Raw genomic sequence first — 72,089 nt, 5'->3', positions numbered from 1 at the left:
TTGGTATGGATAATTATTACACGTTTTTCCCTCTTTGTATTTTTGAAAATTTTTTACATTACATTTTAGTCAGTTAGCAGACACTTTTATCCAGAATACTTACAATTGTACTTATCATCTTAATATATTTAAGTTGAACAACAACACATCACATCAAGTATCAAGTACATATCAAGTCAGTGCTGCGTAGGAAAGAAATGCATTCTTTTTAAAACTCCATGTGAGTTATTTTGATGCTCATCAAGTAGAGTTTTAAATGTTTTGCAGAAAGATGAGCGGAGACTCTCCCTGTCATACATTAGAGGTATGCTTATTCTACCATTGGGTGGCAGGACAGAGAGAGGAGATTTGACTGGGCTGGTGGGAGCTGCCCACCCAGCTAGGAGTGAGAGGGCCAAGAGATTAGAGGTGGCGGAATGGAGTGCTCGATTCCCCATACTGCTCCATATCAAGCACCATTGGATAACTTCAGAAGGTTGAACACCAGGTGAGCTGCGGCATTCTGGATAAGTTTCAGTGGTTTGATATGGCACAATCAGGGTATATTAACAGCGAGTTGCGGTGGTCTAGAAGGAGATAACAAGTGCCTTGATTAGACCTCAACACTTTGCTGTATGAGGAAAGGTAGTAACTATTTTACAGCATAACCTGCCCGACCGAGCAAGTGTCTGCTTTGATGTTTGCAGAGAATGACAGGGTGTTGGCCAGGTTGCCAACGCAGGGATTACAGCACTTTGGGAGGGGACCGTGGGTTGTCAACAGTGATGATCTTGGTGACACTTTTCGGAGGAAGAGCAGGTCCATTTTATCAGTTGAGCTTGAGGTGATGGGTCTGCATCCAAGCTAATATCTTTCGTTACCTATGTACGGGGGGGATTGTGTCATCCACATATGCAATAGGAGGCCTTGTGAGGGATATCAGACAATACTTGGTGTAAAAAGAAAAGAGGAGAGGGCCTAGAACCAAGACTTGGGTGTCACCAGTGGTAGAGAGCACATGGTGCAACACATATCCATGCCATCTGTAGTAGTGACCTGCCGGAGTGGGATGCGATCTGTATTTGCCAGGCCCTGCGGGCAGTAGCCTGAGAGGTGAAAAGATTGTGGGTTCACGTGTATCGAGGCAGGCGGATAGATCTAGGAGGATGAGAACAGAGAAAGAAGTAAGCTTTGGCAGAGCGGAGGAGTCTGTTATTTTGATTATTTAAGCTGCCTTGAATCCTACTGGTTAGGTCAGAAATAATTTTGAGAGAATTAGGGGGTTGGTCAGGTTAAGCAGCTCAAGTGTTTTGGAAAAAGAAATTAAGAAGGGATGCTGGTTGTAGTTTTTGGCTGTCCAGACCAGTGTTGGTTTCTTGAGAGATTTGAAGAAGGCTTTGGCCTCATGAAGTCGAGGTTGGCCAGGATCGATAGTTATATAATGGGGAATGTGAGAAGGTCTCCTGAGATGGTCTAAGGAGTAGGGAGGGAGGATAGGGTCAAATGGGCAGGTTATCGGGTGGCCAGACATCGATATTCATAGGATTTCATCTCTGGAGAGAGAGTGGAGAAAGAGGTAAAGGCGTAGGGTAGATCTGTTTTACCTTGCCATAAAAATATAAACATGTATATTTCTTCTCTTTATTTTATTTTAATACACAGTGCCTTCGGAAAGTATTGACCTTACTTTTCCTCATTTTGGTAACAGTCGTGATACTACACAACCCTCATCAATCACTATACCCTAAAATACAAACCAAAAATAATTGCCCAACATATCCCATTTACATAAATATTCAACCTTTATATATACTTTATTTGAAGCACCTCTGGCGAGTGATTACAGTCTTGGTCGTCTTGGGCACTGCCTTTACAAGCATGGCACCCTGTATTTGGGAGTTTCTCCCATTCTCTGTGAATCCTCTCAAGCTCTACTCGGGTTGGATGGGAGTGTTGCTGCACACAGCTGTTGCACAGGTCTCTCCAGAGATCTGTTTAGGAACAGGGACTCTGATGGGCCACTCAACATTCGACTTGTCCAACCTCTGTGTTGTCTTGGCTGTGCTTTGGGTTGTCACCTGTTGGAAGGTAAACTTCATCCCATAGGACCAGATTTTCATTAAGTCTCTCTGTTCTTTGCGCTGTTCATGCATTAATCCTGACTAGTCCCCATCTGCCGCTGAAAAACATCCCCACAGCATGATGCTGCCCCCCCATGTTCTTCCACCGTGGGTTGGTGCCGAGTTTCCTCGGAGTGCTTGGCATTGGGCCAAAGTGTTCAATCTCGGTTTCATCAGACCAGATATTCTTGTTTCTCATGATCTGAGAGTCTTTTGTGCCTTTTGGCAAACTCAGCCAGGCTGTCATGTGCCTTTTACTGAGGAGTTGCTTCTGTAGGGGTGAGGGAGTGCTGTTGAGAGTGCTGTTGAGATGGTTATCCTTCTGGAATGTTCTCCCATCTCCACAGAGGAACTCTGGAGCTCTGTCAGGTGACCCTCGGGTTGTTGGTCACATCCTGACCAAGGCCCTTCTCTGCAATTTCAGTTTGTGAATTCTAGGAAAGTCATGGTGTGGTTCCAAACTTCTTCCATTTAAGAATGATGGAGAGCCACTATGTTCTTGGGGACCTTCAATGCTGCAGAAATGTTTTGGTACACTTCCCAGAACTGTGCCTTGACACAATCCTGTCTCGGAGCTCTTTATTTTTCCTTTGTTGTAATGGCAAGTCAGTTAAAAACAAATTCTTATTTTAATATTGGCGACTGGAACGTGGGTCACTTATTCAGACGGAAGGCTTGACGAGTTTGTACCTTGTCACTCGGGATTTGATCTTACAACCTTTGGGACAAGTTCTGACATTCTTGAACTGTGGCTTGGTTTTTGCTCGGCCATATGCTGTCAACCTGTAGGATCTTATATATATGGGTGAGTGTGTGCCTTTCCAAATCAGGACCAGCCAATTGAATTTACCATAGGTGGGGCTCCAATCAAGTTGCAGATACATCTCAAGGATGATCGGCAGGCAGGGATTGCACTGGGCTGATTTAGTCTCACAGCATAGGGTCTGAATGCTTGTTTGATAAATTTGTATTTTTTTATTTTTAATATATTTGCGAAAATTCTGAAGCCTGCTTTCGGTTTTCATTTATGAATTATTGTGTGTATATTGCAGAGATTTGTATTTATTTCATCCATTTTAGAATAAGGCTGTGTAAATTTTTTTGGGGAGAAAGAAGTCAAGGGGTCAAAACTTTTGAAGTATAGTTTGTGTTAGATTACATTGCAGGAAGAAAATATATTAAGTATATCAAGGCTTATCACACAAGCATGACTGTGAACTTCTTTCAAGAAAATAAATAAAATCTGTACAAAATAGTTAGTAAAAAACCGGAAAACTTCCGGGCGTTTTGAAGCTCTATTCAATCATGGCGGAGAACAAGCGATGCCTGAATGATTGAAAATGAACGACAATGTTCCCGTTAGAGGAACTGGTCACCATAAACCCACCATATGTCGGCTCAATTGGAAATTACCTTTACACATTTCTATTGCGCAATCGTAACACTCAGCGATACGATTCATGGTTTTGGGTTGCATAATAATTTCAAATGTTCCTTTGCATGCCTCTGATCTCATTTAAATGTTTGAGGATATCTGGATTTTTTGCCAAATTTTATTTTATTTATTTATTTCTACCTTTATTTAACCAGGTATAAACAGTTGGTGATGTTCTCATTTACAATTCTGCGACCTGGCCAAGATAAAATAAAAGCAGTTCGACAACATACAAAAACACGGAAGTTACACATGGGAAAAACAACATACATCAATGATGCATAAATAAAATAAATAAATAATAATAGCTAAAAAATAAGACTATATATACAATGTGAGCAAATGATGTGAGATAAGGGAGTAAAGGCAAAAAACCCCCCATAGTGGCAAAGTAAATAAGAGTATAGCAAGAAAACACAGTTAGATTTGTGGTTTTGAAGGACAAAGATAGGAAATATAAATAATATGTTGGAGAGGAGCAAAATAAATGAAATAAACCAAATACAGTAGGGGAAGAGGAGGTATTGATTTGAAACAAATTATAGATGGAGCTATAATATAAAATTTTATGATGATCTGTGTGTTTCTGCTCTGACAACCTGGTGCTAAGCTGGTAAGGAAGATAAGTGTTTCCAGTTTCAGAGATTTTTGTAGTTCGTTCCAGTCATTCCTGGGGGAGGGACAGTCAAAAGGAGGTGTTGGCTTTTGGAGTACCAGAGTATAAATCGCAGGGTGTCTAAATATTAAGTGAAGCCTGGGCTATGTACTTAGAATATTGCAAAATGTGCTTTCGCAAAAAAACTATTTTAAAATCGGACATATCGAGTGCATAGAGGAGGTCTGTATCTATAATTCTTAAAATAATTGTTATACTTTTTGTGAGCGTTTATCGTGAGTAATTTACCAAAACATTTGTGAATTCCCCGAGGGGGTTTGCGAGGGTATATACTAGTTCTGAGCGTCACATGCTAATGTAAGCTGTTTTTTATATAATATGACTTTGATTGAACAAAACATGCATGTGTTGTATAACATAATGTCCTGGTTTCTATGAAAATCAACATATAATGACGCACGTTTTGGCAGCAAGCGTCCTAACCCCCAGAGGTTAACTTTGTTAAAACCTAAAAACAAAACAAGTAAACGAACAACAACGCACAGTAATACACAGGCTACACACAGCTATACCAAAAACAACTTCCCACAAACCACGGGTGAAAAAGTGCCAAGTGCGGCTCCCAATCGGCATCAACGATGTACAGCTGTTCCTATAAATACAAATAACAAACAAATACACTAAATGCCCAACCTATATATAAAACCCCTGAACTACATAACAACACCCCTCTTACTATACATATCAGCGACCCCCCCACCATGCCCCTACTGTTCTACCAAACTACAACAACAAATAACCCCTTATACTGGTGAGACTTGACCAGCTACCCTCCCCCCGATTGCAGACCCGGATGCACCTCACTCACTGAAAACTAACCCCAAAACAAATGGTAATAACTACATGGGAGGAAGGGAGGGTAGCCACCGTCACCGACAGTACTTCCTGCAACACCCTTCTTCCCAATACTCCCCTACGGAGGTGGCTCAGGAGCAGGCAACCCCAGCATCCACCTGGCTCACCCCTCCTCATATGTCTCTAGATCGGGGGTCCCTCGTCGACCGACCTGGGGACCCTCGCAACCAGCGACTCTGTGTCTGGACACCCAACTCTCTGGCTGCGTCCTTCTTTTCTTCAGGAAACCCTAGCTGCGCCTTGGATCCGGACTGTAGAGGCGACTCTGGCACAATATGTTGGTTCGGACTGTAGGAACACTGTTCTGGTTTCGGCGACTCTGCGTGCGCCATGGACTGTAGGCGTTTCTGCAGGCTCAACTGTGGGCCGTCTCTGCAAGCTCGGACTGTCGGCCCGTCTCACGGTCGGACTGTGGGGTCTCACTGGCGCTCGGACCCAGTAGGCCGTCTCTGCTGGCTCCGGACTGTGGGCGTCTCTGCCCCCAGCTCCGGACTGTGCGGCCGTCCTCTTTGCTCCGGACTGTGGGCCGTCTCTGCTGGCGCTCGGACTGTGGGCCCGTCTACAGGCTCCGGGCCTTAAGGCCGTCTCTACGAGCTCAGACTGTGGGCCCGTCTCTACGGAGGCTCCGGACTGTGGGCCGTCTCTGCAGGCTCCAAACTGCGGAGGCCATCTCTAGGCGGGGGTACTGTGGCGGACGCTCTGGGCCAAACACTGTTGCGGTTTCTCTGGATGAGCACTATTTGGGGCTCTCAACGGGAGACGCTGCGCACTGAAAGCCTGATGCGTGGGGCTGGCTTAGGAGGCACCAACCTAAGGACACCCACTACAGGGCTGATGTGTGAGGGACAGGAGCAAGGATCAGACTGAGACTGAAGCTACCACTGAGAAGGCCTGGTGTGTGAGGCTGGTAGTGGAGGTACCGGACTGGAAACCCGCCCCCCAAGGGGCTAGTGCGGAACAGAACAGGGCCAGTTGGACTGGGCCTGACGCACTGGAGGCCTGGTGTGTGGGGCTGGTAGTGGAAGGTGCCAGACTGACCAAGGCTAGTGCGAGGCCCGGGAACCGGACCATCCTGGACTGGGCTGACTACTGAGGCCTGGTGCGTGGTGCTGTGGACGCCAGATTGTCCCTCAGGGCTGAGTGGCAGAGAGCGGGGAACCCAGGATACACTGGGCTGTGCGCACTAAGGCGGTCTCGAGCACCAGACTGCACCACCCTTACTGGCTGGGTGCCCACTTCTAGCAAGTGCAGGACCCTTTGGCACCAGGCATCACCCGGCCTGTGGATGCTTGGCCTCGATGCAGTTACCCCAGAGCACGGGGCCCCACAGCCAGTACCACGCTGCCTCTGGTAACACGGGGAGTTGGCTTAGGGCTCCTGGCCCAGCAAACTACCCAATTTGCCCCCTCCCAAAACATTTATTAGAACTGTGTCTCAGGCTTACATTCCAGTGATGTTCCAATATAACAGTCCCAGTCCTCTCAGCCTTCCTCCATGGTTCCTCTCCATGCAGTAAATCTCCTCCCAAGTCCCTCATGTCTCCTCTCTAGCCTCCTTACCCAGCTGCTTGGTGGTGGGAAGTTCTGTAACGGCCAAATCAAAGGGAGTAGACCAAGGCGCAGCGGGTTTAGTGCTCATCTTAAACTTTTATTAACACTTATCTTGAAAAAAACAAGAAGAAAGCGAATGACAGCTTGACGAGCAGGGCTAACACACAGCAGTGCAAAAACCCCTTAAACAGGTGAAAAAGGACTACTAATGCTGGCTCCCAATCAGCCAACAACTGATGTATGCTGTTTCTGATTTAGAAACCATACCAAACCAATAAATACAACCTAAAAATTCATAAAATACAAAACAGAACAATACCCCAAAACCCCAACACATAAAACAAACTACCCCTCTGCCACATAAATACATATCCCAACAAGCGCAACCTAAACAAACACCCTCTGCCATGTCTACAAACTACAATAACCAATAACTTGTACCCTGAGTCAAACATACACACACAACATAAACATATCGATGGTCATTATGGCCAAACAGTTGCTATTTTTGTTTCATCAACCACATTTCTCCAAAATCATCTTGTCCCCATGTGTGCGATTGCAAACCTATGAGTCTGGCTTTTTTATAGGCGGTTTTGGAGCGTAAGCCCTCTTCCTTGCTGAGTGGCCTTTCAGGTTATGTTGATATAAACTTCCGTTTTACTGTGGATCCTCAGATGCTGTGCCTGTTGCTCAGCATCTTCTAGTCCTTTGTTGTTGTTCTGGGATTGATTTTCCGCATAAAAATGCGTTCATCTCTAGGAGACAGAAGCGTGTCTCCTTCTAATTGTAAGTGTGTGGTCCCATGGTGTTTATACTTGCGTACTATTGTTCTGTGCAATAACTAATACTTCAGCAGGTTTGAAAATTACTCCCATGGATGAACCAGGCTATTTTCTTTTGATTTTCCTGATGTCAAGCAAAGAGGCACTGTTTATGTGGGCCTGAAACCTATCCACGGTACCACCTCCAATTGACCCAAATGATGTCCAACTATATCAGAAACTACAAACCCATGACATAATTTTCTGGAGATTTTCCAAGCTGTTTAAAGGCTGATCACTTAGTGTGCTTATCAGTGATTGTGATACAGTAATTATAAATAAAATAATCTGTTTTAATTTGAAAAACCCCCATCATGCACAAAGTAGTTGTCCTAACCATTTGCAAAACTATAGTTTGTTAACAAGACATTTGTAGAGTGGTTGAAAAACGAGTTTTTGACTCCAACCTAAGTGTATTTAAACTTCCTTCAACTGTATATATAGGTCCATTATAATTTCTTTGCAATTTTGTCTAATCTATTGGATTTTTGTTTATTTTTTTCGCCAATAATTGTTTCCCCTCTGAAGTGTTTTTTTTTTGCCACAATAATAATTTCAATATCCATGGGCCAGATTGAATGGGCGCCATTACCCATCCCCTGATTTCCACTGATGGTTTGTCATGATAGTCAAGGCTGTAACGTAGGTGTCCCATACCCTGCTTATTTTAGCTCACTAAGAATTCTCCCAAGTTACAGAATAAACCACGTGATTGACTATCGAATTGAACCAGTGGTGGGTTATATAATAATTATGGATTTCATGGTTCAAGACATCTGACTGAATCAGTTCAAAGTATTTTCATCTTCAAATGATAATTCTCACACAAATTGCAGGTCAGATCTATTTAAATTATTAAATTTTTATCCAATAAGTAATTATTCACTTCCCTTTTATTGCCTTTGATTACAGCACTGTGACCTGAGCGAGACAATAAGAGAGAGTAAAAAGAAAGATTATGGATGATGTCTCATTAGTTGTGATGTGGCGCCAGCTGAAGTCACTCTGATGTAATATCTGCTGCTCCCTGTGAAAACATTCTTTAACTTCCAGGAAGCTCAGCTCATATTGCAACTGTTGCCCTATGATGCAGATATAAGAGGGAACCAACCAACTCTACCCCCATATTTGGCACATGTTTTAAAACCCTGTTTAATTTCATAGTTGTACCCTGAATTAGGAATTGGGTTAAAACAATGGCAAGAATAAAACCTAAAACTGCTGATAGTGACAGATCGAGCCCGAAGCAGGAGCTCTCTTCAGGAACACCAGCAGGGGACCCTTCAGACAGTCTTGGGGCTTGCATTTAATTCAGACAGTAAAACAGCCACTTTTATGTCTTACTTTTATGTGTCAGGTGGTGGGGAACCATGACATACATCGGGTCACCCATAACCACCATCTTCATCCTTAAACTTACAGTATTCACATACGTATGTTAGTGGTATATTCTGTTTACGCTTTTCACAGCAACTATTCTGCAATAACCCCACCACCCACCGAGTATCTTTATCTATCTCAGGGAGCTGAGACCAGGAGAAACCACCTCACTCAGAACATGGTCCCAGAACTGCACTGTAGGCTGCCTCCTTACGACTTCTCCTACGAAAAACCATGGGAATAATAAAGTTGCCTGACAGCAACTGAATATGCAGCTAATATATACACACCATCTTGCCCCGTGTGTGATCTTCATTAGGAAAGGTTGAGGATGGAGAAATAAAAAAAGGAATCAGTGAAGAGGGAGAGAAATGGCTGGTCAGCAGTAAGGATGGGTTCAACCATGGTCTGGGAGTCTCCTCATATCTCAGAGGACGGTGGACCAGGGTCTGCAGGACAATGGAAATCTGCACCTCAGCTCCCCAGACCAGCATACAGTGGTGATGTCGCGACCGCGGCGCCTGTTGCATCCCACCCGAACACCACCTGCAATGTCCAATGGATAGATACTGTAGGTGGAGGAAGGGCTGAGAGGGAGGAGTCTTGGAAGATGCTGCAGTGACATTAGGCTGCTGCTTGGTTGAATGGATTGCCCTGATGCAGAGTTAACAGAAACAGCAGGAGATGCATCACATGGCCGGGCTGGAAATTCGACGGCGGCGATATCAAGCGCCACATGCTCTTGTGATTGGCTCTGCCCGATTGTCATTTGTTAACTTCACTCCCCTGAAAGAACACAGTCAGTCTCGAGCAGCGTGGATAATCTTGACAGAAGGAACTGCCTGGGCATCTATGCTCATAGCAGGTGCTGCTGCTTTGTAATTTTATGTGGCTGTTACCGTTAATGCGCTTGGTTGAGCAGCCACCGCCGACACTGGGAAGAGGGAAGTGATGCGTTAACCCTACAGTACGTTAACCATTTATGTTTTGCAGTTTAAAGTTGTGATATTTTTGGTGGAAATAACTTTGTATCAGCACCCAATGAACTCTACATAAGTTTAAGATCGGTTTTACCCCGCGTTCTTTAGGGCAGAACAATATAAAACAACAAATTGGATCATGTTGAGGTGTTTGGAAGCTACATAGAAATCTACAGAAAAAAAGAGTAATCTTTCACTTGAATACTATTAACTTGTGTCTTATTAACTACACTAAAACGCCAACCTGCATACTACTCTGAAAAAATGTGGGTTATAAGTGTAAAATAAAAAATTGAAGGGATGTAAGGAGGAAGAAGGGGGTTAACAGTGGTGTATTGATCAAGCGTCTGATATCTACGCAGACCCTAAGGCGATATTTAAAACACCCTATGAGACCCTTTACCATCCCATGACCACTCAGGGCGTGTCTTGATCTCTCTGAACCCTCCCCCACTGGACTCATTAGGGTGATCTGGCATGGCTGAGATCTGGCATGGTTATCAGATCGATAGACAACTGCTCTTACTTTTAGATGGGGGTTTTTTATCAGCTCGGCTGAAGGGGAGTTATGTGTTAGGGCTTTGAGAAATTTTGGGGATTCAGCGTTTGACTTTAACCTTGATGTGGCTCTCACAAAACCATCCTGGACATTTTAGGTTAACCCCTTGGCTCAATGCTAAGCTTCATTTCTTAGTGACTGTGTAATTCTCAGATTAAGGGTATCCTTTTTTGTGATAAAAGGAAAAGCATCTTCTATTTTTGCCTTGAAGGTTAATACGCGGGTCATTTAATTCTCTATAAACTGATATGTAAACCTTGGAATATCTGTATGCATGCTCCATTATTTCTATCCGATAATACATCTTTTATTTTTCTTATTATTAACTTCCATCACAGTTAACAGTCACCAGTCATACACAGAGATAGAGATTGTTTAGTAAATGGGTCTGCATCTTACTTTTCAATGTTTTTCTCTCTTTCTTTTATTTTCCCTCACACTAGTGCTGTACCATGTGTGAAGTGCATAAGAGCATCTTCTTTTTTTCTCCCCTAAGGGATAAAAAGTCACCTTCTCAAATCTCATTGAACGGAAAGTCACACGAAAATAAAAGCTACACTCTATGTTAGCCAGCACACAGAGTTCAAGCTTAGAGGGGAGCAGGGGATGCTACCCCTTAGTTCTCTCTCTGTCAACAGGAAAATAGAGTGGAGAAGAAAAAGAAGGAGGAGAAAAGAGTCAAAGACAGGTCAGAATTATTATAAATAACATTAGAGACATTTTCTCATTTACAAAAGCGGGATGTGGTAGGGAGAATCTCGCTCTTTCTTCTCAGGCTCCTTCTCTCTCTCTGTCTCTCTCTCTCTCTCTCTCCTAGCTCTCTCGCTCTCTCTCGCTCGCTCTCTCGCTCGCTCTCTCTCGCGTTCTACTCGAAAGATTTAAAACGAGGCGGTCGAGACCCAGGTCGTTACAAATCATCTGAAAAATGAGGTGCATGTAAATTTGGAGCCGTTCAGGCACATGGGAAATACCTTTGATTGACACCTTTATTTCTCAAGGGCTTTGCTGAAATGTTTGCCTTTTGTTGAAGTAAGGCCCCATAATTTTGTGTGGCCGCGCGGTTTTCAGAACCCAAAGGACCAGACACAACGTTGTTTGGGAGATGGAGTAACACACACCTTGAGGGAAGAGGTGGAAGACTACAGAGCTGATGAGCATATTTCACTTGCGTATTTTTACTATTTACACAAAGTATCTCTATGCCAAGAGTGTAAGCAGTAAATTATTTTCACTGTTATTTTCTATCATTGTAGTCGCCAAACAGACTTCAGACTTTCTCATTATAATAAAACATATCGTATGCTACCACAACAAACCATTGTTATATGATTATAATTATTTCCTAGAGCACCCTGGCCATGACACCCTCCACAGACAGGATGTGTGTGAGTGTGAGTGATGTGTGTGAGTCTGTTAAATAGAAAGAGAGAGGAGAGGAGCAGTCTTCGAAAGACCATGGTACAAACCTGAAGCCCATATGCAGTGTTGATTGATGGCTGGGTGTTATTTTACACTCACCTCGTCATTGAGCCAGGCTTGAAACGGTGCACCATGGCATAGCACAGTGGTTGAATGTTAATTAATGTGAGAGTGTCTAATGGCTGGAGACAGTGCATATATAGAGAGATTGCATACATTGGGCGGCCAGGGCTTGTCACGAATACCCAGTTTTATAATATGAATGCAAGAAATCTACAGTACTTTAACCTGTTGGGTCTAGAGAGGCAACATTCCGTCTGGATAAAAAATATTCCGCGATTACAATCTGGTTACTAATCTGCAGTAACTAGAATATGCATATACTTATTATATATGGATAGAAAAAAACACTCTAAAGTTTCCAAAACTTCTTGGAATGGTGTCTGTGAGTATGCTGAACTCCATTTGGCAGGCAAAACCAGAGACATTTTCTGACGGAAACTAGATACTGAATATATTTTATTACTTTAAACCTATCCATTGAAAACACGGGGTTTTAATATTTTGCACTTCTATTTCATAATTCTAACCTTTACTGTGTTTTGAGTCTTCTGGAGGAAGATCTGACCAGACAAAGAGCCATGAACGATGATGTCCCATTAGACACCTGGCGGGTTCATATTGCATTACCTCGTTCCATGCGTTATAAGTATGCGATGCGTCCACCTTGAATATTCCATGTTCTACTGGTTAAGGCCTAATGATTTATGCTAGCCTAGCGTTTGACATGTTTGAAAATGACGATATATTTTTCCCTAAATTCATGAAAGATCAGCTGGCTTACATCATAACTATGAGGCGGAGATTTTGGACATAAATGATATGAAGCTTTTGAACAAAACTACATTCGTTATGGACCTGTGATACTGGGTACATCTCAGAGAATCGAAGAGTAATGATTATTTTTCATTTTCGATTTTGAATCTCCCCAACGCGACATCTGTCACCACTTATCGTGCAGCGTGTGTTTTCAGCGCAGTGCTCAGATTATTGCAAAGTGTGATTTCCAGTATCGTCTCACACTCCATTGGGTTCGTCAACAGCCTGTCCTCCGGGTTCCACCTCCCAGTCCAACGGCCAGTCGGATGGAGTCAAACCAAGACCTAGAGATAACTCTTCATGCCTGGTCTTCGGCTAACTCCCACCACCTGAAGCCAGCAATTCAGTGTAAAACAAACATGCCCAACACTCATTCCTTGCTCTGCCATGGTCTCAACCTTGAGTGTTCCCCAATATCATTCTGCTCTTGCCTGGAGCAAGAGGAAGAGTTTCCATACTTCGCCCAGATGTTTGTCCGCCTCTGTCTATACCCAAAAGAGAGCCCGGCCCGGCACTCCCGCACCACCCTCCAGGTATCAACGCATGCTGGACCGCCACCGAACCCCAGCTCCCCAAGATCGTCCCAGGGGCAGAAGGTATGGCTGTCCACCCAGGATCCTCCCTCCAGGTGGGAGTGCAGTCGCAACTTTACCCCGGTTTATCGGCCCTTTCGCTATCTCCAAGGTCAGCTAGCCCCTCTGCTGCCCATCTCTGCTGCGCCATACCCTCCGTATACATCCCACTTTCATGTGTCTAGAATCAAATCCATGTCTCACAGCCCTTTGTCTCTTGTTTTCAGGCTCACCCCTCTTCCCCCGCCCCATCGACAGCCAACTCGGCATACACGTGTGAGGCATGTTCGACCTCAGGGCAGGGGATTCCAGTACCTGTGGTTGACTGGGAGGGTCATGGCCCTGAGGAGGTGTTTGTCCTGCTAGGGACATCCTGACAGCCTCAGTGCTGATTTCAAACGCCCACACCCGGTCAACCAGGTATCCGCCCCTACTGTCCCATGATCCTGTTTCACCTGTCTTTTGTGCTTGTCTCCACCCCCTTCCAGGTGTCGCCTACCTTCCCCATTATCTACAGTGTATTTATACTGGTGGTCTGTATAGTTCATTTTGTTCGTCAAGCCTACCAGCATTTTCCCTTGCTCCTATCTGTTTCTAGTTCATGTTTTCTAGTTTTCCAGTTTTGACCATTCTGCCTGCCCTGACCCTGAGCCTGCCCACTCCCGGTTTCTGTACCTTGGCACACCACACTGGATTATTGACCCCTACCTGCCTGTCCCCTGAACTGCCTGGGCCGTTCTGTACCTTTTGGACTTTCTGATCTCTGGATTACTGACCTCCCTGCTTACTTGCCCTTGACCTGTCATTTTGCCTGCCCCCTGTTCTGCAAATGTAGTAATACGCTTAATTGTTACCACGACACTGTCTGCATCTGGGTCTTCCTAAAACGTACATACACGAACATCTCACAGTGTATTTCTAATGGCAATGTGTGGCAGCAAACCCCCGTCCTGGTATCTGATGCTCAGCATTATCTCAAGCATATTGTGGTGATTCTCGTGTAGGAGGCACTGAGAAACACCATTAGCCCATGGGTATATAGTATACACACTAGTTCATGTGCGCCACAGTGCTGTATGCGTGCTGGGTGTGTTGTGATTTAACACACCTCACGGTACGAAAACTGCACCAGTGGGTACAAAGACGCAAGTTCATACAATATGCTAGTGGATACAGATGTAACAAACTCAGAACTGCAGAGTTCAGGCTATATGTATACCGCTGCTAGGACACACACACGCACAGACACATACACACACTTGCACAGCGGAGTGACGTACCGAAGTATACTTGTACACAAAACTGATGTACATTCAGATAAGCAATCCCATAACAATGTCAAAAAATATACCCCTAGATAAGTGGCTCTTCATGCAGCGTGTAATATCGATTTACTTACCAGGTTCTCCAGTAAAGCACTTTTACACCATGCAGGAACACATGGCTGACTTCGGGCTATAAACTAAAAGGGAGGATATATGTGAGTGACAATCCATGGTCTGTCTCTGCACACGGAGAACACATGCAGTAGCACAAGCCTCCCACACGCCTCTGTCAGGTGTGAGAGGCTGAGATGGACACAGCACACCACCATAAGCTACACACACACATGGTTGCCCTTCCCAATAAACCTGACATGCACTGAGATCCGGAGGTCGCAGAGGTTAAAGGAACATTTCTATAATACCTCTCAGCGTTCCAGCAATCTCATCTCAACTATTAACTCCGGTGGACTTATGAGAGGGGCTCAACCTGTAACCCTGCCTTTTAAAGATGCTCCTATGTAGTCACATTCTAGGCTTCATTCTCAGAGAAAATATGACAGCCCTTTGTCTAGTTGGAGGAGAAACCTTATCCCAACAGACCTTGGCCATCATGTTGTAATGTGTGTGGTGGTTTAGATCGTTTGTTTTGCTCACGTACGTGAGGGTACGTGAGGGGAATGAGACATCCTTCCTCAAGGGGATAAACCAAAAAGTGAATACACATCTATATACACATACATATGCAGGCCCAACACACACGCATGCACGCACACACACACACTCACATAGCCATGTGCAAATGAATCCATCAAATTAAGCTATTATGCTGTTGGTGTAGGGAAGCTCTGTGTGCCCTCATCCCTTCAGCTGTGCGTTCTTGAAATGCTATAAATAAACAGACAAATACATCAGAGACTCCTTTGAGCTCCCACTGGTGGATTGTTTATGTAAGCTTGGGAAAGTGATTTAGCTAAGTCTATACTTGGTCAGAACTACAACACGCCATTCACAGAAGCTAATAAGCTCAGATATGTTTGTTGTGTGTCTTACTTCTAAAATGGTTTAGGCACACCTTGGTATTCCTGTATAATGACAGATGGACATCCTGGGTAAAAATCATTCCATGAGCATATCAGGAGCAACGGTGTGAAAATAAATTAAAAAAACAAAGTAAACATATCAAGAACGTCAATAACTCCGCACAGAATTTGCTTGCTGGGAATACAGAAAGTCAAAAGACTGTTATTGGAAACCCAATTAATATGAATTGGATATTCTCATTTGGGCAGTCAGTGGAGCCCTGTGATTGGCCTAATGTGATGTGGCGCGGCCTCGTCCTCCCCAGTAGAGAGCACTCAGGGAAGAAGCTTGATAGTGACCAGCAACCTGACAGCCAGGCCCATCCTCCATCATCATTCTCCAACAGGCTCCAACAGTGCTGTTAGCACTTTAGAGATGGCACATCAGAGTTCACTGACATCCTGTGTGTGTGTGTGTGTGTGTGTGTGTGTGTGTGTGTGTGTGTGTGTGTGTGTGTGTGTGTGTGTGTGTGTGTGTGTGTGTGTGTGTGTGTGTGTGTGTGTGTGTGTGTGTGTGTGTGGTGTCTAACTTTGTGTGTTTTATATGAAAGGCACAGGATCCTGGTGTATCTCCCATAGCTCCCTTCTCACCTTTTTCTCTCTCACCCTATTCACCCTACATCCTACCATCCCTCCACCCCTCCTAGCCCTCCCAGCTCCTTGGGGAAATCACACAGCATTGAAATTAAATATGATAAAAGGAAATGGCTTTCCCTTAAGATTTCCTGACGTGATGGACAGAATCCATCCAGATTAAAAGTGGTATGTGCTGCAACAGGCAGCCAACAAGCCTATCTCACTGGCTGAAGGCGGCAGGGTAATGTTCCTCTGGGAGTTAGGAAAAACAAAAACACAGATATTGGTTGTGTGCCACGTATTCCAAACTGCAACCGTCTGTCCGGGCTTCTGGACTATTCAGCAGGAGTGTGGGGTGCTATGTGGTATCTCAAAAACAAACTGTCACGCTGGCATAAAATTATTCGGGAGACAGGCGCAGGAAGCGTAATAGTTTTTTTATTAAGCCTTAATTAATGTGTGCCATGTAAAAAGCACGGGGACGAAGACCAAACAAACACGTAACGAAACACAAGGGTTGAAACCCCAAACAAAGAGTGAGAGTACCCTCAAATGAATCGGTCCCGTGTGGCTCAGTTGGCAGAGCATGGTTTTGCAACGCCAGGGTCGTGGGTTTGATTCCCACCTGGGGGGACCAGTGCTGGAGAAAAAATGTATGAAATGTATGCATTCCTACTCGTAAGTTGCTCTGGATAAGAGCATCTGCTAATAATTCAAATGTAAATAAATAACACATGCGCACTAATGATTAACTACACGGACGAGCCTGTAATCATCTGCACAATCCACAATGGGATGAAAGCCAAAACACTGACGGCACAGGTACTTTCCACACGCACCAACAGACATTAGGTAACAATAATCAACAAGACCATATGGAAACCAAAGGGCACATATATACAAATCTAATCAGTGGGAATAGGGGACAGGTCCGTGCGTGATGAAAGTTCCTAGTCATGCTTGTGTGTTGTAGAACGGACCAAGGCGCAGCATAAGTATTGTTCCACATCTTTTATTTGAATGTGAGAAACTTTGCAAGACAAACATAAACTATAAAACAAAACACAAACCGTGAAGACAGAGGTGCAACATGCACTAACTCAAAAAATAATCTCCCACAAACACAAGTGGGAAAAACAATCTACTTAAATAGTGATCTCCAATTAGAGATTACTTGATGACCAGCTGCCTCTAATTGGGAATCTGGCATAAAAACACCAACATAGAAAAAGAAACTAGGAACACAACATAGAAAAATTTAACTAGATAAAACCCCCCAGTCACGCCCCTGACCTACTCTACCATAGAAAATAAGAGCACCTCTATGGTCAGGACGTGACAGTTCCAGAGGGATTCATGACACAAACAAGTCCATAACAGAGCAGTATGTTATTTTTTTAGGTATCCACAAGTTTGCCCTATACTGGAAAAAAATGGGGACATGGGCTGGGAACCCTTTGAGGATTTGAGATGGAAAGGTGTGTATGGTGAGACATTAGAATAGACTAGGATATACCAATTGCCAGAATAGACTGCAAGTTTTTCAATGGGATTCATTTGTGAGAGATATATTTGCTTACAACCTACCACAAAAGCAAGAGATTGCTATGTGCACAAGTAAGATGAGGTATATTGCCCTGCGTATTGAAACAGTTCGCTATTGTTGTGAAATGGAAGAGGAAAGACTAACTATATTATTGTGACCTCGAAGAAATAGAGAATGAAACAAATGTTATCCTCTATTGCCCTTTTTCTACCACAATATACTCTTTTGTCCTTTTTCCAGAAAGCCCAATGGCCAGATATACCCTGGCATTATGTGAATGAGCCGATAGGAGAAACTGGAAATGTTTTTTGGTCCATTGTGGCATTTCCGTTATGTAATTTTTTGATAAAACCTGGAATAAAAGAAAAAGAAGCGACCTATAATGAAATTATACAAATACCAAGCTCCTATATAGCAAATGGCACTTATGTACAGTGCAATCTGAAAATATTCAGACCCCTTCCCTTTTTCCACATTCTGTTACATTACAGCCTTATTTTTAAAATTGATAAAAATATATTTTTCCTCGTCAATCTATACACAATACCCCTAATGACAAAAGTGAAAACAGGTTTTTAGAAATGTTTGCAAATGTACTCAAAATAAAAAAAAATTAAATACATAAGTATTCAGACCCTTTGATATGAGACTCAAAATTGAGCTCAGGTGCATCCTGTTTCCATTGATCATCCTTGAGATGTTTCAACAACTTGATTAAGGTCCACCTGTGGTGGAATTAAATTGATTGGACATGATTTGGAAAGGCACACACCTGTCTATATAAGGTCCCAAGCCATGAGGTCGAAGGAAATTGTCCATAGAGCACCAAGACAGGATTGTGTTTAGGCATGCAGATCTGGGGAAGGGTACCAAAATAATTTCTGCAACATTGAAGGTCCCCATGAACATGGTGGTCGCCATCATTCTTAAATGGAAAGAAGTTTGGAACCACCATGACACTTCCTAAGAGCTGGCCGCTGGCCCAAATTCGAGCATCGGGGGAGAAGGGCGTCTTGGTCAGGATGTGACCAAGACCCCGATGGTCACTCACAGGCAGAGCCTCCAGAGTTCCTCTGTGTAGATGGGAGAACCTTCCAAGAAGGGACAACCATCACTGCAGCACCAATCAGGATCCTTCTGCGTAGTGGCCAGTGTAGATGGAAGCCACTCCTCAGTAAAAGGCACATGACAGCTCCCCTGGAGTTTGCCAAAATACACCTAGAAGGACTCCTCAGACCACGGCACACCAGATTCTCTGGTCTGATAAACCAATAACAAACTCTTTGACCTGAATGCCAAATGTAACGTCTGGAGGAAACCTGGCACCATCCCTACGGTGAAGCATTACGGTGGTGTGGGCAGCATCATGCTGTGAGGGATGTTTTCGTCAGCCGGGCAGGGACTGGGACACTAGTCAGGGATTGAGAAAGATGAATGGAGCAAAGTACAGAGAGATCCTTTGATGAAAACCTGCTCCAGAGTGCTCAGGACCTCAACCCGACTGGGGTGGAGGTTCACCTTCCAACAAGACAACGACTCTAAGTACACAGCCAAGACAACGCAGGAGTGGCTTCGGGACAAATCTCTGAATGTCCTTGTGTGGCCCAAGCCAGATCTCGGACTTGAACCCGATCCAACATCTCTGGAGAGACCAGTGGCCAGCTGTGCAGTGACGCTCCCCACCCAACCTGACTGAGCTAGAGAAGCTCTCACAGAGAAGAATGGGAGACACTCCTAAATATACAGTGGCAAGAAAAGGTATGTGTGAACCCTTTGGAAATACTCTGGATTTCTGCATAAATTGGTCATAAAATGTGATTTGATCTTCATCTAGGTCACAACAATAAACAAACAGTGTCATGCCCTGACCTTAGAGCCTTTTTTTATTCTCTATTTTGTTAGGTTAGGGTGTGACTTGGGTGGAGCAGGCAATCTATGTTTCGTATTTCTATGTTGGCCTGATATGGTTCCCAATCAGAGGTAGCTGTCTTTCGTTGTCTCTGATTGGGGATCATATTTAGGCAGCCTTTTCCACTGGGTTTTTTGTGGATCTTGTTTTTGTTAGTTACTGGGTAGCCTGCAGAACTTTTACATTCGTTCTTGTATTTTGTTGTTTGGACCGGTGTTCATTTTTAAATAAAGGAAAAATGCTCGCATACCATGCTGCACCTTGGTCTCATCCTTTAGACGAACGTAACACTACAGTCTGCTTAAACTAATACGCACAAACAATTATATGTTTTCATGTCTTTATTGAGCACGCTGTGTAAACATTCACAGTGCAGGGTGGAAAAATGTATGTGAACCCTTCTGATTCAAACTGGTTGATCCTCCTTTGGTAGTAATAACCTGACCCAAAGGTTTTCTGTATTTGTGGATCAGACCTGCTACAACGGTCAGGAGGAATGTTGGACCATTACTCTTTACAAAACTGTTTCAGTTCGGCTTTTTTGGAATATCTGGTGTGAACTGCTCTCTCTCGAGGTCATGCCATAGCATCTCAATCAGGTTGAGGTCAGGACTCTGACTGGGCCACTCCAGGTGCTTATTTTCTTCTAGGTTGGAAGCCATTCTGTTTGATTTTACTTCTGTGTTTTGGGTTGTTGTCCTGTTGCATCACCCAACTTCTCTTGAGTGCTTCACCATCGGACAGATAGCCTAACATTCTCCTTCAAAATGTCTCTGTAGATAAACTTGAACTAATTTTCCATCGGTGTATAGCAAGCTGTCCAGGCCTTGAGACAGCAAAGAAACCCCAAACCATGATGCTCCATCCACCTATACTTTACAGTTGGGGTGAGGTTTTGATGTTGGTGTGCTGTGCCTTTTTCCTCCACACATAGTGTTGTGTGTTCCTTCTAAACAACTCACAACTGTAATTTCCATCTGTCCACGGAATATTTTGTCAGTAGTGGCGTGTGGAACATCCAGGTGCACTTTTGCAAACTTCAGACTTGCAGCAATGTTTTTCTTTGGACAAGGGTGGCTTCTTCCGTGGTGTCCTCCTATGAACCATTTTTTTTAGATTACGTATCGTGACACTCATCAACAGAGATGTTAGCGTGTTCCAGAGATTTCTGTAGGTCTTTAGCTGACTCCCTAGGATTCTTCTTAACCTCATTGGGAATTCTGTGCTGTGCTCTTGCAGTCACGTTTGCAGGGAATGGCCACTCCTAGGGAAAGTAGCAACAGTGTTGGAACTCATCGCGACATTTATTTATCTTACCGTGACCTGGATGAACTCAAGGCTTTTAGAGATACTTTGCAACCCTTTTCCAGCTTTATAAAGAAGTCAACAATTCTTCATCTCTTGGGTTTCTGTGATCTCTTTGCCTCGAGGCATGGTTCACATCAGGCAATGCTTCTGTGAATAGCAACCCAAACTTCATGTTTTTATAGGGCAAGGGTAGCCTCAAACTAACATCCTAACTGTCTCAGCTTGATTGGACTCCAGGTTAAATGACTAGGGGTTCAATACTTTTCCTCCAACCTACACTGTGAATAACATGTTTTTAAAATGATATATTCAATATAGACAAGAAAATTAAATAAATTCTTGTGAAGTTTTTATTTACACAACACTATGTTTCCATTCTTATTGTTGTGACTTAGATGAAGTTTAGAATAAAAATGTGATGAATGTTAATTTATGCAGAAATCCAGGTAAAACCTAAAGGGTTCATATACATTTTCTTGCTAATGTAAGTGTGCCAAGCTTGCAGCATCATACCCAAGAAAACCTTCGGAGGATGTAACGCCATGGTGCTTCCAAGAAAGTACTGATTAAAGTGGTCTGAATACTTAAGTGTGAATGTGGATATTTCAGTTTTTTAACTTTAACAATCTTGAAAACCTGTTTTTAGTTTTTCTATTAACATGTAGTTTTGTGTGTAGATTGATGAGGGAAAACAATAACTGAATCTTATTTTGGAATAAGGCTGTAACATAACAAATGGAAAAAGTCACACGCTACTTAATTCCTCTCTTTTGTGCCAAACTGGGCCCAAAAGTCCTTTCATTTAATTTATCTTCATTTGGCTTTCTTTTATTATATTTTATCGCTCTAGGTTTACAGAATTATTGTGCTTGGATAACTTATTTATCATGTATATTAAAAAATTTTTATTTTGGGTGATGTAAGTACTACACAGAATACTCATGTGAAGAATTATAAAAATCACTGAATTATCACAGAATTATTGTAATGTTTTGTTTGTGTAAGCCAATTAATTCGTAAGCAATGGGTTGCCAACTGACACCTGACACGAAATAAAATGTAATTTTAATTTATTAATTCATACAGTGAATATTGTATACAGTAGATATACCGGTACCTTTTATTTGCACTATTGCACATAAAAAACAACAAGGAATACGATGCGGTAAGCCTACAGCATCCATTCGTGTGCTTGAGAGAAAATGTTACAATAAAAGCCATGATGGCTTCAAACTCAAAAAGATGTTGTAGCTAAAGCTTACCACGAGTAAAAAATGTTTTTTATTATTTTCTTACCCATCAGGGACAGCGTGACATAGACGCTTCGCCTTGCAGCCTATTTCAGACTATAGATACTTGTACAAATCTGTTTCATTCAAAACTGCATTTTTAGGAATACAATCAAGCAAACTGGCGACAGCAGGTGCTTCTGATCAGGGTTGCCACTTATCTGCTGCAATTCACGACTTCTGTAGTCTACCTGTATGCTTACAGTCACGAAAGAAATATAGAATTATAGGGTATGGGAGCGGGCAATGGCGAGTCAATGAGGTCATCGAAGGCGGAACTATATTCATGAATGAATTGCTTCATGTGTCCGTTCACACATGAATACATTATATCAAATCACAATATAGCATATGTGTTACAACCTAGCAACTATATGCAAATTCTGATATTGCCAGTGTTCTTGTATACAGTCTAAATTTTGGCCTACAGGAGGCAAAATATAGTTCTTCATTAACTTTAGATCCCCACTCCTGGGCGTGGTGGATTAACCTCCTTTTAGATCCTGGCCTTCCTGCGCGGTGGATTAACTTTTAGATCCTTACCCTCTGTAGTCGTGGATTAAACTTTAAGATCCCGACTCCTCCGCATGGTGCATCCATTTTATGATCTCCACCCTCTGCATGGTGGATTAACTTTTTTAGATCCCAACTCCTGCGTGGTGGATGACCTTTAGATCCCGACCTCTGCATGGTCAATTAACCTTTAGATCCCACTCCTGCATGGTGGATTAACTTTTAGATCCCTTACTAACACACCCATTAACAGAGTGATTTTTCTCTATAGGCAAATGCAAGTAACGCGCAGGTGATATTTTGACATCTTATAGCGACGAGTCCATTCTCCAAGGTAGATACTTTCAAGGCGCTGGATATTTTTCCAATATACATCTTATTGCAAGAACACTAACATGTACAAAACATACATTGAGTTGCACCTCTTTTGCCTCAGAGCAGCTTCACCCCACGGCATGGACTCCACAAGGTGTTGAAAAGTGTTCCACGGTGATGCTGGCCCATGTTGATTCTAACGTTTCCTCGTGGCAGCTGGTGTTATTGGCTGGATGTCTCTTTCGGTGGTGTACCCCTTTTTGATAGTACACTCACTATGCTCCTGTCTAAAGGCATTTTCCCCATGGTCAGCTCCAGGCGTCATGGAAAGAGTTTTGTGCCACTCAATGTATAAATAACTCCTTTAATAGTGCAAGTTATGTAAGGCTTTGACTTTATCTCATAGGTCCACGGTTATGGAAACATCTAGACTCTTCAGTGGTCACCAAACCATGAAGTCATTGCTCTCTGGGCATTAGACTATACTCCATGTATATGTGTGTGTAGCTGTCTCTGTGACTGTGTGAGTTTATGTTATGGAAGCATCTAAAGTGTCTCTCTCTCCTTCCGAAGTCTCAAGAGCCAAAGTCATGAAGGGGCTAACAATACAGGAGGATTAGGCATAAGCCCAGACTCCGAAGTGATCACACCACCACACCAAGTGCCCATGCCTGAGAGCCACGGCAAGAGTGGGAACTAGATTGATTTCTTGGCTCACCCCCCCCATCTCTTGCCCCCTCTCTCTCCCCTGTTCCCTCTCTCTCTCTCTCCTGGGATCCTCTCTCCTGCGGTGTCCTATCCAATTCGTCCCATCCTTTCCTTTTTATCTATCCCCATCCTCCCCGCTCTCTCACTATCCAATCCTCTCTCCCCTTCCTGGCACCCATCTTTCTCCTCCCACACTTCCTTTCTATTTCTCTCTGTCTTTCTCATCCCCACCTCACTCTTTCTACTCCTCTTTCTCTCTCCTTCCTGTCCCTTCCCCCCTCTTGCTGGACCCGGCAGGCCCGACAGGCCCCATTAGCTCATCAGTGCCACTGAGAGACTGATGTGGGTCACAACTCCGCGTTATGTAAAACAGGCAGCCCTGCCAGAGCTCTGTCACCCCGTGAGTGTGACAAAACTCCCAGCCCTGTGTGGTGGGGAAACTCGAAAGTGCCAGTCCGGCCACTGATGGGCAAATGGAGGACAATGCCCGGCATTGGGAAGCCACCAACACCAATCATCCATTCTCAGAGCAGAGCCATTTTGAGTGGTTGTGAGGGAAAGAACGATCATTCCGAAGTGGATGTTGAAGCCTGTACCGCCATTTCCGTGTCTGAGACAGCTCAGTAGAATCCCACACCTACCAGCTTATTATATGGCTGACATGTCACCTTGCTCACGCAGCCTCTGTGTAAGAAGGAAATGCCATTACTGGAACACACAGCTGTCTCTGAGCAAAGACAATGGGAATGGGCCTTCCAATAGAATTCTGTCATTCTCTTCCACTGCATCACCAGGGAACAAGACTGCAAGCGCCACCACTACTATACCAGGTTTTCAGAGTAGTAATACAATGCACAGTGCACTGTATACCTCACATAGAGAAAATAACATCCCTTAATCAGTTTAATACCGCCTCTCACCAGTAACACTAAACAGCTAGCACTGCCACCATTAAACAGTGCCTTCTATTCCCACTCCAGAGAAACCTTGAAATTATACATATTCATACTCGTAAAGGTTCACCAAATCCTCTATGTCCCTGTACGAATGACTGAGGACCGTGGAATGCAGAACTGGGAAATTATGCTGAAGGTACACGGTATCACACCTGGCAAGGATGAGCTGTTTTACTGTATAAATTATTTCAAGCATGGGGCATCTGTTAAGAGTGAGTCACCCAGAATGTGTTTCTGAGACTCCTGCCTCTCTTGGCTCCTCAGATAGAGTGCTGGTTTGTGTGCCTCCAGCATGACCCCTGCTGGACAGGGGATTGGACTGGACTACTGTACTGCAGGGCTGGCTGAAACTAACGGGAAGAGCTACCTCCCATCTATTAAAAGTCCTTCTGGAAATCACTGGTCTGTATTATAGAATTAAATGTATTGAGGTGTGTGGTACTACTTTGCTTGGAGATAATCCTAGCGATAGTGTGTGTGCGTCAGTGTGTGTGTGTGTGTGTGTGTGTGTGTGTGTGTGTGTGTGTGTGTGTGTGTGTGTGTGTGTGTGTGTGTGTGTGTGCAATTACTGGCTATATTGTAGTAGGATGAAATAAAGAAAATGTGAAATCAAGATTTGTCATTATTATAATTTTTCAAAGCACAGCAAAAATCTCTCCCTAGCACTCAAAAGCAATATTTATTGATTTAATAAACAATTATATTTTAAGACAAGACAAATAACAATAGCATCTTCTCATCCAACAAGCACCCAGTGTTGGAACCACCATTAGACATACAGTGCTATTACACTGTTTTAAAAGCAGAAATTACTCCAACTAGCCTAAAGTTCCACATAATCACACTTATTCACATTAAAGAAGGACTCAAAACATAATATTCCAGCTTCACTCCTCAACCAGCATCTCTAAAAATGATTGACATCTTGTACTTTGTCTTGGTGCTTTAGAGATAATCGTCAATATTACTCCAATGATAGCTGACAAACCTCCAACATCTAAAAGGTAATTTGATCAATGATCTCTTTCAGCCAGACGGGTAATTGTGGCATGAATCATCAAGAGGAAGATGGGGAAAAGAAGACGTTGTTAGTGAATTCTGCCATGAACTGCTAATGGATTTACACCACTGCCTGACAGCTTAAAAAAACGTTACATTATGTTTTTCAAAATGTGTATTTTCTCTCACTAGTTTAGGAAGTGAAAGCCCAGGCTTGCCAGCTTGCTATTAAATTTTTGGTTTATTTCATTAAATTAAATTTAAATATAGTATTTACTGCCTGTTATTTCTCACCTTTTTCATTGCAGGTTTCCTGTAGTTTTAGGGGCAGTTTTAATTGATTGTGCCTTACAGACAGTTTTGTACGGCGTATGTGTATCTGAGTATTAGAACAACTCCCCAAACCTCATCAATTTAGAATGTAGGGCTGTGAAAATCAGGTCCATGTATTAATCTGGCATTATAACCCCGGTTCGAAAGCCTTAATGCTGATTGGCCAACAGCCGCGTGGATATATATCAGGCCATATGCCAACAGTAATGACAAAACATTTATTTTTACTGCTCTTAATTATGCTGGTAATTCAGTTTATAATAGCAAATAAGGCACCTCGGGGTTGTGGAATATTTTGTATTTATTATGATCTCAATTAGCTGCTACCAAGGCAGCAGCTACTCTTCCTGGGGTCCAAACAACAACATTAAGGCAGCTGGCTGGCTTTATTCTACAGCTAAGGGCTGTATCCAGGTATCGTGGAATAAAGAACAGCCTTTAGCCGTGGTATATTGGCCATATACCACATGCCTCTTGGGCCTTATTTCTTAATTATATCACACTCTGTCACAACAATATTACAGTAGGCTACTGATGACAAAGCTTGATCACTTACACGACATGTTTTGATAGGTAGATACTAAAGGTCTACAGTTTGTGTGAGTGAGTCTATCATCAAGTGGCGCAAATTAACATGGTAAAGAGAAACAACTCGTTTATTACTGTAACTTGAATGTGGATCAGACAATGGTCAATTATAGACAAGACAACTGCCCATAATATCACTCGGCATGCTTATCCTCTCTCTGAGTCAGCAGCTTTCAAATGTGAAGGACATGCAAATGAACGCTCAACGTGGAGGAACACCCCAAAATACCACAATCTCACATTCGCCAGTGATGCCGCTTGGATATTGAATACATTATTCTTCGCAGGGTCTCCAAAAGGTTATTTTGTCTATAATATTCCATTCAGGGAAAGAATTAAAAATTCTCTCCCAAATAACTCAGCTTTCACTGCACACCAATTGGGTTGCTTATTTGTGCGAATGCAGATAATATTTTGAAATAACTACTTTTTGATGGAACATCAGGGACGTGACAGAGTGGAATGAGGGGAAGTATACTTATGATGAAGAGAAAGAAAATCAAAATAGTATCTAAACAAGCACCCTTCACTGGTTGGACCCCCTAAAGAGTATCTGCCTAGAGAGTTTTCTAGCCATACTGTGGCTGTCTATTTACCACCACAGATGGATTCTGCACACTAAGAACGCACTCAGTCAGCTGTATAAGGAAAACAACACAAACAGGAAACCGGCCGCCACCCAGAGGCGCCTCCCAGTGGCCGGAGACTTTAATGCAGGGAAAAGTTCTATCAAGTTCATATTTATATAGCCAAAAACAGCGTTTACTATGGCATTGATGTTGAAAGCGTTTCCCTCCAATAACCGGCAGTCAAGTCAGCGTCACAAATTAAATAATTAAATTTAGAAAACATGTAAAATATTATATTGTCATTTTAAGAATTATAGATTTACATCTCTTGAACGCAATCAACTTGCCAGATTTAAAAAAAATAACCTTACTGGGAAATCACACTTTGCAATAATCCCAGCACTGCGCCCAAAAAATTACGCGTTGCGATACAACTGAAGCGTCATGTTGGGAGATCTAAAATCGAAAATACTATGTAAATAATCCATTACCTTTGATTCTCTTCATCAGATGTCACTTCCCAGAGTGTCCACAGGTCCATAGCAGATAGTTTTGTTCAAAATGCTCATCATTTATATCCAAAAATCTCTCCGTCTTGTTAGCACATGATCTATTAGCGGACTTCGTCATAGCGAGGGGAAAAAATATATTTCCGTTCGTTCAACATGTCAAGCGTTGTATAGCATAAATCATTGGGGCCTTTGGTTTAACCAGAGCGTGAATAATATTCAAGGTGGGCGAATGCATACTCTTTATAGCATTGGAGCAGGGTACCCCTTGTGAACTCGTTTGCCAGGTGTCTAATGGACATCATGTCGTTCCATGGCTCTTTGTTCGGTCAGATCTCTCCTCAAGACTCAAAACACTTTGTAAAGGCTGGTGACATCTAGTGGAAGCAATAGGAAGTGCCAAATTATTCCTCAGCCCCTGTGTTTTTCAATGGGATAGGTTTAAAGTCAATACAACACATCAGGTATCCACTTCCTGTCAGAAAATGTCTCAAGTTTTGCCTGCCAAATGTGTTCTTATACTCACAGACACCATTCAAGCAGTTTTAGAAACTTTAGGTATTTTCTATCCATATATAATAAGTATATGCATATTCTAGTTACTGGTAGGATTAGTAACCAGATTAAATGGGTACATTTTTTTTATCCAGGCGTGCAAATGCTGCCCCCTGGCCTAACAGGTTAACTTCTTTGGGCTGGGCAGTATTTTCACATCCGGACAGCGTGCCGATTTAATCTGGTTGCGACTCCTGCCAGTAACTAGAATATGCATATAGTATTGGCTTTGGACCTAAAACTGCAAAACTGTTTGAATGAGTGATAATGATATAACGAACTCCTATGAGCAAAAACTGAGAAGTTTCATGCAGGGAAGTGGCCTGTGACAAGGTGTTGTTGTTCTTGCCTATTGAAGAGTCAGGATCTTAGCTGTAGCATTGACATTTCCTAGGGGGCTCCAATAGGCTCTCAGAGCCGGAAAAACCTGAACGATGTTGAGGCAGCCTCCCAGGCTGAAACGCACATTATCGCCTTTTTCCGTGGCCCATCAGAGGACAATGGAATTGGCGCGTGCCAGTCGACCCATGCAGTATTTTCCTTCGGCTGTTTAGCTAATTGCAGATTCCTGGTCGGAATATTATCGCTTTTTGAGAATAATGCATTAAAAATTGATTTTAAACAGCGGTTGACGTGCTTTGAAATGCAGTAATGGAATATTTAGAATTTTTTTGTCACGAAATGCCCATCTGTGCTGACCGTTATTTACCATTTCGGATAGTGTCTGACGCCTGCAGACAAAGCAGCTATTCGGATATAGCGATGGATTATTTTGGACCAAACCAACATTTGTTACTGAAGTAGCAGTCCTGGGAGTGCATTCTGACGAAAGAACAGGAAAGGTAAGACCATTTTGTTATAGTAAATGGGATTTTGGTGAAGGCTAAGCTTTGCAGTTGTCTAAATAGCTAGCCCTGTGATGCCGGGCTATCTACTCGAAATATTACAAAATGTGCTTCATCAAAAGCTATTTTAAAAATCGACATATCCAGTGCATAGAGGTGTAATGTATCTATAATTCTTAAAATAGTATACTTTTTGTGACGTTTATACATTGAGTAATTTGAAAGTAATTGTTATAATTCCCGGAAGTTTTGCGGGGTATGCTTTTTCTGAGCGTCACATGCTAATGTAAAAAGCTGGTTTTTGATATAAATATAGACTTGATTAACAGAAAATGCATGTTTTGTATAACATAATGTCCTAGGTGTGTCATCTGATGAAGATCATCAAGGTTAGTGCTGCATTTAGCTGTCTTCTGGGTTTTTGTGACATTATATGCTAGCTTGAAAATGGGTGTCTGATTATTTCTGGCTGTACTCTGCTACATAATCTAATGTTTTGCTTCGTTGTAAAGCCTTTTTGAAATCGGACAATTAATGATTAGATACTTGAGTCTTGTCTTTAAATACTGTAAAATAGTCATATGTTTGAGAAATTGAAGTAATAGCATTTCAAAGGTTTTGAAAATCGCGCCACAGATTCAACTGGCTGTTACGTGGGTGGGACCAATTAGTCCCGCGGTCCCCATAGAGGTTAAATCCACTTAAATCAGTGCAGATGAATTGGAGGAGACGGTTAAAGATGGATTTTTGGCAATTGACACATAGACTGTGTATGTGTGTGTCAGTGAGGTAGTGAATGGGCAAGATAAAATATTTAAGTGACAGTTTCCAAATGCGTAGCAGTCAGACATCTTTGTCTTGTCTCGTCCCATGTATATATCTTTTTATATATATTTTTCTTTGCATTCTTTTAATTGCATTCTTTTAATTCCTAAACCTCAACTAAAATACTCTCCTGCAACCCGCCCCACCCAATGTAGTGTGGATCTCTTTTTTTTCTGAAGTATTTCTATTTACCTCTGAACTGAATCCTCAACTGAAGTAGCTAGCTCTCAGCTATTACATTTTTAGTCATTTAGCAGGCGGCTCTTATCCAGAATACTTACACTGAGTGAGGCATAAACATTTCAATTAATTTCATACATTTTTGTATTTTTTACCCCATACTGGCCCCTGTGAAATCAAACCCACAACCTTGGGCGTTGCAAACACCATTGCAAACACCAATACAGAAACACCATGCTCTACCAGTTCTGCATTAGCACAAATAGCCCCCATGATATGCAACTTTTCAGGAAGTTAGGAACCAATATACAGGCAATTAGGAAAGCTAAGGCTAGCTTTTCAAACAGAAATTTGCATCCTGTCATACAAACTCAAAAAGTTCTGGGACACTGTAAAGTCCATGGAGAATAAAACCACCTCCTCCCAGCTGCCCACTGCACTGAGGCTAGGCCAACACTGTCACTACCGATAAATCACAATAATTGAGAATTTCAAAGCATTTTTCTACGGCTGGCCATAAACACACCTGGCTTCCCCTACCGGTCAACAGCCCTCGCTCTCCACAACAACTTCGCCCAAACCTCCCCCACTTCTCTCCTTCACCCAAATCCAGATAGCTGATGTTCTGAATAACTGCAAAACCTGGACCAGTACAAATCAGCTGGGCTAGACAATCTGACCCTGTCTTTCTAAAATTATCTGCCGAAATTATTTACAACCCCTATTACTAGCCTGTTCAACCTTTCTTCGTATCGTCTGAGATTCCCATAGATTGGAAAGCTGCTGCGGTGTCCCCCTCTTCAAAGGGGGAGACACTCCCTAGACCCAAACTGCTACAGACCTATATCTATTCTACCCTGCCTCTCTAAGGTCTTTTGAAAGTCAAGTTAACACAACAGATTACCGACCATTTTTGAATCTCACCGTACCTTCTCCGCTATGCAATCTGGTTTCAGAGCTGGTCATGGATGCACCTCAGCCACGCTCCAAAGGTCCTAAACGATATCATAAATGCCATCGAGATAAGAGACATTACTGTGCAGCCGTATTCATCGACCTCGCTAAGGCTTTTGTCAATCACAACATTCTTATTGGCAGACTCAACAGCCTTCGGTTTCTCAAATGATTGCCTCGCTTGGTTCACCAACTTCACTTCTCCGATAGAGTTCAGTGTGTGAAATCGGAGGGCCTGTTGTGTCGGACCTCTGGCAGTCTGTATTGGGGTTCCCACAGGGTTCAATTCTCCAGGCCGACTCTCTTCTCTCTGTATACATCAATGATGTCAGCTCGTTGCTGTGATTCTTTGATCCACCTCTACGCAGACGACATTCATTCTGTATACCTCTGGCTGCCTCTTTGGCCACTGTGTTAACTAACCTCCAGATGAGCTTCAATGCCAACAACTCTCCCTTCCGTGGCCTCCAACTGCTCTTAAATGCCCAGTAAAACTAAATGCATGCTCTTCAACTCGATCGCTGCCCGCACCTGCCCGCCAGTCCAGCATCACTACTCTGGACCGGGTTCCTGACTTCCCCTTGGACAACAACAAATACCTTGGTGTCTGGTTAGATTGTAAACTCTCCCTTCCAGACTCATATTAAACATCTCCAATTCAAAATTAAATCTAGATTCGGCTTCCTATTTCACAACAAAGCATCCTTCACTCTGCTGCCAAACATACCCTCGTAGAAACTGACCATCCTACCGATCTCGACTTTGGTGATGTCATTTCTAAAATAGCCTCCAACACTCTACTCAAAACATTGGATGCAGTCTATCACATTGCCAATGCCGTTTGTCACCAAAGCCCCATATACTTCACCACCACTGCGACCTGTATGCTCCGTTGGCTGGCTCGCTTCATACTCGTCGCCAAAACCCACTGGCTCCAGGTCATCTACAAGTCTCTGCTAGGTAAAGCCCATCCTTATCTCAGCTCACTGGTCACCATAGCAGCACTCCATCCGTAGCATGCGCTCCAGCAGGCTATATCTCACTGGTCACCCCCAAAAGCCAATTCTTCCTTTGGCCGCCTCTCCTTCCAGTTCTCTGCTGCCCAATGACTGGGAACGAACTGCAAAAAATCTCTGAAGCTGGAGACCCTTACCTCCCTCACTAGCTTTTAAGCACCAGCTGTCTGAGCAGCTCACAGATCCCACTGCACCCTGTACATAGCCCATCTGTAAAATAGCCCATCCAGCTACCTCATCCCTATACTGTATTTATTTATATATCTTTGCTCCTTTAATTCGCCACCATGGCCTATTTATTGCCTTACCTCTCTTATCCTACCTCATTTGCACATACTGTATATAGATTTTTCTACTGTATTATTGATTGTATATTTGTTATTCCATGTGTAACTCTGTGTTGTTGTATGTCGAACTGCTTTGTTCTTTATCTTGGCCAGGTCGCAGTTGCAAATGAGAATTTGTTCTCAACTAGCGCTACCTGGTTAAAATAAAGGTGAAATATAATAAAAAGAAAAAGTTCCTTTGAGCGTAAATGTCGGCGTAAGGGCTGACTGCGGTGACCGGCAGTCATGCGAGTCATGAACAAAGTAAAATTGCATTGACGCTGAGTCAGGTAATCTTCTCTTATCCGGTCTGGACATGCGTTGGCAGTACCCAGCTCACTAACGACCATCAGGTCGCTAATGGCTTGGTACTCAGGGCTCCTTTGTCCCTCTAACCACTCTTGACATCAATGCAAATGCAATCAAAAATCATGAAGCACTTATCATCAACATTCATAGCTTGCGGAAAATGTTTGAGGTTGGGGGTCTAGAGTAGAAAAACAAATATATATATATTTTTTATTATTATTATTTTTTTTTCTTCTGATTAATAAATGGCTATAAAAAGTCAGTATTGTGCTTTTTAAAACTCACCTCACCCTTGATTGATCAAACTGAAGAAAGAAGTTCACGACAGGTTGAAACCGGAAGTGTAAAAATTGACGTTGTGGATGTTGTTTGAAAGCCAAACACAACGAAATGGACAGCACTTTCTAAGGTGATGATTAATTCAAAACACCCATATAGAATATTATTAATAAAGCTTATGCCACGCGATAGACATAGGCTCATATATGAGCCCAAGCCCAAAAAATAACGAAAGGAAAATATGAATTGTGCTGTAATACAGTACATAGCCTGCTCGCATATTATGAATTGGAGAATTATATATATTGTTTAACTGATTTAAGATGTCTTTGGTAAATAACTGGACTAGCCTACAGTGCATTCGGAATGTATTCGAACCCCTTCACTTTTTCCACATTTTGTTGGGTTACAGCCTTATGCTGAAAAATGATTTCAATGTTTTATCAGTCTACACACACTACGTCCATTATGACAAAGTGAAAACAGGTATTTAGAAATGTTTGCCGAAATGTACTACAAATCAAAAAACCAGTGTAACGACACAGTGAAAGGAAATAGGACCAAGGCGCAGCTTGGTGAGTGCTCATCATTAACTTTTAATAGAACACTTTCTAAACAAAACAAGAAAAAACGAACGGACAAGCTAAAAGTTCTGTCAGGAACATGAACTGAAACAGAAAGTAACCCTTACAAACCCAACGGAAAACAGGCTGCCTGCGTATGGCTCCCAATCAGAGAACAATGATATACAGCTGTCCCTGATTGAGAACCATATCCCGGCCAAAAATAAAGAAATACAATACATAGTTATGCCCACCCTAGTCACCACCCTGGCCTAACCAAAATAGAGAATAAACCCTCTCTATGCACAGGGGTGTACAACCAGCTAATACCTTATTTACAAAAAGTATTCAGATCTTTTTTTTTTTATATGGAGACTCAAAATTGAGGTCAGGTGCATCCTTTCCATTCATGTCACCCTTGAGATGTTTCTACAACTTGATTGGAGTCCACCTGTGTTATATTCAATTGATTGGACATGATTTGGAAAGGCCACAAATGTCAGAGCAAAAAACCAAGCCATGAGGTCGAAGGAATCTTCCGTAGATCTCCGAGTCAGGATTGTATCGATGCACAGATCCGGAAGGGTACCAAAAATATCTGCAGCATTGAAGGTCCCGAAGAACACAGTGGCTTTCCCATCATTCTTAAATGTAAGAAGTTTGGAATCACCAAGACCCTTCCTAGAGATGGCCGGCGGGCCAAACTGAGCAATCCCACGGGAGAAAAGGGCTTGGTCAGGGAGGATGACATAGAACCCAATGGTCACTCTGACAAAGCTCCAGTTCCTCTGTGGAGATGGGAGAACCTTACAGAAGGACAACCATCTCTGCAGCACTCCACCAATCCTCGCCGTTTATGGTAGAGTGGGCCAGAATTGGAAGCCACTCCTCAGTAAAAGTCCACATGACAGCCCGCTTGGAGTTTGGCCAAAAAGGAACCTAGAAGACTCTCAGACCATGAAAAAACAGGATTCTCTGGTCTGATGAAACCGGGCATTGAACTCTTTGGCCTGAATGACAAGAGTCACTTCTGGAGGAAACCTGCAGACGTGCATCTCACCAACGTGCATTTCCATCTCCTCCTCTCTCTCCTTCATTCCTTTCTCAATCGAGCAGAAAGGGTCTGTCAACAGTTTAATGAAATATGTTTTGTTTTGAAAACATGTTACTTATGGAAGTTCCTGAACAAATATCCACTTGGTTTCCCAAAATTAAGCACGGGGTAGCTGCAGGAACAGGGTTGGAGGAGCCCATGGCATATAGAGTTCTAGGTAGAATATCACCAGGAAGAGTCTGCATGCTCCCTCAAACAGTGGTTGATGCATGGAGTCAAATAAGTGGAGTAGCCTATTCTGTGTGATTGAAAAAAGCAACGGTTGGGGAAAGCAGCCTCCATCGCCTTATTCGGTTGCATACAGATTACGTCTTTTTCCCCGACCCTGTTCCTGCCCATTTCATAAAGGGCCATTCTAAATCAAAACAATTTTTACATTTTAGTAAAGACAAGACTAAATTCGAGAATAGTCTAATGGATGAAAAATATGACCACTTGATGAGAACAGCATGTGCAGCCTGGAGTCAAAGAACAGAGCACATGAATTTTTTGCGACTTCATGCAGGCCATATATGTTTTGATTTCAAGACATTCTATGGTTTGTATCATTCTTAAATAAAGTTGCTTAACAATCACTCTAAATCAGCTTATAGGACCTGTTTCAAATGATCAATTTATGCTGAACACAGCCACTTCATATGCTTGCACTTGCTCTGGAAAAGAGAAAATAACATTTTTCATTTTTATTTATCTAAGTTCAATTACTATTATTATTGTTACTTCTTACTATAAGCATATCGTCTACTAAATTAATAAGCCTATGGCATAGCCACAGATAACATACAGTAGGACAACTCATATTTTACTCTTCTGAAATACATTTTCTTCATATCATAATGTTTCTTTAGGCCTGCATAAAAATAAATAATGAATTTAATAGACTTTTTTAAATGTAGATGTTCCAAAGGGCATGCATCAGCAGCTTGTATGCGGATTGTATGTGTGTGGAGGGTCTGGAGATGCTAAATGTGTTTATGTTAGTTAACCTGTTATGGCTAGGGGCGAGTATTTTCACGGCTGGATAAAAAACGTACCCGATTTAATCTGGTTACTACTCCTGTCCAGTAACTTTAGAATATGCATATAATTATTGGCTTTGGACTAGAAAACACCCTAAAGTTTCTAAAACTGTTTGAATGGTGTCTGTGAGTATAACAGAACTCATATGGCAGGGCAAAAAACCTGAGAAGATTTCATTCTGGAAGTGGCCCGCATGCACAAGGTGTCGTTCTTCCTTGTCTCTGTTTATTGAAGAGTGAGGATCTTAGCTGTCCCGTGACACTTCCTATGGCTGCCATAGGCTCTCAGAAGGCGTGCAAAATGTCTTACATCAGTGGCTTTCAGGGCTCTGGCTGCGAAAAAAAGTAGCGTTTGGGTAGTGGCTGGTTACAGTACTGTGAGACTCAGGCTCGTGCCCGCCGACGGACAGCTTTGTTTTATTTCATCTGTTTAGCTAAATGGACATTCCCGGTCGAATATTATCGCTTTTCACGAGAAAAATGGCATAAAAATGGATTTTAAACAGCGGTTGACATGCTTCGGAAGTACGGTAATGGAATATTTAGATTTTCTTTGTCACGAATTAGCATGCGTGCGACCCTGATTTACCATTTCGGATGTGTCTGGGGCCATACAACCAACCCGCTATTGATATATGATTATTTTACCAAACCACTTGTTATTGAAGTAGCAGTCCTGGGGTGCATTCTGACGAGAACAACAAAGGTAATCAAACTTTTTATAATAGTAAATCTGATATTGGTGAGTGCTAACTTGCCAGGTGTCTAAATAACTAGCCTGTGATGCTGGGCTATGTACTTAGAATATTGCAAAAATATTAAGCTTTCACCAAAAAGCTATTTTAAAATCGACATATCGAGTGCATAGAGGATTCTGTATCTATAATTCTTAAAATAATTGTTATGCTTTTTGTGAATGTTTATCGTGAAGTAATTTAGTAAATTGTTAAGCAAATTCCCGGAAGTTTGCGGGGTTATCTCCTGATTCTGAAACGTCACATGCTAATGTAAAAAGCTGTTTTTAATATAAATATAACGATTGAACAAAACATGCATGTATTGTATAACATAATGTCCTAGGTATGTCATCTGATGAAGATCATCAAAGGTTAGTGCTGCATTTAGCTGTCTTCTGGGTTTTTGTGACATTATATGCTAGCTTGAAAAATGGGTGTCTGATTATTTCAGCTTGGTACTCTGCTACATAATCTAATGTTTTGCTTTCGCTGTAAAGCCTTTTTGAAATCGACAGTGTGGTTAGATAAAGGAGTGTACTTGTCTTTTAAAATGCTGTGAAATAGTCATATGTTTGAAAAATTGAAGTTTTTGTATTTTTCAGGAATTTGTGAGTCGGCATATTATCATTGGATATTGAACAGTTGTTGCTGGGACATTCTGGATGTATGAGGTTAACATTAAATTAGGTTGAAGCCAGCAGTCTTTGGCATGACAATAACCGTCTGACAAAATTTCATGACCACCCCAGCTTCTACTAAACAGCTCACAACTAGGAGCACCGGTTTATGTCCAAAACTGCATTGCTTCTGGGTTTTTACACTCACCATTTTCCTCTGTATCAAGAATGGTCCACCACCCTAAGGACATCCAGCCAACTTACACAACTGTGGGAAGCATTGAGAAGTAAATATGGTTGTTCAGATTCACTTAGATATGTGGACCACACTGTTTTAATGGCTAGCTCAGAATATGAACTTTCCAAAAGTTGTTTTATATTTTATATGACCCAAATAATTGTTTATAAATCCCATCATTGGATGGTTCGGTAGTTGGGTTTTAATGGGGACTCCATAGGCCAGCATAGCTGACCTCAGTTGTAAATATATAGAAAAAGGAGTTGCCTGGTAATATACAGTACCAGTCAAAGGTTTGGACACAACTACTCATTCAAGGGTTTTTCTTTATTTTTACTATTTTATACATTGTAGAATAATAGTTTAGTAATCAACACTATGAAATAACACTTATGGAATCGTGTAGTAACAAAAAGTGTTAAACAAATAAAAACATACTTTAGATTTGAGATTCTTCAAGTAGCCCCTATTCATTATAATGCCATTATTGCTTTTGTGCTGGTTCAATATTTATCAAGGCCACTTGTAGCTTACAATTATGTTTAGGCTACTCATTCGTCCACTGAATATTATTCATGTTCTGTTAAAAGGCCCCACGATTTATGCTATACAACATTTGACATGTTTGAAACTTAACGGAAATATATTTTTTCCCCGCTCATGACGAGAAGTCCGGCTGGCTTAGATCATGTGCGAACAAGACGGAGATTTTTGGACATAAATGATGAGCTTTTTTGAACAAAACTACATTTGTTATGACCGGTGGATACCTGGAAGTGACATCTGATGAAGAGAATCAAAGGTAATGGATTATTTACATAGTATTTTCGATTTTAGATCTCCCCAACATGACGTCAGTCTGTATTTCGCAATGCGTATTTTTCTGGGCGCAGTGCTCTGGGGATTATTGCAAAGTGTGATTTCCAGAGCAGTTATTTTTAAATCTGGTGTGTTGATTGCGTTCAAGAGATGTAAATCTATAATTCTTTAAATGACAATATAATATTTTACCAATGTTTTCTAATTTTAATTATTTAATTTAGACGCTTGACTTGATCAAGGTTGTTATTGGAGGGAAACGATTTCTCAACATCAATGCCATAGTAAAACGCTGTTTTTGGATATAAATATGAACTTGATAGAACTAAAATGCATGCATTGTCTAAATATAATGTCCAAGAGTAAGCCATCTGATGGAGATTAAAGGTTAGTGCATCATTTTAGCTGGTTTTATGGTTTTGGTTACCCTGTCTTTGAAATTGACAAAACATTACACACAACTTTGTAAATGTACTGTCCTAACATACTCTTAAATTTATGCTTTCGCCGTAAAACCTTTTTGAAATCGTAAAACGGGTTAGATTAAGGGAGATGGTTATCTTTCAAAGGGTGTGTATGTTGTATGTTTGAAAATTGAATTTTGACATTTATTTGGATTCAAATTTATCGCTTTAAAATGCACCTGCTGTTGATGGAGTGCACTACGGGTGGCACGCTAGCGTCCCACCTAGCCCATAGAGGTTAAAATCAATTTTTATGCAATTTTTCTCGTAAAAGCGATAATATTCCGACCGGGAATGTCCATTTAGCTAACCGAGGAAAGTAAAGGAAAAGCGTCGACGCAGAGGCACGCTACCCTGAATCTCACAGTACTGTAACCAGCCACTACCCAAACGCTTTACTTTGTTTCAGTCAGAGCCTGCAAAGCCACAATTCAGCTTTTTTGCCACCTCTGAGACCCTAGTATGGCAGCCGTAGAAAGTGTTTCATGGTACAGCTAAGATCCTCACTCTTCATCAAACAGAGACAAGAAGAATCCACACCTTGTCAGACAGGCCACTTCCTCTGCCTGAAACCTTGTCAGGTTTTTGCCTGCCAAATGAGTTCTGTTATACCTCCACAGACACCATTCAACAGTTTTAGAAACTTTAGGGTGTTTTCTATCCATATGTAATAAGTATATGCATATTCTAGTTACTGGGTAGGAGTGGTAACCAGATTTCAAATCGGGTACGTTTTTTATCCATACGTATTAATACCGCCCCTATCCTAAATAGTTTATCTGTTATTAGTCAAAAGTTTGGACATACCCCACTATTCAAAGGGTTTTTTGGTTACGCCATGATTCCATATGTATATTTCATAGTGTTGATGTTCCCTCACTATTATTCTGCAATGTACAAAATAGTAAAAATAAAGTTAAAGTTCCTGAATGAGTAGCTGTGTCCAAACTTTTGACTGGTACTGTATATCATCCGTATTTTGCCTCTTTCACAGTACTCCTCAACCTCCACTAGAGTGGGTTCCAAATGATTCTCCCTCAGCTGTCCCCATAGGATAACCCTTTTTTTTGTTCCAGGTAAACCCTTGCCGGGGATGTAGAATCCTCTATAGAACGGGTTCCCCTATGGAACAGTGGAATGTCCATTACAATTCTAGGGATTGCACCTTAAGAATGTACTTTCCCCCTCCCTTTAATAAGCAAGAAATCATAGACCGAAGCTCCAAAAATCAGATTGTTAGCTTGGTCTTCGGCATTGTAAAAGGTTTTTTTAAATGTAGCTAGATGAGGCGGTGCTCTTGGTCCTGTAACCGACCTGTGCCACTCCTCCCACCATCTCTTCCCCTTATCTTCCCTTCCCCTTTCCCCCTCCTTTCCTGTGAGAGATTTGGAAAGGTGGGCCGTGGTGGTAATGCCCAGATATCTGGCAGTTGATCACACAGATGGGTCGGACTGAGCCAGCTGAACTCACACACAGCTGGGAGTGATGAGGCACGGATGCTTCCTATCTGCACAGGATGTACTGTAGTGCACAGGCCACACTGACGCACCACAGTGGGCTACAGCAGGATGGATTCCAATAGGAGGGATGAGAGAAGAGAGGGAAAGAGGAGGGGTAGATGGGAGCGGAGCTGAGCTGAGGGTGGAGAGAGGAAGAAGAGGGGAATCTCAGAAAGAGGGAGAGGAGAGAAACAGAGGGCTATGAGAAAGGTTGCACTCCAAAGAATGGAAAAGAAGAGAGAGAGGAAGAAGGGGAAATGGGAGGGGAAGGTAAAAAAAGGAAAGGAAAGAGGTGAGAGGGATAAACGAAGGAGTCTAAACATGAGAGAGAGAGAATAGAGGGAGAAATGTTGTTCTAGAGGGAGGGAGAACTCAGCAGGTGAAGAAAGAAGTGGAGTGAGAGAACATTTAGAGGGGAAAGAGGAGTGAATGGTGAGAGGATAGCTCCAAAGGAGGAAAGAGGTAAGGAGTGGCTTGTGGTGAGGTACGTTAAGGTATCCAGATATGAGGAAGCTTGATGGAGAAAAGGTAAGAGCATTATAATAGAGCAGTTGTAATGGCTGCAAACACAATTACAGGCACACTGTGGAGATAATGGTTTAGAGGAGAGGGACAGTGAGGTGATCATTATAATGACTGTAATGAGCCTGATGGGGGAAAGAAAAGACTGGTTTGTAAGAAACAGCCAGGCTCCACAGAAAATGCAGCTGCATTTGTACATTTTCAAGAGTATGTAGACTCAAAACTGCTTTCTTACTATTTATAGGCCGCGGTCCAAATGTATGATTTGAGAAAGGATATGTTTATCCTGGAAAGCAATGTTCATGAATAAGACAGGACACATACTGTAGTGATAAACACTTGATTACACTATGCTGACTTATCTAGTGAATTCTGAATGTACATGTATGAATTATCATTGCGATTCAGCATTTTTTTTAAAAGGCAAATTAAAAGCATGTGTAAGGATGTAAGGATAGTATAAGTGACAATTTTATTGGAAGCCCCGCTGAGGAGATGTCATTCATAGCTGGAGCGATGCTTAGAGTGGATAGAGTTGCCTATTATGCTTTATTCATTTAATTTAATTAGGATATTTTCACTATAAATGCTCAAATATTACAACTTTTGAGAGCAATGTTTTAAATTTGCACTGATGATTTTCTTGATCCCAGACTGCAGTTCAAATCAAATCAAATTGTATTAGTCACATGCCGCACCGAATAGGCCTGTACTCTGGAGCGGGATCGATTTGCAGGTGGTGGGTCTTGCCGTGGTCTGGGGCGGTGTGTCACAGCATCGGTGGATTCTGAGCTTGCTTGTCATTGCAGGCAATCTCAATGCTGTGCGGTACAAGGGAAGACATCCTCCTCCCCCATGTGGTACCCTCTCCCTGCAGGCCCATCCTGACATGACCCCTCCAGCATGACAATGCCACCAGCCAGATTGGGGCTCTGCTCTGTGCGTGGTTTCCTGCAAGACAGGAAACTCAGTGTTCTGCCATGGCCAGCGAAGAGCCCAATATCAATCCCAAGTGAGTACTGCCTGGGACCTGTTGGATCAGAGGGTGAGGGCTAGGCTTATTCCTCCCAGAAATAGTAGAACACTGACATACCTCACCAGGAGTATGGAGTTGAGAAGGTGTGCAGTGGTATTTCATTTCTTTAACTTTGACTTGACCACACTCACTTGGCAGAACAGCCGTCTCTCCAACCTCCGTATTTGAGTTTGGGCAAGGAGAGGGCAGCGAGTGCAGCTTTGCACAGCTCTTCAAATGTATTTGACTCCGGAAGAGTCCGTGTAGTTATCTACTTCACTACCAAAAACTCGACTGTATTCAGTTGAGTACCACCTAAACAGATGGATGTTTCTCCATTGGGAAACAATTTTATCAATTGTTGGGGGAATGGTACCCCAGCAGCTCAGCTTACTTTAATACTTTTAGTGGTGCCTTTGTACTTTAGCACTTAACACTGAACAAGGCCATGTTTCGTAAGGCTTCTAGGTTGTCTTTTTTGGGAGCCTTGTGAAGTTCCTTGCATAAAGCAACAATGAAGTTGATGCACTGTCTCCGAATGACCTTTTTTCTGGCTAGCAAGATTTGTTGGTACACCGTGTTTCCCGAAAAGGTACCCAAGGTATGGTGATGGACTGAGATCAAGGGGCATCCTTCAGGACATACATTTTTGCCATAGGGTTGACTACTCTGCTGCAAATTGATGTTAAGAGGTGTACCAGATTGACCAAAAGCTTGACAGGATCTGTTTGCTCTCCTCAAATGACTTCACTGCAACTTGTACGTCGGACAGGATTGGATTTCAAGAATGTCAGGTAGACATAGTTGGTCTTGGCTCATGTACATCGGCATGGAGCACATCCGCCATGTAGAAATGCTCACTGGCTCTCGGCAACTCAAAGTGGAGTTTCATATCTTTCCACTGGCTCAATATACGAGTTACCGCAGGCTCAATCGATAGCCAACGTGTGGCACACATTTTGGTGATCTGCAGGTTTCTGGCCGCCACCACTGGTGGCATACACTGCTTTGTACGACTCTCGGCGCTGTTTGGGAAATCGAAAACCAGTTGTAGGTTTCCCGATTGGCACTCAACACTCCTTGGGATGGTTTCTTTGGATGCCGCACTGACAGCCAATTGAAAAGACTGGCAATCACAGCGTTGATAGAGTACCAAATTTGGCAATGCACTATTCTTCCTTTAAAATCTTGGCACCGAGTTCCCCAGCGCCATCACGGACGCATTATCAGTGCCAAAACCCTGAAGTTTTTAAGGTTACACTTCCAAGAAACTCAACTACCGTTTATGCATTGATCGGGCATCGCCTCCATGAATTCAAGCCCGAGAAATGTGGACAACCGAATCACCACACCCAGGTATTTCGAGACACTGACATCAGTAGACTCATCCAAACGTGAGACTGAACTTCTCATCCTCCACATCTGATGTTACCCTTGAGAAAATAATAGGTAGTCAGCACTCTAATCATTTCTATGCACTTGGTGCAGTGCATTTGGAAGTTTGTTGCTGCCACAGAAACTGAAAAAGGCAGCTTTACAAGCCATACCCAAATGGTTGCATGCTAGCAGCGTAACAATGCTCCGCGAATGGCCATTGCCATAGTAGCTTCTGGCGCTTTTGCAGTTATCCACTTTCTTAACCAACTGTGGTAATGTAGACTGGGCGCTTATGTGGTTGTACGGTTTTGATGTATTTATATGCTTTGCAGTAGCACAATGTTTTTTTGAAGTCATATATTTTTGCAAGCATAGGCGATTTATAGTACTCAGAGCAATTCGCTAATCACCCTCCGATTACTGGCTTCAGCCACCTTTAAATTCAGGTACAATACCACTTTTTCTGTACTTTTCTGTACACTTTGGATTGAGACATGTTGATGGATGTTGTAAGTTCTGTTCAAGATCAAAACATTCGTGACCAACTACATTCAATGAGTCGGTTCCACCGAAGGCATACTACCGCTGCTGCAGTCAGCCAACAATGATTTGCAGTTTGAAGAAATTGCTGCCGGGCTTGCTACTGCCTGCGCAACGAGCTGAGCGCTTGCTGCCGACGTCACTCGCTAATGGACTTTTGCAGCCAGGCATGGCGGTTGTGACTTAGCGTGAGACAGAGAAATTCATTTTTGTGTCATTTAGAGGAAAATGCGTGCATTTTAGCATTTGAGTCACTCTTTCAAAAGCTGCTAAAAGCTCTAAACACATTTTAAAAGTAGCTAAATTTGTTGCTAGGTGCTGTTTGAAAACAAGTTGCTGGGGTGGTCTGAAAAGTTGCTAAATCTAGCAATAAAATACAAATTGTTAAGTTGGCATCACTGTGTACAGTATTTCTAAGGCTGTGCATTCCGCTCAAAATGAAGTGTACATCTTCGTTCGCAGACATTTAAATGAAGTTGATATCCACTTTCAGTTTTCAGAAAGTTTTCCAGCTCAGAATCCATTCCAGCCTGTGAATATACTCTGTAATGTTCTTTAAGTTGCCTCCCTTGAGTCGACAACAAGCAAAATCTATCTCCCGATGGACTGAGTCATAACATCTCTAAAGTCATAGCACTTTGTATGACACTGAAACCCTTGTTGTTTGCTGTTGTTTATCTCCTGGGACTTTGACTTCGGGGGGAGGTTTGAGACCTGTGTTTTATTTGTCACAAAGAACTATCAACCAGCACAAATGTCAGGAGAGTTTGGGGACTGACATTCTGCCTGCCAATGAGTGGGAGGAGAGGCGGCACATTAAAAAAGCACCAAAGGTTAGGAGTCAACTGGGGAATACTGAGAAAACAAACATACTGGAAACAGCTAGCTGCTTGCTGCTGTTGAGCGGACATCTGGGAGAGAGAGACGGGGAGAGAGAGAGGGAGGGAGAGGGAGAGAGAGAGAAGAAAAGGAAAAAAGAGTGAAAGAGGGTGGGGGAGAGAGATGTGTCATTCATGTGCTGTTAATTTTGCAGCCTTGCAGTGCTGTGATCAGCAGGGCCCAGAGGGAGGGGATGTCCTGGGGTGGTGTTGTTGAAAGGTCCAGTAATTGCACTAAGGGGCCTCAGCTTTGCAGCTTCAGTTGATGGATTACGTGTGAGGTCGGTGGCTGGGTAAGCAATGGTTATTATCAAAGGCAGATTTACTCTCACAAATAAACCTTGATGAAGCCCAAGTTCACAATACAACAGATAGCTCCAACAACCAGAGTGACACAGGCTACTAACTTCAGAAATTGACAAACAGGCTTCACCAAATGTAATTACCAATGTAGCCAAGATACACAAGTGGATGCAGCGAGTCAGATGGTGCATATTTTCATAGCTATCATCCGACAGTTTAGACACACTGCTCAACTGAGCTTTAGCCTTAAACTGGGATGTAGCCCACAATTACACGTGTGATAGGTGGCACCCAAAAAGACCAATCATGGACAAATTTAATCCGGAATAATTTGCAAGCAACTCCATAGCTTTCTCACAATGGATTTTACAATTCTTCCTCAATGATCAGCGCTTATTCCGAGCCACTAGTGTGAAGTGAAGCAGCTGGCAAGCTAATCAGATTACTAACTTTTCAAAATCACTGCACATCAGAAATATAACACAACGTCAAGGATGCATATAGTAATAGCTGTTTACAATAAATAGCGAAACAACATATCACTTTATATCTAGCAAGATATATTAGCTATGTCTTACCTTATCAGAAGGTCGGTTTCAAATCCCTTAAGCTCTCTCCACTTTGTGAACGCAAATACGTGGTTCACTCATGACACTGACACAAAAAAAGTAATTCCCATTCCTTATGTCCACAAAGCAAAAGTAAATGTCTAAGATGTATAAAGTCTGGGTAAAAAGTATTAATTAGTAATGACATTTCAAACGAAGTAGACAAAGCAGTACTCCACTCTCTCTTGCCTGCCCAGCAGTGAGGGAGATGATGGCATGGTGGTTCTTGAGAGCATACCCCGTGGTTTCACCCACACAAAAATGTGTTTAGGTGCATTGAAAAAGTACTCTCATTGGCTCATACTTCAGTAAAAGTAAAGATAACTTCATAGAAAATGAGTTCAAGTAAAAGAATGTCACCCAGCATTTCTTGTCCAAAAGTATTTGGTTTTAAATATACTTATGTATCAAAAGAAAAGTATATGTCATTTCGAACCCCTTATATTAACCAGATGGCACTAATTCTTCTTTTGTTTTTTTAATTTACTTGACAGCCAGGGACACACTCCAACACTCAGACATAATTTACAAACAAAGCATTTAAAGCGTTTAGTGAATCCTCCAGACCAGAGGCAGGGAATGACCGGGATGTTCTCTTCATAAGAAGCATGAATTGGACATCATTTCCTGTCCTTGCTAAGCATTCAAAATGTGTTCACGACATTTTTGGGTGTCAGGAAAATGTATGGAGTAAAAAGTACACTACATGACCATATGTATGTGGAAACCTGCTTGTTGAACACCTCATTCCAAAATCACTTGGGCATTAATATGGGAGCGGTAACCCCTTACAGCCATAACAGCCTCCACTCTTCTGGGAAGCTTTCCACCAGATGTTGGAACATTGCTGCGGGGACAAGACTCCGCTCACTGATGTTTGGCGCACTAGGCCTGGCACTCAGTCGCTTCCAATAACGAAGGTGTATCGAGCGAGTGCAGGCCAGCCAAGTTCTTCCACAACGACAAACTATTTCTGTACGGACCTCGCTTGTGCACGGGGGGCATTGTCATGCTGAAACAGGAAAGGGCCTTCCCCAAACCGTTAAGCCACAAAAGTTGGAAGAACAGAACCGCCTAGAAATGTCCCTGTATGCTGAAAGGATTTCCCCTTCACTGGAACTAAAGGGGCCTCAGCCAGAACCATGAAAACAGCCTTCCCAGACCATTATTCTCCCCACCTCAAACCTTACAGGTGGCACTATGCACTCGGGAAGGTGGTGTCTCCGGCATCCGCCAAACCAAACCACTTAGTCCATCGTGATTTCGCCAGATGTCTGGGTCGGACTTTTGTCCAGAGTCCAGTGGCAGCAAGCTTTTACACCACCCCAGCCAACGCTACATTGTGAATGATAATCTTAGGGCTTGTTCAGGCTGCTCGTCAGCGAAACCCATTTCACGAGCTCCCACTAACAGTTCTTATGCTGACTTTGCTTCCAGAGGCAGTTTGGAACTAGGTGGTGAGTGTTGTAACCGAGGACAGACGATTCAGCAATCCGCTGGTTTTGGTTCTATGAGCTTTTATGGCCTAACACTCAGCCGGGATGAGCTGTTGTTGCTCCTGGACGCTTTCCACTTCACAATAACAGCACTTGCAGTTGACCGGGCAGCTCGAAAGCAGGGGCAGAAATTTGACCAACTGACTTTGTTGAAATGGTGGCATCCTGACGAAAAGTGTGCCATGTTGAAAGTCACCGAGCTCTTCAGTAAGGCCATATTCTACTACCAATGTTTGTTCACGGAGATTGCATGCCTGTGTGCTCGATTTATACACCAGTCAGCAATGGGTGTGGCTGAAATGGCTAACCCATGAATTTGAAGTGGTTTTCAAATACTTTTTGGCCATGTAGTGTGTGGCTCAGACCTTCTCAAATAGTATTTGGGTAAACCTGACCTATTACAAAGGACCCTCCTCATTGGTTTAGCCATAGCACAGTATACTGGAGCAAATGTTTTTTGACCAATTACTGAAGTTAAGGAGTTGGGGACATTTTACAATGAATGCTTCTGTGGATGTCAACCATTACATATTTGGATTAGCGTCCATCAGTATTCAGAAGTGTTTTATTTCATTTATAACTGATTGGGATATTATTAAATACAGGCATGCACCTTGTTTGATTTACAGAGACCAAAAAGTCAGGGAAAAATGCTTTGAATGGAGGAAACGGACTCAAACCCCTCTTATTAATTTCTGTTTGAAAACTCTATCAGACAGGAGATCAATATGTGACAGAAGTTAAGAATTCCTTCCAGTGGTTCTTGATATTTATTTTGGGCTGTGCCGTAAAGCACTCATTTTCACCACAGCACACATTTGCCCGAATGTAGAACAGCCCAGCTCCATGTAGGGAGATGCTGTCACTGATGACACCGATCAATGCCCACCACTTTGTTACTGATGGGATATGATTTAACCAAGGATGGATAACGGAAAAAGGGACAATATTTTGAATGTCATGTTCCTTGTCAGTGTATTACATCCATGCCTCTGAATTAAACATATACTGTATATGTAATATGTATATTAAAAGTATTTTGACATCTGTTAAAAAAATACACATTGTACCCATCATAGCTTATTGTGCATGCTAAGATTCTGTATTTTAATAAGAATAGCTCCCCCAAATTGCAAATTACAGACTGGTGTCCCTACCATGTAAGCAGTCTATGGGTCAAGGTATGACAGCAATCCATGCAAGAACCAACCCTTTAAGTCTAAATCACAGCTGCTCATGCACTATTTATTACTAAGCAGCCAAACCAACCTCCCTACAGTATGCTTCACTGTGCCATGCTATGCCTTTCTCAGAGACATCAAACTGTTTTGGTGTGCACTGTTAAATGCAGTTGTTGTGTTTACTGTACGTGCAGAGTGAAAGCATCTCCTGAAGTACTGTGCTGTGACAGACCAAGCGCTTTCCAGAAGCAAACTAGCTGTTAGCTTTCACACTGGATATGATATGCTGCATGTCGTGCAGGGACATACAGTACCAGTCAAAAAGTCTGGACACTGCTACTCATTCTAGTGTTTCTAGCTTTATTTTTATTATTTTCTTTACTGTGGAAAAATAGTGAAGAGATATCAAAACGATTTAATATTTTGTTGTTTGTTTCTTGTATCAAACTGAATGGCAAATGTGGAGTAAAAGAAAAATAAATACACACAGCAACCATAATGCTCTCTAAATAGACCGAGTGGTAAAGCCAAGAGGCCAAGGCAATCCCGAATGGCTTCCACCTACAATAGCATCCATGGCTTTAACTCTACACCCCACATTTATGCTAAATAAATTCATTTCAATGTATAATTTATAAACACTTAAAAAACATTACTCTGAGAAGACGCTTCATTGTAAATGGTCTAACATTTAAATTGAATAAGAAACAGGTAATACAGCATTATATAACTGTCCCAGGGATAGTTGATCATAGTGAGTGTTACCGCATGCTTATTGTCTGGTCCCTGTGTCATCAAATAACATGACTAAAAAGAAGACTGGAATATATCATCCAACTATGCTTGGGCTTAAAGGGCTTTTCTTAAGGTCTATATCTTTTTCAGTACATTAAAAGAAGGAGAATAAAACACACATAATAAAACCGCAGCTTTAAAACAGGCCTGAGTAATGAAGGAACTATTCGCGCTGTGAATGATCTTAAAATTCCGCCCAGATTTTGCGCCTTATTTAGGCCAAACACCTTAAATACTCACCCCAAGAGGACACATTAGTTAGATGCACAAGACTTTACCGTTACGCGGATAAAAGACCCCGTCTGCTGTCTGTGTTTGTCACTGTATTTGCTGATTGATTTTGAATTAATGTTTTTTACAACAACATATGATAATCATTCAGATACATTTTATTGGCTAGCCATAAGTCACATATTTTTATATTTTTTGTTGTTGATCAATTTCACTCTTCATCATGCATCCCATTTTATCATATTTATGATAATGTTTTTGGCATAAACCTGAGACTACTATTTACTTGCACATAGAAGCTATAAGGTCAAAACCCATAGCGTTATATTTATTGCAAAATCCACTGCTTATATCATGTGATCTCCAGACCTCTTAGTGTGTTCTGTATGTATCAGCTTTATTTTTGCTTCTGAGGATCAACCCTGCGATATGGCCAAACACCGATTTGAATCAATGGCAATTGCACTGTGAAAGCAATAGGAAAAAAAGTAATCATATGGCACAAATAATATATTATTCACTGCAACTTAGCCAAAACTAAAGGGTCTTCGTGTCTTCTCAGTGGTGTGATGGGTCTGACAGGAGTGCTGTGCATGTACCCTGTATCCTATGACCCTATGATCCTGTGGATCAATGAGTCACAACTAGCCTGTGTCTGAGAGGACAGGGGGACAGTGGAGATGCTCTGGGGGTGATTTGGGTGCCTCTTTGGATGATAGTTCACTCAGTCGACTCTTGGGCTGTCCCAATATCACTTTTTTGGCCAGACCTATTGTGACATATTTATGCTTATCCGCTACTGCCCCCAAAAAATATAACCGATGCAGCTATGGAACACAGCCATTGATATGTAATGTAATTGAGAATGATACATTGTTTGAGTTGCACTTTATCCTTACAGGAGCGCTAGCAGCAGTAGTGAAACTCTGACTCCAACCAACTGCAACTGCTCGGCATCTGACCGTAGGCTACAAAGGGTAGCCATATGGCCCAGTATTATCAATACTGTAGCCAAGCTTTCTGACATCCAGGACCTATGTACTTGGCGGTGTCAGAGGAAGGCCCCAAAATTGTCAAAGACCCCAGTCACCCAAATCATACTGTTCTCTCTGCTATCGCATGGCAAGTGGTACCACAGAGCGCCAAGTCTAGGACCAAAGGCTCCTCTTAACAGCTACTACCCCCAAGCCCCCCCTCCTTAATTGGCCAACAGTGACTATTTACATTGACCCCTCCCCTTGTTTTTACACTGCTGCTACTCGCTGTTTTATATCATGCATAGTCACTTTTCTAATTACCTCACTAACCTGTATCCCTTTCAGATTGACTCGGTTCCAGTACCAAACCTTTTATATAGCCTTTGTTATTGTTATGAAACGTTTTCTTGTGTACTTCTTTTTTAGAATAGTTTTTTTTAGTTTATTTAGTAAATATTTTCTTATTTCTGTTTCTTGAACTGCATTGTTGGTTAGGGGCTTGTAAGTAGCGAATTTCACGGTAAGGTTTACATCTATTGTGTTGGCCTGCAGCATGTGATAATATCTACAATTTGGTTTGATTTGATTTGACTAACAGTGCCAGCTGCCAACTTCAACGCTTTCCTGTAAAGAATCCAGCTTTCCCCAATACGTAAAATAGTGTTTTCACTCAAAGACCACAATACTTGACTGTAACTTCCAGACTCCTGAAAATTGAAGAATTGTATGTCTGACTGTCAGAACTCTCCCTATCTTTCTCAAGGGAAATGTATTTTCCTCCCCCATCTCTTTTTGATGTGGAAGGGTGAAATCCACTAACTTTGGAACTGCAGATCTTTGCTTCTTACATCATTCAGAATCCACATTCAAACAGCAAAGTAAGTTTAAAAAAAATCACAGCACATAAAACCTCCCCCTCTTTGCATTATAGGACCAATGTAACATTACGACGACCTACAGCCTGGTCCCTACAGTGCAAACAGGATGCAGACCGATTCAAACAGTGCTTCTGGAAGACGATTGGAGTGCAGGGGCCTGTAGTTTAGTATTGGAGGATGGATGGGGAGAGATGAAAGGGGCAGCGATGCACAAACAAATACCTCTTTAGCATTCACACAGCACTCCCCTCTGCAGCCGTGTTTGGTTTCTCCGAGCAGCACTGCATTATTTATCCTTCATGTCTCGGGCACTCCCTCCCACCCCTGGAGCATGGAGGGGAGGTGGGGACAGAGACAGGGGGGAGATGGGAAGATAGGAGAGAGGGAGAGAGAGGGAGACACAAGAGGAAGAGAATGAACGAGAGAGAAAATTAAGAGGGTGGAAAGGAAAGAGAGGGGATGAAAAGGATGGAGGAAGTAGACAGAGAGTGAGAGAAAGTGGTGTAGAGGTGCTGGGAGGGGTGGATTGCAAGTCAGAGGGAAGATTGGACTGCCTACATTGGGCAATGGGCTTTTAAAAGTGAACACCTGATGAGAGGAGAGCCTACCCTAGCTCTGACATGCCTGTGTGTATTGCCTGTTTGTGTCCAACAACAAATGATGACAGTGGGTGTCTGCGTGTTTGAACTGGCTGTACACACTACCACTATGAAGGTGCTGCTAAGAAACCCCTTGATGGTTAAAGTGAAAGCGTTCCGTTATAAGCTCTTTCCTTTACCACACTAGAGACATTGTGCATTTACACAGATAACTGAATTTAAAATGCATGTAAAGTGAACTGGGGGGACCAAAGTGTACTGTCGCTCTCCAGCATCTCAACACTCTCTCTCTCTCTCTCTCTCTCTCAATTTTTCAATTTGCTTTATTGGCATGACGTAACAAGTCCATATTGCCGGAACCGCACTGGATATTTACATTACTTGAAAATAATAAGAATCAAAGTTGTCAACGGGCAACAGTAACAACAATAAACCAAGCGGGGTCAAAATAACCATATATTGAACAATAACAATAAACATACAGTAGAGGACATGTGCAGGTTGATTAGTCGTCCCGACACTGTCCCTCATCTTGGCAGGTAAATGTAGTACGAGCTGCCAACCCCACACAGCTCTCTTAAAAGCCGTACTCCCAACAGGACGGGTAGCTTACTCTCATCAGAGACGTCTTTTAAACCTTGAATAAGGGTTTCAAATTTGGGGAAATGACACTCTCTAATTGTTTTATATTTTTTACATTTTTCTCAGGAAATGCAGCTCTGTCTCAGGTTTCCTGCTTGTTGTGCAGTGGTTGCACAGTCTTTCCCTACAGGGAGCCAGGATTTTCCTGTGGCAAAGGCACTGTGCTAACCGAGCCTGTACTTTGTCAAGTTTTGATCAGTAACCATGGTTAAATAGTTTGCCATGGTGCCACTGTCGATTTAGGGACAGATAGCACCTCTCTCTCTCTCTCTCTCTCTCTCTCTCTCTCTCTCTCTCTCTCTCTCTCTCTCTCTCTCTCTGTAATTAAAAAGTCAGACGTGTTTGGCACTTCGACCTGGCAGTCGGTGCACAGAGAGAGATAAAGATTCCAGCTTCCCGCCACTGACATCATAAGGGAACACTCTGTCGTAACCATTAGATTTTCGGGCATCAGTATGCCTGGACGTTGCATCCAGACTGCTGCACAGCCCAGGGAAAATGTTAAGAGTTAACCTTTGGCAGCTTCAAAAGAGGTTCTGAAGCTTGCAACATTCCCAACCATGCTCTTTAATTCCCGTTATAGGACATCATTTCCTATTCAACGTAGCCCGGTCCCGAATAATAGTAATTCTTGGTGGGGTTCAGTGGTTGCCCCTCTGCGATCTGGTGTCTGTACATGAAGTAGTCAGTTGCACAGGGGGTGAGAGGTCACTCTGGCATAAAAACTCTAACCACCACGGCTCCACAGGGAGCATTCTGGAAGCACCTCCCTGTTCTTCTATCTTTAAATAAAACTCTCTTCTGCAACCTTTGTTTTTCTCTCTCCAGCATTGTTAGACTCCAGCTCCTTTATTCTCATTTTTTGGCAATGCAAATTTGTAGTAGCAAACCCACAGGATATCGATACCTCATTATCTTTTCGCCTTTATTCCATTTGAGTGAACAAAAACAACAACTACAAATATGTGTGAGCTGGGAGAATGATGCTGTTAAGTGACTCTGGTGGTTGACTCTGGACCAATCAAGCCCCGGTTGAGGTGATACCTTTTCACTCACACTGCAGTGGTGAAGCGAGACAGGCAGAGCTGGTGAGAGGGAGAGCGACATCTTTTCAAGAGTCAAATTGGATTTAGCTTTTAAGGAGGACTTTGCAGGGATGTACATAGACACCACACGTAACACTGACTCACATCCCCTACAGCTGGGTAGCTACAATACCACTGCGTGTCTTGTAACCGACTGTGCGAAAAGCATGGAACCAGTAGGGTTTAAAGGTCAGGGGCCCATCTGCAGTCCTTCTTTACACCTTCAGAGTTCACACTGCTATCTATCCATTGCCATAACGCACACTGCAGCTAGGTGACACAATACAATCACCAAGTGCTGTTGGCTGTCTGTCCACCACTTAGTCCTCAGAGTCAAAGATTAATTTTATTCTTCTTAAACCAGGCAACATATGGAGGAAAGCTCGAACCGAGTTAAGCGCAAGTAAATGTAACTTTTTATGCACTTTTTTCTCTATGTGTATTCTGAACTTGAACTTAAGCACGTAGAATGGCATGCTACTCACCCACTATTAGTTTGGGGTGGAGTTAAAAACATAAATGAAGGTGTGGCGGAGGTGTGTCTCTAGATAAGCAGTGTTCTGACCTTGACTTAATTCCCTCATAATTCCACCCCCTTTACACAATACCGATGAAATTATGAATGTTGAGCAACCTGTCAGTTCCAAGTGGAATAAAAAAATTACAAGAATCTAGGCACCATTCTCACATGCACTGTAATCTCTTTTACCTCAGGAATCGCTGGAGACAAATAGAAAATCAGTCATATGGTCATCAAACTGAAGCATATCAACATAAACTCAGCAAAAAGAAACTCCTCTCACTGTCAACTGCGTTTATTTTCAGCAAACTTAACATGTGTAAATATTTGGATGAACATGACAAGATTCAACAACTGAGACATAAACTGAACAAGGACCACAGACGTACCAACAGAAATGGAATAACGACTGTCCCTGAACAAAGGGGGTCAAAATCAAAAATAACAGTCAGTATCTGGTGTGGCCACCAGCTGCATTAAGTACTGCAGTGCATCTCCTCCCTCGTGGACTGCACCAGATTTGTCGGTTCTTGCTGTGAGATGTTACCCCACTCTTCCACCAAGGCACCTGCAAGTTCCCCCGAACATTTCTGGGGGAATGGCCCTAGCCCTCACCCTACAATCCAACAGTCTGACGCTGTCAATGGGATGAGATCCGGGCTCTTCGCTGGCCATGGGAAAACACTGACATTCCTGTTTTGCAGGAAATCATGCACAGAACGAAGCAGTATGGCTGGTAGCATTGTCATGCTGGAGGGTCATGTCAGGATGAACCTGCAGGAAGGGTACCACATGAGGGAGGAGGATGTCTCGCCTGTAACGCACAGGCGTTGAGATTGCCTGCAATGACAACAAGCTCAGTACGATGATGCTGTGACATTCCACCCCAGACCATGACGGACCTCCACCTCCAAATTCGATTCCGCTCCAGAGTACAGGCCTCGGTGAACGCTCATTCCCGATGATAAAGCGAATCCGACCATCACCCCTGGTGAGACAAAACTACGACACGTCAGTGAAGAGCACTTTTGCCAGTCCTGTCTGGTCTAGCGATGGTGGGTTTAGTGCCCATAGGCAACGCTTGTTGCTGGTGATGTCTGATGAGGACCTGCCTTACAACAGGCCTACAAGCCCTCAGTCCAGCCTCTCTCAACCTATCTGCGGACAGTCTGAGCGACTGATGGAGGGATTGTGCGTTCCTGGTGCAACTCGGGCAGTTGTTGTTGCCATCCTACCTGTCCCGCAGGTGTGTTCGGACGACCAATCCTGTGCAGGTGTTGTTACATGTGGTCTGCCACTGCGAGGACAATCAGCTGTCCATCCTGTCTCCTGTAAGCTGTCTTGGGCGACTCACAGTACGGACCTTGCAATTTATTGCTTTGGCCATATCTGCAGTCCTCATGCCTCCTTGTAGCATGCCCTACCAGGCACGTTCACGCAGATGAGCAGGGACCCTGGGCATCTTTCGTTTGATGCCTATTTCAGAGTCAGTAGAAAGGCCTCTTTAGTGTCCTAAGTTTTTTCATAACTGTGACCTTAATTGGTGCCTACCGATCTGTGAGCTGTTAGTGTCTTAACTCGCCTGTTACCCTCTACGATGGCGCCACAGCACATTTTGGAAAAAATTTTGTGCCCATTTTCAACGGCCTTCTAATCAGACTCAGAAGCTAGGAATATGCATATAATTAATACCTGTGGATAGAAAACACCCTAAAGTTTCTAAAACTGTTTGAATGGTGTCTGTGTAGTATAACAGAACTCATATGGCAAGTCAAAACCCCGAGACCCGATTGAACCAGGAAGTGGAAATTCTGAATTGTGGACTCAACTTCACGTCGTTGCCTATTATTTACACCGTGAGCTATCGTTATTTTGAGACTTCCTATTGCCACAGATGTCTATGTCTTTACAAAGTGTTTTTGAGCCTTCTACTGTCGAAACTCAGGACCAGGCGACGTGTTGAAATTGGTCGACAGGAGGGCCATCACCATTATGTTGCCCGTGAACCCTGGTCTACCCCCACCGGAAACGTTTTGAACCACAATGAAATCATCCCCTCGAATCTTATTGGCTCTCTTGTTGAAACAGGCCCTGAAGATTTATGTTGTCCGACGTTTGGACATGTTTGACCGAACCTAAATGGGAGAAAAAAAAATATATTTCAAACTTGGCTGTGGCGCTCGCTTGGGAAGTTGAGATACACCACATTCGGACGCACCAAGAAGCTAATGGAACACAAAGGATGGACTTTTCGACCGAAAATACATTGTTGCTGGACCTGGGATGCCTGGAAGTGCTTTTCTGATGAAGACAACTAAAGGTAAGGGATTATTGACAATATTATCAACATTAGATGTGATATCCGATATGTTCCAAGATGGCGCCGAGCTGTATTTACTACAGCTCATTTTCTGAGTATCGCATCCCCTTTTATCGCTAAGTGTGATTACCAAGTAAAGTTATTTTTAAATCTGGTATGACAGGTGCTTTCAAGAGATATTCATCTATAAATCTTAGAATGACAATATTACATTTTAACAACATGTTTTCGAATAGTAATTCAGTAAATTATAGCTCTGTTGTCGGGAAAATAGTTAGTCCGTCAGACGCCGATGTAAAAATGCTGTTTCCATATATAAATATGAACTTTAGAACAAAAAGAATGCATGCATTGTGTAACATGATGTCCTAGGTGTGTCATCTGATGTTTGTAAAAGGTTAGTGCTGCATTTAGCTGGTTTTTGGATATTTGTGATGCATTGCTTTGGTCGGAAATGGCTATGTTAAGCTGCTTTACGATGGACTCCTCTAACATAATCAATGATTTTGCTTTTCCTGTAAAACCTTTTTTTTTGAAATCGGGACGCGGGTAAATTCAGGAGAGGATCCTGGCAATGAGACAGTCCTATATTTGAAAAAAAAAATTAAATTAAATTTCGTTATGCTAATGTCGCTAGGAGTTTCCTGCATTTTCCTGATTTGATCCGCTGACGGGATCGATAGCCGCTGAAAGAGTTTCCTGTTAGGCTAGGGGCGCTATTTGCACGGCTGGATAAAAAAATGTACCGATTTAATCTGGTTACTAATCCTACAAGTAACTAGAATATGCATATCTACTATTATATATGGATAGAAAACACTCTAAAGTTTTTAAAACTGTTTGAATGGTGTCTGTGAGTATAACAGAACTCATTTGGCAGGCAAAACCCTGAGACATTTTCTGACAGGAAGTGGATTCCCTGATGTGTTGTATTACCTTTAAACCTATGCCATTGAAAAACACAGGGGCTGAAGAATATTTGGCACTTCCTATTGCTTCCACCTAGATGTCACCAGCCTTTACAAAGTGTTTTGAGTCTTCTGGGGGGAGATCTGACCGAACAAGAGCCATGGAACGATGATGGCCCATTAGACACCTGGCGCGCGAGTTCATGTTGGGTACCCTCGTTCCAATAACCGTTATAAAAGAGTACGCATTCGTCCACCTTGAATATTATTCGTGTTCTGGTTAAGCAAAAGGCCCTAATGATTTATGCTATACAACGTTTTGACATGTTTGGAACAACGTAAATATATTTTTCCCCTCGTTCATGAAGTGAAGTCCGGCGGGCTTAGATCATGTGCTAACAAAGACGGAGATTTTTGGACATAAATGATTAGCTTTTTTGGAACAAAACTACATTCGATTTATGGACCTGTGATACCTGGAAGTGACATCTGATGAAGAGAATCAAAGGTAATGGATTATTTACATAGTATTTTCGATTTTAGATCTCCCCAACATGACGGCTCTGTCTGTATCGCAACGCGTATTTTCTCTGGGCGCAGTGCTCAGATTATTTTCTTGGATTTCCAGTAAGGTTATTTTAAATCCCGCAAGTTGATTGCGTTCAAGAGATGTAAATCATCATTCTTTAAATGGCAATATAATATTTTACCAATGTTTCTTAATTTTAATTATTTAATTTGTGTTGCTGACTTGACTGCGGTTATTGGAGGAAACGTATTTCTCAACATCAATGCCATAGTAAACGACTATTTTTGGATATAAATATGAACTTGATAGAACTAAAAATGCATGCATTGTCTAACATAATGTCTTAGGAGTGTCATCTGATGGAGATTGTAAAAGTTAGTGCATCATTTTAGCTTGGGTTTTATGGTTTTGGTGACCCTGTCTTTGCAATTGACAAAACATTACACACAACTCTTGTAAATGTACTGTCCTAACATTACTCTAAATTTATGCTTTACCGTGAAACCTTGAAACGTAAAACGTGGTTAGAATTAAGTGAGATGTTTATCTTTCAAAGGGTGTAAAATAGTTGTATGTTTGAAAATTTGAATTTTGCATTTATTTGGGATTCGCCGCTCTTGGAAATGCACCTGCTGTTGATGGAGTACTCCCACGAATTGTGGACGCTTTGCCCCACCTAGCCCATGAGTTAACATCCTTATCATTTATCACCCTCGGTTTCCTTGGAGAGTTCATCAGCCAGAGCTTGACACCTTGATAAGTTCCTTTCCTGGAGGATGGCTCACCTCTCACAGTTCTGGGGTGACTTGCAACCTCCCCCTCACCTTCTGACTCATTTCTCTCTACCTCCTTCTTTTCCACTCCTCTCCTCTTCTGACCTCACCTCTCACCTTCCCCCCTACTCACAAAGGCAGCAATACGCTTGACCTCATCTTTACTGATGCTGTTCTTCCACTAATCTCATTGCAACTCCCTCCAAATCTCCGACCACTACCTTGTACCTTTTCCTCTTGTCTCGTCCAACACTTCTCACTCTGCCCCTACTCGGATGGTATTGCGCCCGTCCCAACCTTCGCTCTCTCTCTCCCACTCTCTCTCCTCTTCCATCCCTATCATGCTCTTCCCTCTACTCAAACCTTCTCCAACCTATCTCCTGATTCTCCTCCTCCAACCCCCTCTCCTCCCTTCTGCATCCTTTACCCCATTTTCTCTGTCCACCTATCCCTCCAGGCCGGCTCGGTCCTCCCTCCTGCTCCATGGCTCGAGCCGACTCACTACGAGCTCACAGAACAGGGCTCCGGGCAGCGAAAGCGGGAATGGAGGAAAACTCCTTTCAGCCTCACATTCTCCTCTTCTTTCCCTTTCCATTAGCATCTGCCTCTAACCTTGAGCTCTTTGCTACCTTCTCCTCCCCCCTGAATCCTCCTCCCCCTCCCCCTCCTCCTCTCTGCGGATGACTTCATCAACCATTTGAAAAGAAGGTTGACGACATCCGATCCTCGTTGCTAAGTCAAACGACACCGCTTCAGGTCCTGCTCACTGCCCTACCTGTGCTGACCTCTTTCTCCCCTCTCTCTCCAGATGAAATCTCGCGTCTTGTGAACGGCCGGCCGTAACAACCTGCCCACTTGACCCTATCCCTCCTCTCTTCTCCAGACCATTTCCGGAGACCTTCTCCCTCTTCCTCACCTCGCTCATCAACTCATCCTGACCGCACCCTACGTCCTTTCCGTCTTCAAGAGAAGCGAGAGTTGCACCCCTTCTGGAAAACCCTACACTCGATCCCTCCGATGTCAACAACTACAGACCAGTATCCCTTCTTTCTTTTTCTCTCCAAAACTCTTTAACGTGCCGTCCTTGGCCAGCTCTCCTTGCTATCTCTCTCAGAAATGACCTTCTTGATCCTAATCAGTCAGGCTTTCGACTGGGCATTCAACTGAACTGCTCTTCTCTGTGTCACAGAGGCTCTCCGCACTGCTAAAGCTAACTCTCTCCTCCTCTGCTCTCATACTTCTAGACCTATCTGCTGCCTTTGATACTGGAGCACCATCGATCCTCCCCCACCCTCTCCGAAGTTGGGCATCTCCGGCGCGCCCACGCTATTCGTCACCTACCTGACAGGTCGCTCCTACCAGTGGCGTGGTGAGAATCTGTCTCCGCACCATGCGCTCTCACCACTGGTGTCCCCCAGGGCTCTGTTCTAGGCCGTCTCCTATTCTCGCTATACACCAAGTCACTCGGCTCTGTCATATCCTCACATGGTCTCTCCTATCATTGCTATGCAGACGACACACAATTAATCTTCTCCTTTCCCCCTTTCTGATAACCAGGCGGCGAATCGCATCTCTGCATGTCTGTCAGACATATCAGTGTGGATGACGGATCACCAGCCTCAAGCTGAACTCCGGCAAGACGGACTGCTCTTTTCCTCCCGGGAAGGACTGCCCCGTTCCATGATCTCGCCATCACGGTTGACAACTCCCTTGTGTCCTCCTCCCAGAGTGCTAAGAACCTTGGCGTGATCCTGGACAACACACCTGTCGTTCTCCACTAACATCAAGGCGGTGACCCGATCCTGTGAGGTTCATGCTCTCTGGACAACATTCGCAGAGTACGACCCTGCCTCACACGGAAGCGGCGCAGGTCCTAATCCAGGCACTTGTCATCTCCCGATCTGGATTACTGCAACTCGCTGTTGGCTGGGCTCCCCTGCCTGTGCCATTAAACCCCTACAACTCATCCAGAACGCGCAGCCGTCTGGTGTTCAACCTTCCCAAGTTCTCTCACGTCACCCGCTCCTCCGCTCTCTCCACTGGCTTCCAGTTGAAGCTCGCATCCGGCTACAAGACCATGGTGATTGCCTACGGAGCTGTGAAGGAACGGCACCTCCATACCTTCAGGCTCAGATCACGCCCTACACCCAAACAAGGGCACTCAAGTTCATCCACCACTGGCCTGCTGGCCCCCCTACCTCTGAGGAAGCACAGTTCCCGCTCAGCCCAGTCAAAACTGTTCGCTGCTCCTGGCACCATGGTGGAACAAGCTCCCTCACGACGCTTCCCAGGACAGCGGAGTCAATCACCACCTTCGGAGACACCTGAAACCCCACCTCTTTAAGGAATACCTAGGATAGGATAAAGTAATCCTTCTCCCCCCCTTAAAATATTTAGATGCACTATTGTAAAGTGGTTGTTCCACTGGATATCATAAGGTGAATGCACCAATTTGTAAGTCGCTCTGGATAAGAGCGTCTCCTTAAATGACTTAAATGTAAATGTAAATGTAAATATTAAGTGCAAGACCTACCCAGTATTTACAGTAACAAGTAGTGAAACAATGTTTTTTTTTTTTTTTTTTTTTTAAATGGAACATGTTTCCAATGTTGACGGAACATGACTTTGCTGAGGTTGGTACATACAGTACCAGATAAAAGTTTGGACACACCTACTTATTCTAACAGTTTTTCTTTATTTTTTACTATTTTCTACATTGTAAGAAAAATATTAAAGAGCAGTGGTCCCGTGTGGCTCACTTGGTAGAGCATGGTGTTTGCAAACGCCAGGTTGTGGGTTGGTTGGGTTCACTCCCCGGGGGGACCAGTACGGGGAAAAAATGTATGAAATGTATGCATTTACTACTGTAAGTCGCTCTAGATAAGAGCGTCTGCAATGACTAAAATGTAAATGTAAAACACAAAATATACTTGTGTTGGGTCATTGTCCTCTACAGAAAAACAAAATGATAGTCCCACTAAGTGCAAATCAGATGGGATGGTGTAACGCTGCACAATGCTTGTGGTACATTCTGGTTAATGTGCCTTGAATTTTAGTAAATCACTTACAGCATCACCAGCAAAGCACCCCACCTCCTCCATGCTTTACGGTGGGAACCACACATGCGAGATCGTCCACTCACCTACTCTAAGCGTCTCACAAAGACACGCGTTTGGAAACAAAAAAATCTCACATTTTGTACTATCAGACCAAACGAAATTACCACCAGTCTAATATCCATTCCTTGTGTTTCTTGGCCCAAGCAGTCTCTTCTTATTATTGGTGTCCTTTAGTACTGTTTCTTTGCAGCAATTTGACCAAGAAGGCCTGATTCATGCAGTCTCCTACTCTGAACAGTTTGATGTTGAGAATGTGTCTGTTGATTGAACTCTGTGAAGCATTTATTTGGGGTTCAATTTCTGAGGCTTGTAACTCTAATGAACGTATCCTCTGCAACAGAGGGGTAACTCTCTGGGTTCCTGTCGGCGGTCCCTCAGGAGAGCCAGTTTCATCATGAAGCTTAAGTGGTTTCATACGACTCGCGAAGAAACTTTCAAAGTTCTTAAAATTCTCCCCATTGACTGGACCTTCATGCCTTAAAGTAACGATGGACTTTCGTTTCTCTTTGCTTATTTGAGCTGTTCTTGCCTTAATTTGGACTTAGTCTTTTACCAAATAGGGCTATCTTCTATATATCACTATTTTCCAAGGCACAACCTGACTGGCTCAAACGCATTAAGAAGGAAAGAATCCACAAATGAACTTTAACAAGGCACACCTGTATTGAAATGCATTCCAACCTCTTGAATCTGGTTGAGAGAATGCCTAGAGTGTTTTAAGCTGTCAACAAGGCAAAGGAATCTCCAAATATAACATATTTTTGATTTGTTTAACACTTTTAGTTACTACGTGATTCCGGCATGTAGCTCAAGTTGGTAGGAGCATGGTGTTTGCAACACACCAGGGTTGTGGGTTTTGATTCCCACGGGGCCAGCACAGGAAAAAAAATGTATGAAAATGTATGCATTCACTACTGTAAGTCACTCTGAATAAGAGCGTCTGCTAAATGACTAAAATGTAAAAAATATGTGTTTTGATGTCTTCACTACTCTTCACTACTATTCTACAATGTAGAAAAATAGTTTAGAATAAAGGAAAACCCTGGACGACCACTGTGTACTAAATATTTGACTTGCTGTAACCTTTCCAGCGGTCATTAACCTGTCATGATTTGTAATGCCTGACTGACAACCAATTCTCAGGCTGAAGTCCAATGGAAGATCATTTTAATTGTTGCTTCACGCGCCCCTACTTGGGTACTACATCTCAGCCTTGAGCAGTGTAATGCAGTGCCTCTGCAAAATGTCATTCTTGTTTATCTTCATCGCCTGTCAGTGGGACAAGCTTAGATCATTTTAAATGCTGTTTGGGTCACTGCAAATCATAGCTCAGTGAATATCTTTGTCAGAGCCACGGTTCTGTGTTTAACTCCTGTTTACAGTAACCCATGTGGTTAGCTTTCTCATAGAAAATATTGGCAAATGTTACCAGCTTGTGCTGAGAGGGCTACTGGTTTGGATGGAGTACAGTGGAAGTAGAGTCCCCTGTGGAGTAGAGTCCCCCGTCCAACAGTAGACCTATATCTTCTAAATGGAGACACCTTTATCTTCAAGACACAAAATAAATAATCCATAAACATTAGCCTGTGACAATCTGCTTTTGCTACAAAGGATGACTCAATGATGCACAAGAAAACAGTAGTATTGGGTCAATTTTCAGAATAACTGAGAACGTTAAAGTGAAAGGTTAAACTCCATTGTTGTGGTCCAGTAAGCTAATACGTTGTCAGAATCGGTGTGATCCCGCGTACCCATGCACATGCACAGATACTATGTCGTGACCTTGTGACAGCAAAGTCTGCATCACGGTCATCGCGTTAGACACCTTATGCTACGTCATAACGCTGAGTCTAGCTAAATCCTTCTCTGAAACAATTATAGCATTGACTTCATACATCGCCATGAACATAAACAGATGTACAGGAGCCTTGTGGTTTAGAGTGTCCGCCATGAGATTGGAAGGTTGGAAGTTTGATCCCCGGCTGAGTCCTACCAAAGACTGTAAAAATTTGACACAATGCCCTTCTGATTGGCACTTAGCATTCGGATATACTGTATATAATGATGAGATGGTCATTTGCTGGCCCAAACAATGGGAGTTGTTTTGGAAGGCAGGTGTCTGCTTATCGCTGTATACCCGTGTGGGACAGATTTTGTCACCAAAGTAAGAAGGCTATATTGGGCGTGGAGGCCCAACGAGGGGTGTACTTGTACATCAAGCTGCCTCTTGCCACCAAGGCATTTTCAAGGCTACTTACATAAAACAGCCCTCATACGTTTAGGATTTGACAGGGGCCTATACTGTTAGCTCTGGGTTTCCTGATAACACAGAGTGGTAGCATAATGCAATGAACACTAATAGCTGCATCCACTCACACTTTAGTCTGCAGCGAGACAAAAGTCCCGTACTGATGGTGCACCCAGATTGTAGCCCCTCAAAGTTCTCCAGCAAATGATAGCAATGAGAGAGAGAGGAGAGAGAGTGAGAGAGAGAGAGAGAGTGAGAGAGAGTGGGAGAGAGTGAGTGAGTGAGTGAGGAGAGAGAGAGAGAGAGAGAGTGAGAGAGAGAGAGAGAGAGAGAGAGAGAGAGAGAGATTACAAGAAGAGAATAATTAAAATGTGGAACTACAATGAAAAAGCATGGTAGATTCATCTAGGCCCACCAATGAATAATCAACCTCTCATAATCATAATCCACTTTCCAGAGATAAAGAGATTCTTTTAAGCATTTAAATGATGATTATTCCATCAAAAGCAATTTTTCAGCAGTATTCATGTCTTCCAACAACCATCTGAATAAGAAGCTGGCATGGGCCTTCTGCTCTCCAAGAACATCCCTTTATAAAGCAGGAAATGTTCATTCAATTCATTGCAGGATTTGCAACAGTTTTTTTTTGTTCTGATTCAATTATTAAACACAATTGGAAAGTGTTCCTTCTCCCATTTACAGATACAATTTAATAAAATTAGCAGCCACAAATTGTGTTTTCTCCAAAATAACAAACTTCTAATGAGACTCACTCACTTGTTGAACACCCACTAAAAATGTTGAACGTGTAACCGAAGATTTACAATGGAAAACATCCACCAAAATGAACACAGAAGTCCTGGAGTCTGTCTTCTACAGACAAATTACTGAATCATCACTGCAATCAGAGACAGAGCCAGACCAATAAATGGATTCATAAACAGTGTGACACATACATTTCAAAGAGCTCTCCTCTCCAGTGACATTTAACGCTGCCTCTCCTGTGCACCTCACAGAAAATAGGGGATGATAAGGACACTTTTAATTATTTCCTGCCACCGTTTTTTCCATCCGTTCCTCTTCTTCTCCTTCAAATAAAAATGAACAGTTTCCCCAATGAAGCGATCCTGTGTTTATAGCAAGAGGAAGAAACAATGTAATTAGTTATTCGATTTGTTTTATTGCGCCTGTCTCTCCCTCACTTTCTCCTTTCTCTCTCTTATCCTCTCCCCTCTCTCTCTCTCTGTCTGTCTCTCTCCCCTCTCTCTGTCTGTCTGTCTCTCTCCCTCTCTCTCTGTCTCTCTCCCTCTCTCTCTCTGTCTGTCTCTCTCCCTCTCTTATACAAAGGCCTCTGGTGATGTGACAAGGTCCTGATTGTTGTGATTTATGCAAGTCTTTTAATTTGCTGTCAGTGAGAGGCATTCAGATTGCAGGCATCTCGAGCATTCCTCAGGCTGCAAAACAAACCCATCCCCCTTCTCTCGTGTTCCCCTCTCCTCTCCCTAACTGGTAGGCCTATCTCTGTTCCTACCACCTGCTGGTACATGTTCCCTCAGTAGTCACACAGTTCTTCCATTGCTGTCCTTGACCTTGACATGGATGTGCTGCTAAACTGAGCCTGTTCAGCAAGAATGTCCGGATTGTGTCGAAGCTCATTTTGAGGTGGGTGAAAGAAATGTTGGGGGAGAGAAAAGAAAAAGGCTTTGTCTGTGTTTTTTAGGTATATAAAGCGTTAATGTAAACGGTTACAGGAAGCTTTTATATTGCGTACAGAAATGAGAGAAATACAGAGAATAAAGATGTTTCAGGGAATTTAAGTTTTCAAGGTATGTTTAGAATAGGAGAACGGAATAGGCATTAGACTTGAATTCCTTTGAAAGCTATTTCTAGTGCCAAAATACTGTTAAACAGAAATACCGAGAAATAATTCGTTTTTAAAATGGTGCTAAATTGATTTCCAGCTTTTGTTAATGCAATTGAACACCAGAGTAAGCATGCTAATAAAGCTCTGTTTTTGCACAACCTCAAGTGTACAATTGCTTTTCTACACCTGGTTACCACAATTAAAAACCCCTAGAGTTCTACATCTAATTAGCATAATAAATCAGTCAGTTTAAGCTAGAGATATGTGTGTTTGTCAGACCTTGAGACATCCCGGAAGTCGGTCTTCTCACAAAATCGTCTGTTTGGGCTACAAACTAATATGACCCTCTCTGTGGAAAGGTGAGACTCTCTCGAACACATAACGTATCTGAAGGTCCCCCCGGTACCAGTTAAGGGAGTCTCGATAGGCCTATATGAGTATAGGCCTATATGGAGACAAAATATGTTTCCTGATCTTTATTATATCCCTCAGATATAGGACAGACACTTCAGAACAAGCTTAATTTTGAAAATAAATGTGGGACTATACATTGTTCCAGGTAGAGAATCTGTTATTGGCACGCTTTTAATGACATGCAAGTTATAAAGGCTTCCTAAAGCTTTCATAAAGAACTCAACAACACAACATCAATGTGTTACAAATCATCTATAACCTCATGTCATGCTTTCTAAGTGGTTCATAACTGCTATGTTATAACTGTGTGGCATAACCACCAATGTCAAATGTGACATAACCCTACTATGTCAAATATTACATAAACTTATGCTTACAAATGGTGGCATAAGCAAATCCTATTCAATTGAGGCTTCACAAAGCATCTATAACCCCTGTCATGCATGTTGGTAGAGCATTGCAATGCCAGGATATTAAGTTTCGATTCCCAGTACCACCCATACGTAGAAATGTATTCTTGCATGACTGTTATTTGCTTTGGATAAAAGTGTCTGCTAAATTGTATATATTATATTATATTATATTTCACTAAAACATTTCTAGGATGGCCCAACCTCTTTCCGTCTTGGGTTGCATAGTCAATATTCGGACCTGACCTCAAACTTCCCCCAAAATGCTGTACTGCAGGATGACACTCTTAAGTGTCGTCAGACGCACAGGAAAAAAAAACATTGTTAGGGCCTTTTAAAATCAGTTTACATTTTTTTGCCTCTTCTGTTTATTTTTATTTTTTTCTTGGTTTTGTTTTTACAGGTTTCGGATTTCCCAAATTTTTCTGTTTTTACACCGTTTTTCACTCTTTTTTTATATAAAAACAAAAACATTGGATTTTCTGTGTTCGCAACAATGCTTAAACCACATCAGGGGATGACTTTTGAGGTCTGGGAAAAAATCTAAGAAACTTCAATTTTTTGGGGTATTTGCTCTTTAATTCAGTGAGCATGCCCTGCATTGTTGTTTGGTTATCTGGTTTTCTGCAGTGCAGTGAGTACACATGTAATGGCGGAGAGAAAAGGCCAGCAACCTCCCGTATTATTCAGGAACCCCATGAAATGACACCATATACATTCTACAGACCCTCCTGTGTATTCCTACTATACTTTTACTGAGGGCACCCAGAATAGTTCTTACTCTAGGCAAATATGTATTCCAAATACAGTGATTCACATTGGGGGCATTTATTTGAATTTGGAACCCACTTTAATGCAAATGTTACTTAAATATGAACAAATATGAAACATTGTTAATGTTTAGATAATTATTTTCATATGTCGCGAATGGTTATTGACACTTTTCTACTATTACTTTTATTTTGAAAATGTACGAATTCCGTGAACATGAAGCAATTTGGTTGTCGTCACCGCTGATCATGTGATGAGTTTGCAAATCAAATGCCCCCTTGTGCTACTAAAACAAGTAAGTTAAGCTTTATTTCATGTAATTGAAATTAGTTTGTAGTTGTTAATTGTTGAGTTAGAATACTATACTGTCAGCTACCTCAATCGTTATTTCAAAATAATTTCAGTGACTTCACAGCAATTGCTAGCTAGCCAAAATGTGTAGATAGCTCAGCAGGCTCAGATAAAACGAACCCCCCTAGATACAGCCACATGAAATAGTCACGTCATAATATTTGTAAATTAAAGGAATATAATAAAATGAATTGAATGGAGTTTCCCCATCTTCCCATTTAGAGTTTCTGGCGCAGCACAGAAATGCCCTTATCCAGATGGTGTGACAAGGCCATTTCCTAACAGACCTAGCTAACTTTCTTTGTTGTTTGCTTTCAAGGTTGGAACCATCATGCAATACCTCCAGCCGGAAGAGAGGCAAGAACCATTCCTCTGCCAGCTCAGGGGACAAGCTACAATGTTCAAAGCCCTGTTCAATGTTAAATGTACAATGAACAAAATATAATCGCACGTAAAGAGTTGGTCCCACGTTTCGGGCGAGCTGAAATAAAAGATCCTTGGCAATGTTCCAACGCGCAAAAAAATGTATTTCTCTCAAATGTTGTGCACGAAAATGTGCATTTCTCCATTGCCAAGTTAATCCATCCACCTGACAGGGGTGGCATATCAAGAATGCTGACAAAGCAGCATGATCATTACACAGGTGCACCTTGTGCTTGGAGGACAATAAAGGCCACCTCCAAAATGTGCAGTTTTGTCACACAACACAATGCCACATATATGTCTAGAGTTTTGAGGGGTGTGCAATTGGCATGCTGAATGCAGGAATGTCCACCAGAGCTGTTGCCAGATAATTTAATGTTCATTTCTCTACCATAAGCTGCCTCCAACCTTCGGGATGGTCACTGGCATGCTGGAGAAGTGTGCTCTACCAGGCAGATGGCAGACAAGCGTGTATGGTGTTGTGTGGGTGGCGTTTTGCTGATGTCAATGTTGTCGAACAGAGTGCCCCATGGTGGCGGTGGGGTTATGGTATGGACAGGCAGGCATAAGCTACGGACAACAAACACAATTGTATTTTATTCGATGACAATTTGAATGCTGTGAGATACCGTGACGAGATCCTGAGGCCCATTGTCATGCCATTTCATCCACCGCTATCACCTCATGTTTCAACATGATAATGCCGGCCAAATGTCATAAGGGTCTGTACACAATTCCTGGAAGCTGAACATGTCCCAATTTTTCCATGGCCTGCATACTCACCACCGTCACCCACTGAGCATGATTGGTCTGCTCTGGATCAACGTAGTATGACCGGCGTGTTCCAGTTCCCCACCAATATCCAGCAACTTACACAGCCATTAAAGAGAGTGGGACAACCTTCCACAGGCCACAGACAACAGCCTGATCAGCTCTACGTGAAGGAGATGTTTCACCTTCGTTGGGGCAAATTGTGGTCACACCAGATACTGACTTTTTTTAAAATCCATACCCCTACCTTATAAGGTAAGTATCTGTGACCAACAGATGCATATCTGTATTCCCAGTCATGTGAAATTAGCCGAATGAATTTGTTTCAACTGGACTGATTTCCTTACATGAACTGTAAAATCCTTGGAAATTGTTGCATGTTTGCGTTTTATATTTTTGTTCAACGTAATTGCATTGCTGTACTTTGAAACATAATGTATTTGTATTGTTTGAAACATGTAAATAAAATAAATCGATTGTTTAAACATGTCTTTAATGTTTATTTGTTTTAGCTATAGAAGATAATTCCCTAAGTGTTAATACATTTGTGTTTATATCAGGAAGCCTTTGTGTATGTTTACAGAATGACCAAAGAATGTCTGACTTCATGGTAAGTACAGGGTCATGATATAAGGCATTTATGTTCGTTATAAATATCAAAAGGGGTCTGACTTTAAATTAAGTACAGTGTCATGTGATATAGAAGTCTTTCTGGATGTGTTATGAAATGACCGAAAGTATCTCACTTCAGAAAACTAAGTATTACAGGACACCATGTATTGTCAATAAATAAGCTATTAACATTCTGCTGATTTGGCGAAGGTTTTCTCATGATCCACAGGTTACTGTGGGGTGTGAGAGGTATTTAAATAGTTTTGATGGACCTGCAAAGCTTTTTGTGTGCTGAGGAAAATGTAATTCTGGTTTCAGAAGACAGACACATTCAATTTCTTGCTGGGTTGGGTTTCATAAAGGTAAGTATTTCTTGCTGTTGCGTTGTCCCCAGGCGTATTGAACTACAGCACATATAAGCCGGATATTAACCATTCAAAGTTGGCCTTAGGTGGGACTGACCATAGAATTCTATAGAGTGACCTCTACTGAGTAAAAAGTATTTATCACATCCGTCACTAAACACTGTCAAAAAGTCATAATGTATTTCAAACCCTGCTTATTTCCACAATGTATCTTCTTAAAAATGTTTTTAAATCTAACCACAAGTAATGGGCAAGTTTGATGCATTGGTCCCCCAGACTCTGGCCCAAGAGGTGTTCAGAAACAAGATAGGTCGTGACTAACCTGACGTCATTTTAAAGCGTATCCATCCCTCAGCACAACATGTTGTTACCCCTTTATAAAGCACAAGTTTTATATCATATTCACATGTGGGTTATGTCACATTTGGACATTGGTGATTGTGTCCACACAGTTATGCCACTTTTATGAACCCTTTACTAAAGCATGGCATATGGTTATAGATGCTTTGTAGCACACATATGCAGTGCTTATGAAGGCACTTATAAGCTTTATTAAGCCATTATAGCTGAACATCATTAGCGGAACCCCCGTTGGGTAATGAATTTGTATGGGCTGATAGCGAGTAAGGCCATAATATTTTTTTGATACTTCAAAATCAAATAGCTAAAGGATCCTTGGTATGATCTTTTACATGTTTACATTTATTGGAATAAATGTTTCATATCAGGAAACTCAGCGTATGTCACAATCACTACTTCACAGGAGGGCATTTGAATGTAAACAGTTTGTAACACTCTTCGTTGTCAGACGAATACAGAGAAATCATCGGATTGAAAGTTGAAATAAATACCCTCTGCCACAAAATACCCTCTGCCAGTCTGACCAACTTCAAACAATCTAAGTACCTAAATACTGGTCAGGACGTGACATTACCCCCCCAAAGGTGCATACCCGTGCCTAAACAACAAAAAAAGAAAAACAACCAAAAATAAATAACAACCCCTAACTAAAGGGAGGGAAGGAGGTGGCTGCCTCGACAGCACCTGCAAAGTATACCCCCCCTCCCCAACCACACCTATACTGAGGTGGCTCAGGTTCTGGTCTACAGCCACCCAGACTGTCAGGCACTGCTTGGTTCCGGACCATAGGCATGGCTCGACTTCGGCCCACAGGCAGACTCCACTCGGTTTCGGGAGCTGTGGCAGACTCACACAGTTCAAAGTTATAGTCAGACTCATCTGGGTCACGCACCTCATCCCAGGCTAGTGCAGAGCAGGAACGGCTGAGTTGGACTGGGCTGACCGTATTGGAGGCCTGTGCAATGGTGTACTGGTGGCTTTGGATATACCGGGCCGTGAGAAGCTTGCTGGCGGTCTCGATCGCACCTCCCGCACAACCCGGTCCTGGCTCAGATGGAACTAGTAATTCGGCCCCCTGTTGCACGAGCGGTTCGCTGTGTACTGCGGGGCGAACTGGGCTGTGCAGGGGCCTGATGGTTACCGTACGTAGAGCGGGCGTAGGGTAGCCTGGTCTGTGGGAGGCACACCGCGGCGACAGCGGGCGGCTGCTTGAAGGGCATCCTCCTACCAGGCTGGATCTTCCACTCTATGTGCCCGGCTCTGCGAGGGGCTAGAATAACTCGCGACCCGGACTGTCGCGTGTGTATGGGCGAGATCGTGCGCACTTCCGGCATACCTCGGCGCTCTCCACTCCAAACGCTTCCCAAAAAAAAAAGCACGGGAGCTGGCTTAGAGTCTACTGCCTGGGCGTAGCCAACTTAACCCGTAGCCAAAAATTATTGGGGTGCCTCTCCGACTTAAACGCCAGTGGGTGTTCCCCTGTAGCATTCGGTCTTCGCTCCATTTTCTCCATGGACCTTCTCCGGCCATAATCTCTCCCACGTCCACCCCGATAGTCCATATTACTCTCCCGCTGCTCCTTACCCCGCTGCTTGGTCCTTGGTTGGTGGGAGATTCTGTAACACTTTTCGCCGTCAGACGATACAGAGAAATCATTGTCGGAGAAAGTGGACCAATACGCAGCAGGGTTATGTGTACTCATCTCTTTATTACTGATAAGAAGGCAAAACCAAAAACAAAATACGATACAAGAAAAACACAATGACGCACGACTAACAGGCTTGTAAGGCACACCTCGCTATACAAAGCATATAATCTCCCTACACTAAACAAACCCACACACATACTCTATAGACCTCAATCAGAGAAAAAGAAACACCTGCCTCCAAATTGAGAGTCCACACCAAACCTAAACATAGAAAACTAAACAGACAGAATGTAGAAAATACAACCTAGAACATACCCAACACCCAAGAACTAACAAATCACACACCCTAAACACAACCAACAATTCTGAACCAACCAAAACAAATACCCTCTCTGCCACGTCCCACCCTTCAAACTACAATACAAATAATACCTAAATACTGGTCAGGACGTACACAGTTTTTTTTATCCAAAATTATTTGGGGCTAGAAAATGCCTTCTGGAACAT

This window comes from Salmo salar, chromosome ssa10 (genome assembly GCF_905237065.1).
Source record: "Salmo salar chromosome ssa10, Ssal_v3.1, whole genome shotgun sequence".
NCBI lineage: Eukaryota > Metazoa > Chordata > Actinopteri > Salmoniformes > Salmonidae > Salmo > Salmo salar.
This window is presented reverse-complemented; position numbering follows the sequence as displayed.